At 50.4% G+C, this 71,622-nt stretch overlaps 1 protein-coding gene across 1 annotated transcript; it reads left to right on the top strand.

Annotated features, from left to right (window-relative positions):
• Window positions 1-25,039: 25,039 nt before the first annotated feature.
• On the top strand, window positions 25,040-43,521 carry LOC142070239 (uncharacterized). The gene is made up of 2 exons (XM_075123794.1): window positions 25,040-25,961; window positions 43,495-43,521. Exons 1-2 carry the CDS (start codon window positions 25,083-25,085, stop codon window positions 43,519-43,521), a joined length of 906 nt encoding a protein of 301 aa, XP_074979895.1. The 5' UTR covers window positions 25,040-25,082.
• Window positions 43,522-71,622: the final 28,101 nt, after the last annotated feature.

Raw genomic sequence — 71,622 nt, 5'->3', positions numbered from 1 at the left:
GGCAAGACAGCCAGCAGCCCCTGTGAGTAAGGCAGTGTCTACACAGACACTGTGTTGTCCTAACGACCCCAACGCAATCCCCGTGCCTCTTGAGGAGCTGGAGTTACTATGTGGGTGTAGCAGGGCACTTACATGGATGGGACAAGGCTGTAGTGTGCACCGTGAGGTAATTAGGACAACCTAAAATGCTGTTGGCAGGCCTAACTGTGTAGTGTAGCCCAGGTTTTAATCTCCTGCTGATGGGATATATGCTGGGTGCCTTGTTTCCTTTGCTTAGGAGTGCTTGTTCTCACACCTATCTCCTTGCTTTCCATTCCAGTTCAGGGAAGGAGAGAATAACCAAGTCTTCAGGTATGAAAAGGCAAAACATTTCTACATGACCCTTCGCAGTCAGTGAAACCTGTGGTGGGAAACGTGCCCTTGATTTTACTGCATTTTTGGTTTCTTGTCTTGTTGGTTGCTCCCGAGGAGCTGGCAGGGAAATGTCCATGGAGAAGTGGAGTGGATGTGAGGTTTCTTGCTTACGAGACTTGCCTGCATTTTGGCCTCATTGTGAGAAGGGCAAATTGGTACAATTGGTTTCTGTCGTAGATTGTAGTGTAGTGTGGTGGTTATCATATTTGCTTCACACGCAAAATATCCCTGGTTTAAAACTAGGCAGAAACAGTGCCTTTTCCCCCGACTGATCAGTTTTGGTCTTCCTCCATTCCAAGCCCTTTGCTGAAATGCAGCCGTATTTCCCACACTTTTTGTTCCTTTTTCTTTCCTTTGATGATATTTTAGGGTTGTAATTTAATGGCCACACAATTTTGCTCATGAATTAAAGTTTAACACAACATTTGACAGCCTTTTCCCATGCCCTCTTTTCTGTCCCTTACAGGAGTTTACTTATGGGAATATTCACTGATTTATTGCACCGAACATTTCAAAGGAAAGGTCAGAATCATTTACCTTGGATTCACTTTCCTTACTTCTTTCTAATTCTCTCTCTCACGTAGATGGGGAAATCTGTGTTGGAACAATTTAGCTTACCACTCTCTCTTTCTAGACGGAAGCTGACACAGTTTAAAACTTCCCAATTTGCAAATATCTATGTGAAAATATTTTCTAAACCAATGCAGAGATCCTGGGCAGGGCTAGGGGTGAGGCAGATTAATAATTGGCTGTTCTTTATTTTGGTGCTTGCTAATTGGCCATTTGGAATTTTAATACAGGATGGAATTACAGCCGAAAGATAATCTCAACATGTGGAGAAGAAATGGTTATACGGGCTAATAAATAATTTCTTGGTGTCACACCAAAAGTGATGCATTCCAGTGTGAAAGAAGAACTAATTCATGGCTTATGAGCATTTGCTACGTAGTTGTAGCCATGCAGGTCCCAGAAAAGCTTGTCTTTGTCCCCAACAGAAGCTGGCCCAGTGAAAGATATTATCTCACCCACCTGCGTGTTTGCTCGCCACACTACCTGAGACAAGCAGAAAGAGACTCAAAGCAGAGAAAATGGAACAAAGAAGTTTAATTCCTAGCTGAAAAATGGGCCCCTTTGTCAGCTGGAGGCAATCTCAGATGATTCTGGGACCTCTTGTGGCGATTGCTGGTTTTGAAAAAAGCCAGGTGTTATTTAGGCAATATCGCTTCTACTATATCCACTGAAGCAGATTTATGCTTCACGATTGCTGTGTATCCAAAGAGATTCATTCAATTCGGCACACAAGTGAATAGAGATGGGCAGCTGGAGTCAGCCAGTTCTCCCCCATTCTCAAAGACTTTGGTTTTTAAAAAGGCCCCTTTTGGTGTTTATACAGGACAGGGCAGAAAACGGCCAGATAATAAGCTATTGGGGTGAAAGTTCTGAGGTTTTTTTAATTTGCAGTGAAGACTGAATGGAGAATTGTGTCAAGAAGCTTCTTTCCCTGACTGAGGATGGAACCAAGGCAGCATCAACGAGACTCCTAACCAGTAGACCAAGGGTACTCAACAGGTGTACCATGGGCCAACTCTAGACAGCCAGAAATTTTTAGTGGACCTTGAAATCTTTTTATTTACTTATTATTATGATTTTTTAAAATTATTTTCTCTGCAGTCTGGACCTTGATCCAGTACAGGTACAGGTAAGTAACCGTTTTCATGTTCTCTCCACAGGTACTAATGCGGAGAGTGGACCAGAGGATACGTCTGAGTGAAGGGAGCAGAAGGAGACTGCGCCAATTGGAAGGCATGAGATGCACTGTGCTAGGGTTGGGGGTTCCACGACCACTGCTCCCAAGAGGAGTCGGCGGGCGGTGGTGGTCGGGGACTCTCTGCTCAGAGGGACTGAGTCATCTATCTGCCATCCCAACCGGGAAAACCAAGAAGTCTGCTGCTTGCCAGGAGCTAAGATTCGCGATGTGACGGAGAGACTGCCGAGACTCATCCAGCCCTCGGATCGCTACCCCTTCCTGCTCCTCCATGTGGGCACCAATGATACTACCAAGAATGACCTTGAGCGGATCCCTGCGGACTTCGTGGCCCTGGGAAGAAGGATAAAGGAGTTTGAGGTGCAAGTGGTGTTCTCGTCCATCCTCCCCGTGGAAGGAAAAGGCCGGGGTAGGGACCGTCGAATCGTGGAAATCAATGAATGGCTACGCAGGTGGTGTCGGAGAAAAGGCTTTGGATTCTTTGATCATGGGATAGTGTTCCAAGAAGGAGGAGTGCTAGGCAGAGACAGGCTCCACCTAACGAAGAGAGGGAAGAGCATCTTTGCAAGCAGGCTGGCTAACCTAGTGAGGAGGGCTTTAAACTAGGTTCACCAGGGGAAGGAGACCAAAGCCCTGAGGTAAGTGGGGAAGTGGGATACCAGGAGGAAGCACGAGCAGGAGTGCAGGAGAGAGGAGGGCTCCTGCCTCATACTGAGAAAGAGGGGCGATCAGCGGGTTATCTCAAGTCCCTATACATAAATGCACGAAGCCTGGGAAACAAGCAGGGAGAACTTGTTGGTTCTAGACTATTCTCAGTGACAGCAGATGACAGGACAAGGAGTAATGGTCAAGTTGCAGTGGGGGAGGTTTAGGTTGGAAATTAGGAAAAACTTTTTCACTAGGAGGGTGGAGAAACACTGAAATGCGTTACCGAGGAAGGTGGTGGAATCACCTTCCTTAGAAGTTTTTCAGGTCAGGCTTAAGAAAGCCCTGGCTGGGATGATTTAGTTGGGGATTGGTCCTCCTCTGGGCAGGGGGTTGGACTAGATACCTCCTGAGGTCCCTTCCAACCCCGATATCCTAGGATTCTATGATCATTTGGCCAACAACATGCAGCAAAGCACCCAACTCAGTTGCATGAATGCTCTATAAACCACTCCTCAATTATACAGAGACACCAGCATATCTCCCCAGCTCTCAGCCTTGCACCTCAGAAATGTACCATCTTACATGGCTCACAGCCTTCTCTTGAAAAGTGTAAGCTCATTAATTAGTTCGCCACTTCATCAAAAATAAAGGGGACATGCACCAGCCTTTGTCATGTGAGCAACTTTCCCAAGCACTTTGGACAAACTCAGGAGTAAGTATAAAATAGTAAAATAAGTTTATTAACTACAGAAAGTTAGATTTTAACTGAGTATAAGTGTTGGTCACAGAGATCAAAAGTGTTTACATAACAAATGAAAACAGACTCCCAGTCTAAACTCTAATTTGAATATACTAAGCAAGAATTGGATCAAACAGCTTTTCTCACTCACTGGTTGCTCCAGGCCATGCTGAGTTCTTAATACACAGACTGAATTCCCTCTCAGCCTGGGACCAATCTCCGCAGTTCAAATTCTGAGTCTTCCAGACAATCTTCCAGGTGTTGAGATTGGGGAAGAGACAGGCCACGTGGGGGTGTCTTTGACTCTCATACATATTTTTTCTCCAGCTGCTAGGTAGATTCTTGCCGTGATGCTGGGGTTAGTTAGCCCCCAATATAGAGCAGCAGTTTCCCTCCTGCACCTTGTGGTAGGCGTGTCACAGCTCCTTCACTTTGACCCCGCACGGCAGTGTGTCCCTGTCATGGCCCCTTTCTATCATGCATCACGAAATCTGCGTGCGCACCTCGGGAGTTACACCGCAGAAAGCTGCTTTCCTGTGCAGAAACTTGCCCGTGTAGACAAGGCCGCACAGGGCTTCCATAAGAACGCACGACAGGTCATAGACTGGGTCAGACCAATGGTCCGTCAAGCCCAGTGTGCTACCTGAGAGCGACCAGTGCCGGATGCATTGGAGGGAAAGAACAGAACAGGCTTGTTGACCTGCAAGGTGAGGGTCTTTCACCTTTATATTTAACTTCATTGTTGTCAATACCTACTTATCCTATATCTAACTACCCCTCCTCTGAGGTCTCTGGGCAAATCAGGTGTGAACCACTCCTTTGACACAGACGTGTCCCAATCCAGCTGAACTGAGGCAGAATTTGGGCCAATGTCAGTTTGGAAAAGGCCTGCTTCACCCAGCAGGTTTCTCAAAGTATCCGTTGCTGTGAACCGCATGTCGTGTGGATGTGCGAACTCCAAAGATAGCAAACATGAAAAAAAAAGCGGCATCCCCCCGGGCTCCCTCTGCCTGTGTGACTGGCCAGCAGGGGGTGGTGATAACTTTCTATCCACTTACCAGACACTGTGAGAGAACATTGTTGCTGGGGGGGCAGGTGTCTGTGTGGGGAGATTGCAGCGGGAGCTGAAGGGGCATTGTGGTAGGGGGAGGCCTCTGGGTGGCTAGACTGAAAGGGCAGCTGGGGAGGAGCCTGGGAGGGGGGGAAGGCTGAGGGGGGCGATGAGGGGAAGGGGACCAGGGCAGTTGGGGGAGGCTGAAGGGGGGCTGAAGAGGTGATAGGGGGAAGGGAACATTTGGAGGGAGGCTGAAGGGGTGATGAGGTATAGGGGCCGGGGCAGAGAGACAACTGGGGGGCCTGCTCATCCCCCCGGGAGGGGAGGAGGAAGAGGAGCTCCCCGGTGTCAGAAGCTGTTTCTTTATTAGAACTTTCTACGTTCCTGAGCAGGGTCCTGGGATCAAAAGGTTCGACAGGGAACTAGAGAGATTCCTGGTGGCTCGGTCCATCGATGGCGATTAGCCAGGATGGGCAGGATGGTGTCCCTAACCTCTGTTTGTCAGAAGCTGGGGAAGGGGCGACAAGGGATGGATCCCGGCATGATTCCTGTCTGTTCATTCCCTCTGGGCCACTGTCGGCAGACGGACACTGGGCTAGATGGACCTTTGGTCTGACCCCGTCTGGCCGTTCTTTGCTCTTCTGTTCTTATCACCTGCTCAGTGACATCTGCAAGTTGCTGCCCTCACTCACCACCAGCATCTGCTCCCTGCAACCAAAGGCAGGGAAAATCTCCCTGAAGGGGGGAAATTGGAGGGGAGGGATGGGCAGAGGGACAAAACTGGGAGCGGATCAGGGGTTCAGACAGGGGGGCTGCCCTGCCAGATAGGTGCAGAAGAGAAAACCCCCAGATAGAGGGTGGCAGAGGGGATAACAGTTCCCACAGATGGGGTGAGCCATCAGCAGCCGTTCCAAAAGAGGGTGTGGTGGACGGTAGAAGGACTTGTGTTCCTCACTGGATGGTCCATCTCAGCACCACCTCCCCAGGGCTGTGGTGTTAAAGGCCCTGGGGGGCCCAATGCCCAGGGACCATAGCTCTTCTCTTGCTGACATGGTGGACTGAGCTGCCAGTGGAAACTTGATTCAGGGAAATAGTTTACACCCACCCCCATACCCCCTCATCATAAAGCAAACGGATACTTTTATAAGTGTTTACACAGTTTCCAAGAATTCCTGGCCAGTTTCCTTCTCTATAACATGTCTGCCTGGAGCCTCAAAGGAGCTCAAAATGTGTCCTATCTGCTGTTCTGATTGCCTGAATTGGTCTCCCTGTCCTGAAACCCCTGAATTTCTGTTGTTCCGCATCTTTTCAGGACTGATTTCTAACAATGTTATTTGGATGACACTGTCCAGTGGAGCAGGAACCCACCGGCGAGGTCGGAATTAGGAAACCCTGGTGATCCAATCCCCCAGCCCGAGCTCTTTCATTATTTAGCCGCGGGGAACCAACTTCCACAGGAGCGCGGGAGAGAGCCCCACCATAGCACCGTGCTTCACACACTGACCTGAAACATGGGGACCCTGGTTCAATCCTTCCTCCCTTGCAGGCAGTGGGGGGTGATGCTGGCAGCACCAGCTCCTGCTCAGGCCTCCCTGAGCCACAGATCGAGCCCAAAGGCAGGCTTGCCTCGGTGGCAGGACAGAGCAGAGGGCCCAAGGGGAGTGTCTGGGACTCCCTCTTCATGCTCTTGCCGTGCCTGGGGAGTTGGCTCTTGGTGGGTGAAAGCAAACTATCGAGCTCCCAGTCCCCATGGGGTGTGTGCCTGTCATAAATATAAAGGGAAGGGTAAACCCCTTTGAAATCCCTCCTGGCCAGGGGAAAGCTCCTCTCACCTGTAAAGGGTTAAGAAGCTAAAGGTAACCTCGCTGGCACCTGACCAAAATGACCAATGAGGAGACAAGATACTTTCAAAAGCTGGGAGGAGGGAGAGGAACAAAGGGTCTGGGTCTGTCTGTATGCTGCTCTTGCCAGAGACAGAACAGGAATGGAGTCTTAGAACTTTTAGTAAGTAATCTAGCCAGGTATGTGTTAGATTATGATTTCTTTAAATGGCTGAGAAAAGCATTGTGCTGAATAGAATAACTATTTCTGTCTGTGCATCTTTTTTGTAACTTAAGGTTTTGCCTAGAGGGGTTCTCTATGTTTTTGAATCTAATTACCCTGTAAGATATCTACCATCCTGATTTTACAGGGGGGATTTCTTTATTTCTATTTACTTCTATTTTTTATTAAAAGTCTTCTTGTAAAAACTGAATGCTTTTTCATTGTTCTCAGATCCAAGGGTTTGGGTCTGTGGTCACCTATGCAAATTGGTGAGGCTTTTTATCCAACATTTCCCAGGAAAGGGGGGGTGCAAGTGTTGGGAGGATTGTTCATTGTTCTTAAGATTCAAGGGTCTGGGTCTGTAGTCACCTAAGCAAATTGGTGAGGCTTTTTACCAAACCTTGTCCAGGAAGTGGGGTGCAAGGTTTTGGGAAGTATTTTGGGGGGAAGGACGCGTCCAAACAGCTCTTCCCCAGTAACCAGTATTAGTTTGGTGGTGGTAGCGGCCAGTCCAAGGACAACGGGTGGAATATTTTGTACCTTGGGGAAGTTTTGACCTAAGCTGGTAAAGATAAGCTTAGGAGGTTTTCATGCAGGTCCCCACATCTGTACCCTAGAGTTCAGAGTGGGGGAGGAACCTTGACAACGCTTCATCACGTGACACTTTGAGAAGTGGAGGGATAGAATGTGATGAAGATCCCTCCTGTCTGAGCCATGCAGAGTTAACAGGTCTGGAGTGATGGGGAAGGAGGGAATCTCTGAGTCACCCCATCTCCTTCCAGTGTCACAGAGGCTGAAATGACACTTCTTTTCCTGCCCCTGCTCCTCTTCCTTTAAATATAATTGGGAAAGTTCCCAATATAACTGCTCTTCAGCACAACCCAGAGCAACGTGAGAACAACTGGCAATGATATAATCTGAATCATTGGTGATTCCGAACAATAATTTTGCAATAGGAGGAATGGTACAGATGTGATGCTCCCTGGTTCCTGATAGGAAGGGCACACTCAAATTATTCATGAGACAATGGAGTAGATAGGAAGGACAAATGGGTCCACCTCAAAACAGGGTGAACTGCAAAAGGCAAAAATGGGCCACTCATTTGGACACACTGAGGGATAACGGTGCTGCAAACAGTTCAAACAACTTTAAAAGTTACTATGTGGGAATCAGGAAAAGTATTAAAGAAAAAAAAGTACGGATAGCCCTAGAGGTTTTTATGGTGTTGATCTCCTGTGCAGATTCTTGGATGGCTAACATGGGCTGAGTGGCAAGAGAAGGTTTTCCCACACTCACAGCATTCATAGGGCCTCTCCCCTGTGTGGTTCTCTGATGAGTAACAAGGTTTGAGCTGCGATTGAAGGTTCTCACACTCACGGCATTCATAGGGCCTCTCATGACTCCTGGACACGTTCCTTTCCGATCTCTGTGATAATGCTCTGTGTTTATCCACTTGCCCAGCATCTTCCTGCTGAGAATTCTGCTCCTCTTTCTCACATGCCATCGCATCACCTGCTGCGGTAGAGACAGAAACCTCAAACAGGGATGGAAAGGGGAAGGCCAACGAAAAAAAGTGCTGGAGAGAGGTCAAATAAAAACAGGAACTGAACTCCAAACACTTCCCCTAAATGGGAGAGAGGAGGGGATCAATTCAGCCTTCACATCCCATCCAAATTCATGGGGGGAAGGGAGGAAGCTACTGCCTGATGTCTGCTAGGATCTACAGGAAGCCATGAGCTATAGTTACCCTGAGGTTATGACCCCTGCTAGAGACAATAATGAACTGAGTGACCTCCCAAGGGCTTTGTAGGGCATCCCATATGTTTCCTTCAGGCACTTACAGATTCTGAGTTGGTTTCATGTTTCCTCACCTTTGCAGGGAGCTCTCAGGGTCTGTCTTTCCTCTGAACCCTGGAGCTCTGAGACCCATGGCTCTTCCCCTTGTTCCAGCTGGGAAAACACATCAGGTCTGGAAATGGGAAACCCTGCTCAGATGAAAGAAAACAAAGGAGTTCAGGTGATTGCATAAGACTCTGTCATAAAAAAAACAAACATTCAGTGCTTAGTGTGACCTGGTGTGCCTTGGGGAGTCCTGACTGAAAACGCTAAGGTCAGGGCAGGCTAAAAAAGGGAGAGAAGATGCTCCCAGAACTGATGGCTAACACTGAAGTTAAAATCACCGACCACTCACAAACTATGCTTCTGATCCCCCACACTGGTTATTGAGAAGCTGAAAAAGATCACACAGCCCCCTTTATTGCATTCCAGTTCTCTGACTCCCAATCAGCACCTATGTTCGGTACAGTGAGAGCTTATTTAAAAATTCTGGTCACAGAAACACAATGTTCTGACCCCAAAGGGTCAGCCATATAACCAGGTCAGCACAGGTTTGAATCATAGAATCTCAAGGTTTGGAAGGGACCTCAGGAGGTCATCTAGTCCAACCCCCTGCTCAAAGCAGGACCAATCCCCAATTAAATCATCCCAGCCAGGGCTTTGTCAAGCCTGACCTTAAAAAAAAGGTTTGGATCTTACCCAAAATACCAGGCTGCCAGCCAATCCTTTAGCCTCTAAACTAAAGGAAAGAAGGAAAGGTCAGATACATTCAGAAATCTATAGATCGGGTTCTTCACAGTTTTGGTGAGTTCCTGGCTTGAAAGTCCGTCTGGAACACATCCACAGCTTGGATGGGTCATTCAGTCCTTTGTTCAAGGCTTCAGTTTGCAGAGAAGTTGCTCCAGAGGTAGGAAGAGGGATTGAAGAGAAAATAAAGATGATGCAGCTGCCCTTTCTATTCCCTTTGCATTGTGGCTTGTACTTCCTGTGTCCCAAACACAAGCTTCACAGCACATGGCATGGAAAAGCCCTGGAGGTCTCAGTACACAGGCATACCCCTGCATGTCTTGCTGACTCAATAGGCGTATCCCCTTGGTTCTTTTCATGGGCTCATTGTACAGCTGATGACCCTTGACAGGCCAGTGAAGAGGCTCGGCAGTGCAGATGCCAGTCTGTCCGGGGGTGTCACCCAGAAACACTGCACAAGTCTGGAAATACAGATATACCCTACATGTCGATAACTCACAACACAAAGGTGGTACAAAACATAGAAACAAAATGATCATACTTGGAAAATCATAGCATTTTCACTGACACCTTACATGGCATATCTAGCATGATTCATTGCAATTTCATCATATTGGTATTTTATTATTAATTATTATGATTAAAGTGTCTCACAATTCCCTACAGTGTCACACCTAGTAAACCAGTGAATTCCCAGGACCAGCTCCCTGGGTCCCTGAAGATGCTGAGCACTCTGCTTATGAGGGATTGAAATACCCACATATCCGCTGGGAACACACACACACAGGCACAGTCTGTACCCTGTGACAAAGTTCCAGCTCTACCTTGGTGGGTCTTGCGCTTATGGGCGGATTTGCTCACCTTGGAGCTTCACGGCAGCCCTCAGCTTGGCCGTTTTTCTGAACCCACAGTCCAGGTTGACGACTCCTGTGTCTGACCAGGAGTTGGGAGGATTTGGGGGGAACCCGGGCCCGCCCTCTACTCCGCGCTCGAGCCCAGGGCCCTGTGGAATGCACCTGTCTAGAGTGCCTCCTGGAACAGCTGTGCGACAGCGACAACTCCCTGGGCTACTTCCCCACGGCCTCCTCCCAACCCCTTCTTTATCCTCACCATAGGACCTTCCTCCCGGTGTCTGACAACGCTTGTACTCCTCAGTCTCCAACAGTCCATGGTCTCACTCTCAGCTCCTCGCGCCCCTTGCTCCCAGCTCCTCACACGCACCTCCCTAACTGAGGTGAGCTCCTTTTTAAAACCCAGGTGCCCTGATTAGCCTGCCTCAATTGATTCAAGTAGCTTCTTGATTGGTTGCAGGTGTTCTAATCAGCCTGTCTTACTGGTCTCCAGAAGGTTCCTGATTGTTCTGTTACTTTACCCAAGGAAAAGGGACCTACTTAGCCATCTGGCCTGACCCTGTCACAACCCCTATGTTCACTCTTCTAGAAAACTATGATCGATTATTTACATAGTATGGCTCGTTTGAGGTATCATTTGAAAATGCATAATCTATAGAATATTATCCTCCTGTTAAAATATGTGTAGCAACACTATGTAAAATGATGAGATTTTACTGTATCATATTGGTGAAAAAGTTACAATTCTGGGGAACACCCTCAGACCAGTTCCTCAGAGACAGCAAGGCAAGCAGCTGGTCAAATTGCCATTCTCCAGGAGGGGGAAGGTGTGAAGAAGACATTTACATTCCTTCACAGGGACCACTTGAAGCTCATATCTACAACAGACAGCCGGTCACCATGACTCAGCTGAGAACTGAAGTTGTTTGTCCTACAAAGGACTGAATTATAAAAAGAGGGGAGGAAAATGCTTGAGACTCTCTCTCTCCCCCTTTTCCTCTGCTCATGACAGCTCCTGAAGAAACTGAACTTGGCAGCAGGGGCGAATTAGGGGGACTTCTGGCTGAAAGGACAGCCAGCCTGCCTCAGGATATGGTGAGAGAAACATTTGCTTTGTATCCGTTTTAGCTTGTTAACTTAGATGTTAGTTTGGGTTTTATCTTGCATTTCTTTTGTAAACAATTCTGGCTTTTATACCTCATTACCTGTAGTCAATGAATATGTTTTTTTTGCCGGTAGTTAGCCATCTCATTTTATTGTTTCATCTAACCAGTGTGTTGGGATTAAAGTGTGTTGGAAAATCCATTTGGGATAACAAGGCTGGCACGTGTCATTTTCCACTGATGAAATGACAGACTTCATATGACCTTGCGTCGTTCAGTAGTGTGCTGGACAGTGAAAGATGCACAAAAGTCCGGGACCAGAGAATTTTCTGGGGTTCTCCTGTGGTGCACTGTAATTCGTGAGTCGCTGACTAACAGCGCTCAATACTGTGTAGCTGGCAGCGAGTTACATGCTGGAGACTGGGTGTTAACTGCCCAGGAGTGGCTGTTCTCACAGTAAAGCAGTGTAAAACCACCCCAGCTTGGGCAACTGAGGGGAAACAGCTGTTCAAGCAGTCAAGATTGCACTGTGGTTAATGTCACAGACACTCAATTTCAAAGCATCTCCTAAAACACAGAGAAAGTAAATCCATGTCCCAGAAGTTGAAGACTCCAGACAGAGGACAAGTCTCCCTGGAACTGCTTCTTGCAGAGAGAGAGAGAGAGGTCCAGACACAATGAGAGAGTCCTGGGGAAGCTGGGAACACTAAGAATGGGCTGGTGGGGTTCAGTGGAGAAAGGGAACAGGAAGGGCAGGGATATCACTGAATGCAGGATCTCAGCAGTCCTAGATGTCAGGATAGCACCTAGTGCAGCCCATTGGAAAGCATAATCCCAACTATACATATAAAATGATGGGGTCTACATTAGCTGTTTCCACTCAAGAGAGGGATCTTGGAGTCATTGTCGATAGTTCTCTGAAAACATCCAATCAGGGTGCAGAGGCAGTCAAAAAGCGAACAGGGTGTTGGGAATCATTAAGAAAGGGATAGATAATAAGACAGTACATAACTTGCCTCTATATAAATCCATGGTACGCCCACATCTTGAATATTGTGTGCAGATGTGGTCGGCCCATCTCAAGAAAGATACATTGCAATTGGAAAAGGTTCAGAAAAGGGCAAAAAAACCCGGACTAGGAGTATGAAACAGCTTCTGTATGAGGAGAGATATGTAAGACTGGGACTTTTCAGCTTGGAAAAGAGACAAGAGGGCATATGAGAGAGGTCTATAAAAGCATGTCTGCTGTGGAGAAAGTAAAGAAGGAAGTGTTAATTACTCCTTCTCAGAACACAAGGACTAGGAATCACCTAATCAAATTAATAGGCAGCAGGTTTATAAGAAACAAAAGGAAGTATTTCTTCACACAACGCACAGTCAACCTGGGGAACTCCTTGCCAGAGGACGTTGTGAAGGCCAAGATTATAATAGGGTTACAAAAAAAAAAAACCACACACCATGAGAAATCTATTGAGGACAGGTCCATGACTGGTTATTAGCCAGGATGGGCAGGGATGGTGTCCCTAACTTCTGTTTGTCATAAGCTGTGAATGGGTGACAGGAGATGAATCACTTCATGATTCCCTGTTCTGTTCATTCCCTCTGGGACACCCGGTGCTGGTCACTGTCGGAAGACAGGACACTGGGCTAGATGGACCTTTGGTCTGTCCCAGTGTGGCCGTTCTTAAATACCAGGGAACCTAGTGAGTCCAGTGCAATGGGAGCGAGTAGGAAAATCCCTGGGTGTGGAGAACACTGGGAAATTAGAAACTATCATTCAGAAGCAACAGACTCTAAATAGTCTAGAAAAGCAGAACGTGAAAAATAAGAATCGGGGTCATGTGACTTCAGGAATGAGGGACTCAAAAAACCAAGTCTGCAGAGAAGAGAGATTGTGGCTAGTGCACATGGGGATGGGGGGAGCAACTCTCCAGGTCTCAAGGATTTTCACCAGCAACCGAAGCCATTGTCCCATGCACGGGGCAATCCGGAGCAGTGAGGAGTTGTGTCATCTGTAATCCTGGCTGAGTTTCAATGTTCTGCTACTGGAGCTCCCTTGTCTGGATTCCCCCAGCCACCATTCAAGGTCTGTGTGATCAGTAACCCTGGACCAGCCGCTCTGACCCCAGCAGCCTGCTTCTTACACCCCAAGCACATTCTGGTCTGGGTGGAGAAGGCTCAGGGTTTGAGAGAAGGCCACGGGTAGGAAGCTTCTGTTCATTATGCTGGACCTAACCCCCCGTTTTACTTGTGCAAACAGGAGATATTTGACACTGTGCGATTCTGCTCCTGTGCTCTCTTCCCACAGCGTTCAGCAGCAGGGGAGGGTCTCTGGTCGTGTGTGTGTCACGGGCATGCTGGGGTGATGCTGGAACAGGACAGAGCAGAGGTGGCATTGTGGGGGTGGCGTGAACCTCATCTCTTCCGTTCCCCTTCCAAGAACCGAGGGGACAGGAACCCTTACCCAGCGAGGTCACATTCTCATAGGTCTCCTGCATGACGTCTCTGGAGAGGGCTCTCTGAGCGGGGTCCAGCAGAGCCCCCTCTTCCCTGGTGAAATACACAGCCACCTCCTCGAAGGTCACCGGCCCCTGAAAGAGCCAGAGCCCCACACTCAGGACCTGCTGCCCCACTCACAGCCCCACTATTCGTGGGGGAGAGGAGCCAATCAAGCGGAAACTCTGGGTGGACCGCAGCCAACAGAGTCCCACCCCCACCCCGCTCAGAGCACCCAGGAAACACCAGGGTGAGGGGGCGAAGAGAGAGCCCCTCCTCTCTCCCAGCAGATCCATCACACACCTACTAGCCACAGACTGATACAGGAGATGCTGCCCCAAGCAGGGTCTAGGGAGAGATCTCTTGTAGGAAGCCCAACACCCTCCTCCTTGTGAGGAGCTGGATATGAGGCAGGAGAATCTCCCCTAAGCCTGACTGGTGGCTTTCCCCTTCATATTTAAAGGCACCCACCGGTTAGTTGGGTCAGGCTCCAGCACTACGAGTCTGGTCCTTTTTCCCAGCCCCATCTACGTGGGTTATTTTCTGTTCACCAAATTGGAGCATTTCCACCTCCGAACCTCATGGGTCTGTTCCAAGAATCTAGGCCACTTATTAAACAACTCCCAGCAGGTCTGCCACCCTCTGGCCTCCTCCCTTTCTCCACCCTGTGCATTTCCTGCCCCGCTCCAACCTCCAAACCAGACGGTGCAAACCTTCCCCTCTCCCATCTATTTGCTGTCCCTCTCTCTCCTGCAGGAACAAATCAGAACCCCCCCAATAATCCCTACCTGAGCTGGCTCCTCTGCAGCCATGTCGCTCCCTTGTCCCATGGGAGGACGGGATGAACCGGAACGAAACGTGAGCGTCGTTCTGCAGCCTGGCCGGGCGAGAAGGGCCATTGTGGAGGTTTGGGAACGGGCATTAGTTCATTTCACATCACGCTTCCCCCAGGCTCTTTCCCTGCAGAGCGAGATCTGAGTTTCTGCCGTGCTGAAAAAATGCTCAATCTCTGGATTACAGCAGAGACCTGGCCCCTCCCGCCAGGCTAAGCCCACAGACACACTTTTAACCTCCTTTCTCCCTCCCGCATCCCAAAACCAAGTCTCTGAATGCAATCCTAGAAAAAAGCAGAACCAAAGGAGTCCCTTTCGAGGATTCCCTCGGACACTGACCCCACGGCAGCCACACCCCAGCAGGAGGGACATGGAGTCAGGAACTGGGTTTTCCTCTCTCTCATCCTCGTCTTGTCCACAGGAAAGTGATTCTCCCCACAGTGCAGTAAGACATCTGTCTGGGCAGATGAGAGAGCTGGAAATCTCTTTCAAAACTCTTATCCCACGGACCCTGTCAGTCTCTCTATCTCCTTTTCCATGTGCCCTCTCCATGCCTGTCTGCTAGGAAACTCTCATTCCTGGGTTGTTTGCTCCCCCATGGCTGGATTTGCTCCTGCAAATGGCAGGAGAAATGGGGTGGGGGGCTGTTTGTGGAGAGTCATTTTATAGTCCTTCACTGCCTGCCTGGGATTTCCCCATTGCCTGCCTAGGACCCCCACCTGCCCTCCACCAGGATCTGCCAGCCCATTTGCCTGGGACCCCCTCCTCCGGCCAGCACGACCCCCTGACGCTTTACAGGAGGACCCCTCACTCTGCGCCAGGGACCGCCCCACCACAGCTCTGTGCACTGGGCATGGCAATGGTCCCAGGAGCCGGCTGGGCAATCCCAGACAGAGCCCCTGGCACAGCACCAGGCAGCGTCTAATCCCCTGCCCCACCTTCCCAAGAGACACCCACCCCCACTGGTCTGCAGCCAACAGGCCCCCAGCGATACCCACCTCCAGGACCCATAGCCTTAGGGCTGGGCACATCAGAACTAACCCCCGAAACCCCAAACCCTCCAGAACCCACCAACCTGACTAGGGTCACCCCTGCCCAGCCACCCTGAGGCCTCCCCCTACCATAGTGCCCCTTCAGCTCCCGCTGCAATCTCCCCACACAGACATGCACCCCCCCAGCAACAGTGTTCCCTCACAGTGTCTGACAAGTGGACAGAAAGTTATCACCACCCCCTGCTGGCCAGTGACACAGGCAGGGGGAGCCCGGGGGGACGCCTCTTTAACAGGAGAAGGGAAGCCATGGAGGGCCAAAATAAGTAAGACATTTCCATACTCTGTCACTAGCAAATAATGGCCACCGTGGATCCACCCCAGAGTTGGCTACATCTTTGCACTGCGGGAAGCCCCCCCTCACGGAGACCCTTTGTCATGGGGTTTGGGATACTTCTGGACCCACGCTGCACTCAGAGGGACCTCCTCATCCCGTGCCAGCTGGAGAAAAGAAAAGGGTCCAGCCAACTCTCCTGTTACCAACTGGGAACCACCCATCCCCCAAACAGGGGGAGGCCCCTGGCTTTGATGGGTATTGAATATATGGCTAGTCTCTTTTATCAGCAAACATTTTTAACAGAGAGAAAGGAGGGAACAAATGATTCTCAAAGGAGAGGGAAAGATGATCATTGTTGCAGGGGGTTAATTTCCCAACCAGGATGGAGAAGGACTCAGGGCGACGTTCTGGTTAAACTTGGATTTATGCTGGAAATGGCCCACCTTGATTATCATGCACATTGTAGGGAGAGTGGTCGCTTTGGATGAGCTATTGCCAGCAGGAGAGTGAGTTTGTGTGGGGGGGGGGAGGGGGTGAGAAAACCTGGATTTGTGCTGGAAGTGGCCCAACTTGATGATCATTTTGGATAAGCTATTACCAGCAGGAGAGTTGGGTGGAGGGGGTATTGTTTCATGGTCTCTGTGTATATAAAGTCTGCTGCAGTTTCCACGGTTTGCATCCGATGAAGTGGGCTGTAGCTCACAAAAGCTCATGCTCAAATAAATTGGTTCGTCTCTAAGGTGCCACAAGTCCCCCGAAACTTTTTTATCAATCTTTGAGACGTACAGAGAAAACGTGTCACAAACTAGGCAACTGAGAACATGGGATAAACGCCAAGACCGGGGGGGATTTTATCTGGCTATTAAAGAACTAGCTGGAAAAGGGGGACAGTTTGTGATATAAAATCCAGCCTGTCCAATACATAAACAGAAAGTGATGGTCCCCCCCCACCCACTGCCCCCGTTCACCTGGGCAGCAGGGAGCCCTCTGAGGGGCTGACAGGAGGGGGCGGAGGGGGGGGAGCTGGAGGGCTCCCTGGGGGAGGGGAGAGGGCGGTAGTGGGGGATGGGCAGGTGGGGGCTGGGGGCAATGGTGCTGCAGTTGGGGGGCAGCAAGTGGGACTGGGAAGCCGGGATCGGGGGCAGCCCCATGGGGGACACGGCCCCTCCCTTCCCCGCCCCGGCAGAGACCTGGCGTCTCCTCCCACCCCCACGCCGGGGCAGCCAGGTTGGGGGATGGCTCCGGGCTCCAACTTCCCACCGACACCGGGAAAATCGCTGCGGATAAAACGGGGGGGGGGGAGGAAATCCCGCCTCCCCCCCACGGGAGGGGAGTTTCAATGGACATGTGAGGAGGAGGGAGAGACGGGGGTGGGGATCAGGGGAGACGAGAGAGCGGATCAATGGGGGGGTGGGGGGGAGTTTACAACCACGTGGGAGCTACCAAGAGGGAAAAGGGGAAAACTGGGGGGCATTTGTGCCCGTGGGGGGGGAAGGGGATCCAATTAACTCCCCCGCCGCCCCCCACTTCCCCCCCGGGAATTTCCTGGCTGCACAGAGACAGTTCAACCCCCCCAGCAACTCCGGCTTCTCCCCCCAACACCCCCCAAGGGACCCCGCCCGCCGGGCCCCAGTCTCTGCCCCCCCCAATCCCAGCCGTGCCGGGGGCAGAGTGTCACTTTCCTGCCCCCCCCACCAGCGCTCCCCCCCCCGCGGGGTCTCCCACTCACCGGGTCGGGGGCGGGCAGAGCCAGGGGCTGGTCCCAGCTGGAGAAAGCCCCCCCCGGCCGGGCACGGGGGGGTTAATGACGGGCCCCCCCCAGCACAGACCCCGGAGGAGCCACAGCTGCTCCTCCGAGAGACCCGAGACGAGCAGCGCCGGGGGGCGTGGCCTGGAGCAGAGCGGGGGCGGGGCAGCGTCTGGGGCGGGGCCTGGAGCAGACCGGGGGCGGGGCAGCGTCTGGGGGCGGGGCCTGGAGCAGACCGGGGGCGGGGCAGCGTCTGGGGGCGGAGCCCGGAGCAGACCAGGCGCTGCCTCGTGTCGCATCTGTCGCAGGAGCAGCTGCGGCTCCCCTCCGGGGTCTGTGCGGGGTGGGGCCCGTCATTAACCCCCCCGTGCCCGGCCGGGGGCGGGGCTTTGTCCAGCTGGGACCCGCCCCGGTGAGTGGGAGACCCCGGGGGGGGGGAGCGCTGGCGGGGGGGGCAGGAAAGTGACTCTCTGCCCCCCACCTGCCCATCCCCCACTGCCGCCCCCTCCCCGCCCCCAGGGAGCCCTCCAGCTCCCCCCCCGCCCCCTTCAGTCAGCCCCTCAGAGGGCTCCCTGCTCCCCAGGTGAACGGGGGCCGTGGGGGGGGGGACCATCACTCTCTGTTTATGTATTGGACAGGCTGGATTTTATATGACAAACGGTCCCCCTTTTCCAGCTCGTTCTTTAATAGCCACATAAAATCCCCCCCGGTCTTGGCGTTTATCCCATGCTCTCAGTTGCGTAGTTTGTGACACGTTTTCTCTGTACGTCTCACAGATTCCTAAAAAATACCCTCAACGTTTGCCCCACTTTTACTCGAGTTGTCTACTTCTAATTGAATATGCCCCTGAGAGCTTTCCCTGTCTCTGTGATTATAAATTACGACGAAAATCTCAGATTTATACCTTTTCTCAGATTCCTGAATATGGATCTAAAACGTTTGCCAATGTTGCCCATTTCCGCTCTATTCATTGACCAAATAGTGGTGGGAAATACACTCAGCTTTTACCTCCTATCAACAACTGCGATAAAATCCCTCTCATTTTCCACTTTCCTCTCTATAATTTGCATAAATGGATCCAAAATCCCTCAGATTTCCACCCTTTCTCTTTCATTTCTGAACACTGATCTCAAATCTCAGGTTTCCCTCTTACGATGTCATCATCAAATGTCAATTAAAAATCCTCTTGGGTTTGGGGCTGTTCCCCATGTCTGTAAATCCTAGCAACTTGTCCTTCCTTGGGGGGAACCTATCGCCCTCCATGGGTCTCCGTGGGGGGGGGGCTTCCCGCAGTGCAAAGATGTAGCCAACTCTGGGGTGGATCCACGGTGGCCATTATTTGCTAGTGACAGAGTATGGAAATTTCATACTTATTTTGGCCCTCCATGGCTTCCCTTCTCCTGTTAAAGAGGCGTCCCCCCGGGCTCCCTCTGCCTGTGTGACTGGCCAGCAGGGGGTGGTGATAACTTTCTGTCCACTTACCAGACACTGTGAGGGAACATTGTTGCTGGGGGGGCAGGTGTCTGTGTGGGGAGATTGCAGCGGGAGCTGAAGGGACATTGTGGTAGGGGGAGGCCTCTGGGTGGCTGGGCAGGGGGGACCCTAGTCAGGTTGGTGGGTTCTGGAGGGTTTGAGGTTTCGGGGGGTAGATCTGAAGTGCCCAGCCCTAAGGCTATGGGTCCTGGAGGTGGGTATCGCTGGGGGCCTGTTGGCTGCAGACCAGTGGGGGTGGGTGTCTCTTGGGCAGGTGGGGCAGGGGATTAGACGCTGCCTGGTGCTGTGCCAGGGGCTCTGTCTGGGATTGCCCAGCCGGCTCCTGGGACCATTGCCATGCCCAGTGCACAGAGCTGTGGTGGGGCGGTCCCTGGCGCAGAGTGAGGGGTCCTCCTGTAAAGCGTCAGGGGGTCGTGCTGGCCGGAGGAGGGGGTCCCAGGCAAATGGGCTGGCAGATCCTGGTGGAGGGCAGGTGGGGGTCCTAGGCAGGCAATGGGGAAATCCCAGGCAGGCAGTGAAGGACTATAAAATGACTCTACACAAACAGCCCCCCACCCCATTTCTCCTGCCATTTGCAGGAGCAAATCCAGCCATGGGGGAGCAAACAACCCAGGAATGAGAGTTTCCTAGCAGACAGGCATGGAGAGGGCACAGGGAAAAGGAGATAGAGAGACTGACAGGGTCTGTGGGATGAAAGAGTTTTGAAAGAGATTTCCAGCTCTCTCATCTGCCCAGACAGATGTCTTACTGCACTGTGGGGAGAATCACTTTCCTGTGGACAAGACGAGGATGAGAGAGAGGAAAACCCAGTTCCTGACTCCATGTCCCTCCTGCTGGGGTGTGGCTGCTAGGATTGCATTCAGAGACTTTGTTTTGGGATGCGGGAGGGAGAAAGGAGGTTAAAAGTGTGTCTGTGGGCCTAGCCTGGCAGGAGGGGCCAGGTCTCTGCTGTAATCCAGAGATTGAGCATTTTCTCAGCACGGCAGAATCTCGGATCTCGCTCTGCAGGGAAAGAGCCTGGGGGAAGCGTGATATGAAATGAACTAATGCCCGTTCCTAAACTTCCACAACAGCCCTTCTTGCCCAGCCAGGTTGCAGAACGACGCTCATGTTTCTTTCCGGTTCATCCCGTCCTCCCATGGGACAAGGGAGCGACATGGCTGCAGAGGAGCCAGCTCAGGTGGGGATTATTGTGGGGGGGTTCTGATCTGTTCCTGCAGGAGGGAGAGGGACAGCAAATACACGGGAGAGGGGAAGGTTTGCACCGTCTGGTTTGGAGGTTGGAGCGGGGCAGGAAATGCACAGGGTGGAGAAAGGGAGGAGGCCAGGGGGTGGCAGACCTGCTGGGAGTTGTTTAATAAGTGGCCTAGATTCTAGGAAGAGACCCATGAGGTTCGTAGGTGGAAATGCTCCAGTCTGGTGAACAGAAAATAACCTACCTAGATAGGGCTGGGAAAAAGGACCAGACTCGTAGTACTGGAGCCTGACCCAACTAACCAGCGGGTGCCTTGAAATATGAAGGGGGAAGCCACCAGTCAGGCTTAGGGGAGATTCCCCTGCTTCATATCCAGCTCTAGGAGTGGTTAATCATTATGCAAGGTAACCTATTTCCCCTTGTTTTTTCCTGCCCCCCCACCCTCCCGACGTTCTTGTTAAACCCTGGATTTGTGCTGGAAATGGGCCACCTTCATTGTCATACACATTGTAAGGAGAGTGATCACTTTAGATAAGCTATTACCAGCAGGAGAGTGGGGTGGGAGGAGGTTTTTTTTCATGATTTGTGTGTATATAAAAAGCTCTTCTACACTTTCCACAGTTTGCATCCGATGAAGTGAGCTGTAGCTCACGAAAGCTTATGCTCAAATTAATTGGATAGTCTCTAAGGTGCCACAAGTCCTCCTTTTCTTTTCACAAGGAGGAGGGTGTTGGGCTTCCTACAAGAGATCTCTCCCTAGACCCTGCTCGGGGCAGCATCTCCAGTATCAGTCTGTGGCTAGTAGGTGTGTGATGGATCTGCTGGGAGAGAGGAGGGGGTCTCTCTTCGCCCCCTCACCCTGGTGTTTCCTGGGTGCTCTGAGCGGGGTGGGGGTGGGACTCTGTTGACTGTGGTCCACCCAGAGTTTCCGTTTGATTGGCTCCTCTCCCCCACGAATAGTGGGGCTGTGAGTGGGGCAGCAGGTCCTGAGTGTGGGGCTCTTGCTCTTTCAGGGGCCGGTGACCTTCGAGGAGGTGGCTGTGTATTTCACCAGGGAAGAGTGGGCTCTGCTGGACCCCGCTCAGAGAACCCTCTACAGAGACGTCATGCAGGAGACCTATGAGACTGTGACCTCGCTGGGTAAGGGTTCCTGTCCCCTCGGTTCTTGGAAGGGGAACGGAAGAGATGGGGTTCACGCCACCCCCACAATGCCACCTCTGCTCTGTCCTGTTCCAGCATCACCCCAGCATGCCAGTGACACACACACGACCAGAGACCCTCCCCTGCTGCTGAACGCTGTGGGAAGAGAGCACAGGAGCAGAATCGCACAGTGTGAAATATCTCCTGTTTGCACAAGTAAAACGGGGGGTTAGGTCCAGCATAACGAACAGAAGCTTCCTACCCGTGGCCTTCTCTCAAACCCTGAGCCTTCTCCACCCAGACCGGAATGTGCTTGGGGTGTAAGAAGCAGGCTGTTGGGGTCAGAGCGGCTGGTCCAGGGTTACTGATCACACAGACCTTGAATGCTGGCTGGGGGAATCCAGACAAGGGAGCTCCAGCAGCAGAGCATTGAAACTCAGCCAGGATTACAGATGACACAACTCCTCACTGCTCCGGATTGCCCCGTGCATGGGACAATGGCCTCGGTTGCTGGTGAAAATCCTTGAGACTTGGAGAGTTGCTCCCCCCATCCCCATGTGCACTAGCCACAATCTCTCTTCTCTGCAGACTTGGTTTTTTGAGTCCCTCATTCCTGAAGTCACATGACCCCGATTCTTATTTTTCACATTCTGCTTTTCTAGACTATTTAGAGTCTGTTGCTTCTGAATGATAGTTTCTTATTTCCCAGTGTTCTCCACAGCCAGGGATTTTCCTACTCGCTCCCATTGCACTGGACTCACTAGGTTCCCTGGTATTTAAGAACGGCCACACTGGGACAGACCAAAGGTCCATCTAGCCCAGTGTCCTGTCTTCCGACATTGGCCAGCGCCAGGTGTCCCAGAGGGAATGAACAGAACAGGGAATCATGAAGTGATTCATCTCCTGTCACCCATTCACAGCCTATGACAAACAGAAGTTAGGGACACCATCCCTGCCCATCCTGGCTAATAACCATTCACGGACCTGTCCTCAATAGATTTCTCATGGTGTTTTTTTTTTTTTTTTTTTGTAACCCTATTATAATCTTGGCCTTCACAACGTCCTCTGGCAAGGAGTTCCCCAGGTTGACTGTGCATTGTGTGAAGAAATACTTCCTTTTGTTTCTTATAAACCTGCTGCCTATTAATTTGATTGGGTGATTCCTAGTCCTTGTGTTATGAGAAAGAGTAAATGACACGTCCTTATTTACTTTCTCCACGGCAGTTTTGATTTTATAGACCTCTCTCATATCCCCCCTTTGTCTCTTTTCCAAGCTGAATAGTCCTGGTCTTTTTAATCTTTCCCCGTACAGAAGAGTTTCATACCTGTAATCATTTGGGTTGCCCTTTTCTGAACCTTTTCCAATTCCAATATATCTTTTTTTGAGATGGGGCAGCCACATCTGCAGGCAGTATTCGAGATGTGGGTGTACCATGGGTTTATATAGAGGCGATATGATATTTTCTGTCTTCTTATCTATCCATTTCAGAATGATTCCCAATATTCTCTTTGCTTTTTGACTGCCGTTGGACACTGAGTTGATGTTTTCAGAGAACTGTGCCCAGTGACTCCAAGATCCCTCTGTTGAGTGGAAACAGCTCATTTAGAGCCCATCATTTTATATGTGTAGTTGGGATTATGTTTTCCAATGGGCTGCAATATGGTGCTATCCTGACATCTAGTCCTGCTGAGATCCTGCATTCAGTGATATCCCTGCCCTTCCTGTTCCCATTCTCATAAAACAAGAAGAGCATCCAAATGCGTGTTTACCTTCATTCCCTCAGCAGTCCTCATGGGAATCCCTGATCGGTTCCAAAGTGTATTAAAACCTTTCTTAAAGGGTTACCTCTTGGTGGTTATCAGGTCCTGTGAGTTTGTAGCCCAGAAAGACCCCCCTCAGTCAGCTCAAACTCAGCTGTTTATCCCCCAAAAGTCTGTCGTCTTCAGTCTCCTGAATGAGGGGAAATCCGTCCCTACCCCTTTCTGCGTTGGGTAAAGCTTCAAAAGGTGGAGCTCTGCATAACCAGCCTTGAGATCTGGCATTCGTCACCCTGTAGTGATACCAGCTTGCACAGGAAACCCAACCCGCAGCCCTTCCTGGTATCATGTGGCGCATCTCGGCATCATAGTCTGTGAAGAATTCATGCTTTCAAGGGCTGGCTTAGATATACAGATAACAGTCATAATTAGGGCAAGAGTTTGCAGGCAATGAAAAGAGAGTAATTGACAAACGTGAGCAATATCTAATCCTTTAAAGCCTGAAAGTGCCTTGGGGGGAGGGGACAGGAGCCGGCTGTGTGGGGGCGGTGGGGCTCAGATACTGGGCATTGAGAGCCTAGAGCCAGCTGTGCGCTGGGGAGACGGGGCATGAACCAGCTGTGTACAGGGGAGATGAGCAGGGGAGAGGTGCTGTGGACACGGCCGCGAGCAGCTGTGAGTGCCGTCCTCTCTGCAGCATGATGAGAGAGCCTGGCGTCCCACTGCCGATCCCAGACTTCTATGAAGAGGGAAGAAATTGGCATCAAGTCTCAACCGCAGCCAACCTGTGCCCTGGGGAGGAGACGGGTGTCTCCAGGAAGAAATCTGGGGGATTGTGACCCTGCATGCCCCACCCACCCTCTGATCAGCAATTCCGGATATTAACGGTGATTCCAGAAACAAAGAGTAATTTTGGGAAAAAATGCAGTCCTAGCTACAATTTCCAGAAAACGCTGGCCCTGGTTGTAACATTAAATCCGATAGTCTCAAGATCTAGGCCTGTGTTGATCAGATCTGTCACTCTGCCTTCACGGAGTTCACTCTGCTGGTGGGTTGTACCCCTTCCCCCATTCTGTGTCTGCCTTGTCTATTTAGATTGTAACTTCTTCAGGGCACGGGCCATCAATGCTTCTCGGTTTGTACTGTGCCTAGCAAAATGAGGACCCACTGTTAGTTGGCCCTTAGGCACTAAGGTAATGAATATGATTTGTAATAATCATCTCCTGGCACTTTGAGCCAAGGAAGCCGGCCTTGGGACGTTACTACTTAAAAGTGAACTGGGCTTAAAAGCATGGAATATTCTTTGTGACAAGTATCCCACAAATTCCACTGACCTCCCTTGTTTTCTTTGCCTTGAGCAGGGTTTCCAGTTTCCAGAACTGATGTGATCTCGCAGCTGGAACGAGGGGAGGAGTCGTGCGTCCCAGACCTTCATGGCTCTAAGAAAAAAGTGCTCCCGAGAGCTGCCTGCATAGGTGAGGCATTGGTTAAACCAACCCCAAAACTGTCGGTGAATACAGGAAACATTTGGGATGCCCTACAAAGATCTTGTGAGCTCTCCAAGTTCAGGATTGTTCCCTGCAGATGTGGAATCGTTAGGCAGAGGTCACTCATGGCTTCCCACCTATCCTGACTGACAACTGGCAGCAGGTCCCTCCCCAATCTCGCTGTCCCCTGAGATTTCTTCTGAGATACGGACCCAGAACTGATCCCTTCCTTTCTCTCCTCTGGGGAAGGTTTAAGGGAAAATCAGCTCCTGATAGGTTTGATCTGTCCTGTACACGTTTTTGTTCCTTCATCCCTTTTTCCGTTCTTCTCTCTGAGATTTCCTTTCTCTCTGGCGCAGGCAGAGACTTACGTCTGGATTCTCTCGGTCTCCCGTCAGGTTTTGGGATGGTGAGTGAAAATGAGGAGGAACCCCAGCAGGAAGATGCTGAGCGAGTAGAAGCCCATGGGATGTTGTCAGGAAGGTCCAAAGGGAATGATTCTGGGAGCTGTGCACGCCCAGAAAAAACAAAAGCCTGTGAGAGTCAGCAGAGGCCAGAGGAAAACTTCGGTAGCCAGTCAGACCTTATTACACGTGAGAGAATGAACTTGGAAGGAACACGCTACACATGCCTCGAGTGTGGGAAAAGCTTCAAAGGGAGCTCGGACCTTCTCAGACATCAGAGAATCCACACGGGTGAGAAACCTTACGCATGCTGTGTGTGTGGGAAATGCTTCAAGCGGAGCTCGCATCTCATTGCACATAAGAGAATCCACATAGATGAGAAACCTTATGGCTGCCCTGAGTGTGGGAAACACTTCAAGCAGAGCTCACACCTTATTACACATCGGAAAATCCACACGGGTGAGAAACCTTATGGATGCCCTGAGTGTGGGAAACACTTCAAGCAGAGCTCACACCTAATTACACATCGGAAAATCCACACGGGTGAGAAACCTTATGGATGCCCTGAGTGTGGGAAGCACTTCATTGACAGTTCATCCCTCCTCTCACATCAGCGAATCCACACAGGGGAGAGGCCCTACACATGCTCTGAGTGCGGGAAAAGCTTCAATCAGCGCTCAACCCGAATCACACATCAGAGAACGCACACAGGAGAGACCCCCTACATGTGCTCTGAGTGCGGGAAAAGCTTTAATCGGAGCTCTGTACTGACCACACATAGAAGAATCCACACAGGTGAGAAGCCTTATGGATGCTCTGAGTGTGGGAGAAGCTTCAATCAGCGCTCAAACCTTATTCGACATCAGAAAATCCACATGGGAGTGATCTGTAACAAATGCCTTGACTAGGGCTGGCCAAAGGTATTTTTTTCTTTTAAATCACATTTGCTAATTCCCACTTAGTGATCTGTGCCTCATCTTCACCGTGGTTACTCAGCTCCCCCAGATGAGTTGCCTGCTCCTGCCTTTTGCAGCTCACCCTTCTTTGGGGTCAGTCCTGTGATGTTTTCTATCAACTCCTTTCCTTTTGGGTCAAAGGAGCGTGTGTCCCTCCAGCCAGGAATGTTCATCAGCTCCAGGTGGGGGAGAGAGGTTTGTTCCCAACAAGCTACACTGAGGCAAAAACTACCCGTGCCTTACATCCACTAGGACTGTACATGGCGTTGGCTGCTCAAGTTAGTGATCTTGGTGTTAAAAGACAATTACAGTTGTCGTGCAGATGCAGCCGAGGTGCAGTGGTTGGCATTAGCTTTCCCCCCCTTGACCTGACCTAAACTCCATCACATGTCCTAGTCTAAACAAAGCCTGAGCATCACAGTTATACTGTTCCCCCATTTAAAAACCATTGTTAGTCATCAAGTTCCCCCACCAGGATCATATTGTTTCATTCCCAGTTGTCACAGTTCATCAGAGCGCTGTTGCTTCAGGTTTTCCTGAAGGCAGATATTTTTACTCCCGTTTTCCTCCCTTAAAATATATTGAAGTATAACAAAGAGCAGGAATAGGGAAGGGATAGGGAAAAATGTCTTTTCCCCTCTGTAACAACAGAAGAACATAGGGTAAATCAGAGGGATTCTCCATCACCATCTCTATCCCCCTGTTCTTCAATTGGTAAGGTCAATATTTCCCGAAGGGGCTGGGAAGAGGATTCTCTAGTAAAGGATTTGGAACTAAGCAAAAGACCCATTCATTTGCCTCCCAAAGCAGTTGTGGCCCATGCCCTGCAGGAGGTTGCTCCTGAAGATCTTCCCTTCCTAATCAGGTGCATGTTGCCTCTTATTTGGGAAATGCAATCCCTTCCTAGGTAGAGATGGGAAAAATGGAAGTGACATTTCTGTTCAGCTCACTCCTGGGAGATGCTGTAAATGTGTAGGAAATGACATCCATGAGGAATGTGATAGAGCTGCAGAAAGACACCCATTTTGAGTAGATACCTGACATTTGGTGTCTTAGAGGGATTCTAAGCCGCACCTGAATTTAGTCCCTTATTTAAATCTGTGCCACCAGATTAAAGAAACAAAAGGGCATATTTGGGGGAGTTCTACCTCAGTATCGCTACTGGTATGTTGTGTGGTTGGTGAAGAATTCTACGCCAGAGCCGTGTAAAATTGCTACAACTAAGGTCAAAGATTTGACAAGAACTCAGGTAGAAATGAGAGGTACGAGTGGTTGATTTTCACCCCAGAGATGGACGCTATGGTGACCTGTGGCCAAGGTAAACTGTTTTTAGAATTGCTCACACTTCTAAAGGATGCCATGATGAAACTGGGAACAACTGTCTTTTACCATTTGGATCCCAAGTTTCCTGAAGCACAGAGAGAAACAGCTGATTCCTTCAGAGCCATGCCATGCCTATGGGTCCCAAACTGGCTGTCTTGCTGGACAAGAAGCACTTCCGTGTTGGTTAAATGATGGTAGCCAATGAGGGAATGTAACAGATTCCAAGTTCAGACTGCAGGATACATGAATGCTGAGTCCAGAGTCTGTGGTTTGGTCTCTTAGTTTTGCTCTTGAGTCTAATGCATGTGTCTCACTTTTCCGCCTCCTGCTACTCTGAAAGATTAGAAAGTGTGATAGTAGAGCACAGGTGGTTTTTCTCATGATGCAGCCTTCCCACGTAGTGTGAGACCCCTTCCACCCACACAGGTGAGCCAGAGAGTTCCCCAGGGCTCTTGTTCACAAAGCAAAGATGTCACATTAGGCAGGAGATGTCAAGATCTACAATGGTGATGGGCGAGTGATGGGAGCTTTTCTGGGTGGTTGTTGTTTGGTTGTTTTTTTTCCATGTAATTTTTGTTTTGTTTTTGCAACTAGTTCTTTTTATAGCTGCTGAGACCCTTGTCCTTTTGAGCACAGCTCTTTAACCCTCAAGCCTGGCTCTGGAAACCTCAGAACTGGCTTTGCGTTTTTTTTTTTCATGTTTGCTATCTTTGGAGTTCGCACATCCAGACGACATGCGGTTCACAGCAGCGGATACTTTGAGAAACCTGCTGGGTGAAGCAGGCCTTTTCCAAACTGACATTGGCCCAAATTCTGCCTCAGTTCAGCTGGATTGGGACACGTCTGTGTCAAAGGAGTGGTTCACACCTGATTTGCCCATAGACCTCAGAGGAGGGGTAGTTAGATATAGGATAAGTAGGAATTGACAACAATGAAGTTAAATATAAAGGTGAAAGACCCTCACCTTGCAGGTCAACAAGCCTGTTCTGTTCTTTCCCTCCAATGCATCCGGCACTGGTCGCTCTCAGGTAGCACACTGGGCTTGACGGACCATTGGTCTGACCCAGTCTATGACCTGTCGTGCGTTCTTATGGAAGCCCTCTGCGGCCTTGTCTACACGGGCAAGTTTCTGCACAGGAAAGCAGCTTTCTGCGGTGTAACTCCCAAGGTGCGCACGCAGATTTCGTGATGCATGATAGAAAGGGGCCATGACAGGGACACGGTGCCGTGCGGGGTGAAAGTGAAGGAGCTGTGACATGCCTACCACAAGGTGCAGGAGGCAAACTGCTGCTCCATATTGGGGGCTAACTAACCCCAGCATCACGGCAAGAATCTACCTAGCAGCTGGAGAAAAAATATGTATGAGAGTCAAAGACACCCCCACGTGGCCTGTCTCTTCCTCAATCTCAACACCTGGAAGATTGTCTGGAAGACTCAGAATTTGAACTGCGGAGATTTGTCCCAGGCTGAGAGGGAATTCAGTCTGTGTATTAAGATCTCAACATTGCCTGGAACAACCAGTGAGTGAGAAAAGCTGTTTGATCCAATTCTTGCTTAGTATATTCAAATTAGAGTTTAGACTGGGAGTCTGTTTTCATTTGTTATGTAAACACTTTTGACCTCTGTGACCAATACTTATACTAAGTTAAAATCTAACTTTCTGGAGTTAATAAAGTTATTTTACTATTTTATACTTACTCCTGAGTTTGTCCAAAGTGCTTGGGAAAGTTGCTCACATGACAAAGGCTGGTGCATGTCCCCTTTATTTTTGATGAAGTGGCGAACTAATTAATGAGCTTACACTTTTCAAGAGAAGGCCGTGAGCCGTGTAAGATGGTACATTTCTGAGGTGCAAGGCTGAGAGCTGGGGAGATATGCTGGTGTCTCTGTATAATTGAGGAGTGGTTTATAGAGCATTCATGCAACTGAGTTGGGTGCTTTGCTGCATGTTGTTGGCCAAATGATCATAGAATCCTAGGATATCGGGGTTGGAAGGGACCTCAGGAGGTATCTAGTCCAACCCCCTGCCCAGAGGAGGACCAATCCCCAACTAAATCATCCCAGCCAGGGCTTTCTCAAGCCTGATCTTAAAAACTTCTAAGGAAGCAGATTCCACCACCTCCCAAGGTAACCCATTCCAGTATTTCACCACCCTCCTAGTGAAAAAGTTTTTCCTAATATCCAACCTAAATCTCCCCCACTGCAACTTGACCATTCCTCCTTGTCCTGTCATCTGCTGTCACTGAGAATAGTCTAGATCCGTCCTCTTTGGATCCACCTTCATCTAGTTCAAAGCAGCTATGACATCCCCCCCTCATTCTTCTCTTCTGTAGAGTAAACAATCCCAGTTCCTCTGGCCAGGAGGGATTTAAAGGTGGTTAGCCTTCCCTTTCTATTTATGACTCTATCCTACCGCAGGAAGTCGTCCTAAGTTAGGCTGCTCCCGCTGCGTGAATAACAGAGCTGGATTTGACGTCGCTTCGGTCGACTTACTGCTCTGTCTACACTGGGCTGGGTCGATGGGAGACGCTCTTCGGTCAATTTACCTTTTTCCTGCCGTTCCTGGCGCAGTCCCAACGGCGACTGGAGAGCGCTCTGCTGTCAATTTAGTGGGTTTTCACTCAACCCCCATGACATCAACCCCCAGTGGATCCACCGCAGCAAACAGAGCCTCCCAACCATGGATGTGTGTGTTAGTAGAGATCAAAGCGAATGTTAAATGTTCAAATGTATTGGGTGTTTAAACCTCCTGAAAACTCGTGGAATGTTGTTTGCACTGTTTTCACGTCTCTGTGTCCTGTTACGCTGTGATAGCAAAGAGTTGCCTTGTGTAGACCCCTGTCACTAAATAAGCCCTCAAAGGAGAATGAAGGTGTGTGGGATGCAAGTGAAGAAAAGGCTCATTTCCAAAGAAGGGGTGGTAAGAAGCAGGATCCCTGGGCGGGGGGCAGGAGGGTGTGGTTTGCACTGTTGTTGCCCAGGGTGGGAATGGGGAAGTGGGCTCTGGCTTAAAGCGGTGTCAGGCTTCGGGGGGCTGGGTTCAGAGCTGGAGGTTCGGGTTGGGGTGAGGGTTGGGCTACAGTTTTGGTTCAGGGGTTTCGAGTTGGGGGGCAGGTTATGGGGTCAGGGTTCCAGTTGGGTTCCGGGTAGGGGGTGGGGTTTAGATTTTGGGGGGAGGGTTTGGCCAGCAGCAGCATAGAAGTGCGGGTGGCAATGGGGTGCAGCCAATAGTGATCAGTCGGGGGTCTTTTAGGTCGTTTCAGTGTCAGTAGCACCCTGGGGTGGGGGTAGGGTCATGTTTACGACAGGGGGCTAAAGTGTTGGGGAAGGGGGTGGCAAGTTGACCCATCCCACTTCGCACTTCCCACACGGACACGCACAATACGTCGAAGGCGTGGACGCACACACGTCACACACACACGATGACACAAAACGGCACACAACACGACACACAAAAATACACAGGATGCAAACACACACACAACACGACACAGAAAGCATCACACACAAAACATCACACACACGACCCACAACATGTCACACACACACACTCAACACAACACGACCCACAACATGTCACACTCAACACAACACGACCCACAACATGTCACACACACACACTCAACACGACCCACAACATGTCACACTCAACACAACACGACCCACAACATGTCACAAAAACACACTCAACACAACACAACCCACAACACGTCACACTCACACACTCACACACTCAACACGACCCATAACACGTCTCACACTCAACATGACCCACAACACATCTCACAACACGTCTCACACACACTCAAAGACACACAGCATGTTGCACATACGTTGCATACACACAACTTCGCACACACAGTTTGTCGCATGTCGCACATATCACGTCACGCACTTGTCTGACTATGCACATGCACATGCACAACACGTCACACGCACACACACGACATGTCACAGACACGATGCACACAACATGACACGTGACACAAAATGGCACACGACACAAAATGGCACATGACACAAAATGGCACACGACATTGAGACACACATATGACACTGACACGTTGCACGTGGAACACACAGCATGTTGCACATCACACTTTACATGTCACACGCACAACACATCACACACAGCCTGTTGCACGTTGTAGACAGCACGTCACATGTTGCACACACAACACAGTGCGCATCGCAGGCACGTTGCGCGTCACGCGTATACAGCATGTCACGGCTACACTGCACGTCGCACGCGCACATGCACAACATGACACACAACCTGTCACACACACAAAAATCACAGCAACACGGACACACAACACATCACACACTCAACAAAACACTCAAGAAAACACACAACCACGTCTCACACACACACGACACCACATGACAAACAACATCTCACACACACAATCACGTCTCTCACACACGCCGACACACACTCACGCACACACGCACAGCACACGGCGGCTCTCACACATGGCACTGACACACACGACGTCTCACACACCCACGACACGACATACGACACGTCACACGACACACAAGACGGCAGAGGACACGACACCGAAATCACACACAACACCCACACGTCACACGACACATAAGACGGCAGAGGACACGACACCGAAATCCCACCCCGGAGACGACCCCCCGCGGGGGCGAGAGCGGAGCGGGGACGGTCGGGGGAACTCGGTCTCTGGGCGGCGCGTGGGGCCGGTGTGGGCGGGAGGGAAGAGGGCGGCAGGGGCGAGGGCGAGATTCCCAGCCCCCGGCGAGCGCTGGGGAGCGAGGGCTCCGGCTCGGCTCTCGCAGCGGCTCTGGCGAGGAATGGTGCCGGAGCTCTCGCCGGAGGGGAACGCGGCCGGAGGGGCCTGAGCCGCTTGGGCCTCTTTCCAAGGAGGCGGAACCAGGCCTCCGCTCTCTGCCCGCTGCAGACCCGGCTGCCAGGTCGGCGCTTCCAGTTCCTCGTCCGCACTCGCCGTCTTCTCGTGTGTTCGCCAACTCGCTCTCTCCTCTGCTCTCCTGGTGCCGTCTCCCTTTGTAGGACCCGGGTAGGTGTGCATTCCCACAGGTGAGGTCTCGGGAGCCATGGAGAAGTCGGAGCGGACGGAAATCATGCAGGGCAGTAGAAAGGCTGCTGAAAGTACCTGAAGAGACAAAGGGAATGAGAAGGGGGAAGTCCAGACTAAGACAGGAGTCTAGTCTGTAAAGAGAAACAACGGGAAGTCTAAGGTACAGAAACTCTTCAAGTTGCCAAAAGACATTTAGGATGGGAAATGACTTCTTGAATCCAGTCTCTTTAAGATCTTAGGCTTAGTATGTGTGTGTATTTGTATTTGCTTAGTCATCTGCCTTCTTCTGTTTGCTATCCCTTATAATCACTGAAAATCTACCTTTTCTAGTGAAACTATTTTTTCTTTATTATTATTATTATTATTATTAAACTCAGTTTGTGCAACGGGTGCTCCGTGAGGAAATGATTTGTGTGTTACTCCAAGGGGCCGCCCGGTGTCACTCTTGCTCCATGAGGGAAATGAGCATGACCTGAATTGGCCACCCAGTGTCACTGTTGGGCCAGGAGGGAAATGATTTGAGCACTACCTGAATTGGCCACGCAGTGTCACCATTGCTCCGTGAGGAAATGCTTTCTGCATGACTCCAAGTGGCCGCCCGGTGTCACTGTTGGTCCAGGAGGGAAATGATTTGTGCATTACACTGACTGGCCACCCGGTGTCACTGTTGCTCCGTTAAGGAAATTATTTGTGCACTACCGTGAGTGGCCACCGAGTGTCACTGTTGCTCCATGAGGGAAATGCTTTGTGCAATACCTGGATTAGCCACCCGGTGTCACTGTTGCTCTGTGAGGGAAATGGTTTGTGCATTATCTGGATTGGCCACCTGGTGTCACTCTTTCTTCATGATGGAAATGGTTTGGGCATGACCTGAATTGGCCACACACATCACTGTTGCTCCGGGGAGGGAGGGATTGTTTGTGTGTTACTCCTGAGTGGCCACGTTGTGTCACTCTTCCTCCATGAGGGGAATGCTTTGTGCATTACCCTGTGTGGACACCCAAGACAACATACACATCACACACAAAACATCACACACACAAAACACGACACCGACACACACAGAGAGAACACGTCACACATACAGAAACACGTCTCTCACACACACACAACACAGGACACCGACACACAAACAACATGACACACAAATAAAATGACACACAAAACAGCACACAACACGACACACAAAAATCACACACAATACACGACACCGACACATACACACACACACACGAGACGCACAAAACGGCAGACAATGTGACACAGAAATCACACGACACCGACACCCACACACAATACGACACACAACCCCTCACATGACACACAAAACGGCACACGTGACACACACACACAACACGATGCACAAAACATCGCACACAAAATATCACTCACACACACACAACACGACACACACACAGACAACACGACACACAACACGAGACACAAATATCTCACACAACACATGACACCGACACACACAACATGCACACAAAACGGCACACAACACGGCACACACCGTCACATGCACACAACACGGCATACAACATGGCACACACACACTCAACATGGACCACAACACGCACACATAAACACGTCTCACACACACAAAACGACACACAAGTCACACACACAACACGTCACACGACACATGCAACACGACACGCACAACACGTCTTCAGCCTCCTTCAGCCTTCAGCCTCCTCTGCCCCTCCCTGCGCTTCCCACAGCCAGTCCGCCCAGGCGGGGTCCTGGGGAAGCCAGAGGGTCCTGCCCCCCAACTCCGCAGTCAGACGGGACTCTCAGCCAGCCAGGAAAACAGAGGTTTATTAGACGACAGGGACATGGTCGAACACAGAGCCTGTAGGTGCAGAGAACCGGACCCCTCAGCCGGGTCCATTTTGGGGGGCAGTGAGCCAGACAACCCCGTCTGCCCTTCACTCCATGTCTCCAGCCAGCCCCCAACTGAAACTCCCCCCAGCCCCTCCTCCTCTGGGCTTTGTCCCTGTCCCCGGCCAGGAGGGCACCCGATTCCTTTGTTCTCCAACCCTTTAGCTCTCACCTTGCAGGGGGGAAGGGCCCAGGGCATCAGGTGCCAGGAAAGAGGGTGTCGGCCATTCTCTGTGTCCAGACCCCTGCACACACCTGCCCTCCAGAGCTCTGCAATGATCATACACCCTTACCCCACCCCCTAGATCCTTAAGAACTGCATAGGGGAAACTGAGGCACCCCCACACAATTCAGAGGAAACATGAAGTCCCGCTTCATGACAGATGACTCCAGGAGGTGAGTTGCTTGCTATCCTACCATGTTTTTCTCTGTCTCTCCTCTAGTATGTTGGCCATCACACACACTCTGTCTCTGTCTCTGTCTCCTCTCCTCTCCTCTCCTGGTGCCAACGATGACCAGGCCCCGGGTGCCTGGGCCCCATTTCCCCCCTGTGCTCCATCTCTTCCTGTATCTGCCTCGCCCCTTCTCCCAGCCCACACTGCCCACCGCTGCCTGGATGATTTCCCCCTCTCCTCCACTGCACCCCCCTCTGTGGGGTCCCTGTCACTCACCGTCTGCCTCCTCTCCTCCACCCCCTCCCCCGCTTCCCCACGGGTCACTCTGGGGGCCGGTTTTCTTCACCATCTTTGTGCGTGATCTGGAGGATGGGATGGATTGCACCCTCAGCAAGTTCGCAGATGACACTAAGCTGGGCGGAGAGGGAGATACGCTGGAGGGTCGGGATAGGGTTCAGAGTGACCCAGACCAATTAGAGGATTGGGCCAAAAGAAATCTGATGAGGTTCAGCATGGACAAGTGCTGAGCCCTGCACTTAGGAGAGAAGAATCCCATGCACTGCCCCAAGTATGCCATGTCCCCGCCCCGAACCGACCCTCCCGGAGCATCCTCAATTCCACGAAACAGCTGTTCTGTGGTGGGTAGGAAGTGCTGGGAAGGAGGGTGGGGAGTTGCTCAGTGGGGGTGTGTCTCTCTGGGTGGGGTCTGTGTGTGTTTATGCACAAGCTGATTGTGATGTCACGGATGCCAACAGCAAAGAGTGTTCGGCGTCAGCATTCTTGCCCTGCCGTCAGTCTGCCAATTGGCTTGGTTGACAACGGTTGGTGACCCAAGGAGCTGCGGAGAGACGTGGACCATCTCTCTGTCAACAACTTCTTGAATCAGCTATTTCCACAGGTGTTTGAGGAACAACAGGATGAGTTTTTACAGAAGGTAATTCCCAGATTCTTTCCCTGCTCATTAGATCGCACATGACAGGTCGGCGCCTCCTTCTCCTCGGGACGGGTGGGGGCGGGTGTGACAACAGGCAGGTCTCAGCGTTCCCTTTTGATTTGAAAGTGGCCATCTCTCAGGTCTCCTCCTGCTTCAGCCGGTCAGGTTCTTTGGAGGCAGATTTAGATGATTTTATCTTTCAGCAGACTAGTCAGGGGCAATTTCCAGGGATAGAACTAAAAGGGAAGATAACAAAACCAAAAAAGATAATAAAAACCAACAACCTTCAGTCTGACCCTGGGCAATTCGCTTCAGGGCTCTGGGCCCAACTTCCATCCTCTGTAAACAAAATGTTAAGAATGTTTCTTTCTGCTGCAGGGACGAAGAAGGAGCCGTCTGACACGAAGGGGAAGTGGGAAAAAGGAAGCCCAGAAGAGCAGGAAGAAGAGCGCACTCCCAGCCCCTCATTAACAAGCAGCTCCCATATGACGATGGTAATGATGCTGGTTGGCCGTGCTCATGGAAAGCATCCCTTGCTGTGTGTAGGAATATCTCCCAGGGGCTGAAAAGAAACACTCGTCAAGGGTGATCAACTCCAGCCAGCCTTTATCTGGGTCGCTTGAACGAGGCTCGCTTTGACAAAGGGGTTTAGGCACCTAAAGAAGTCCAGAGGTGCTTTGTGGGACTGGCAGAAGTGCCTGACTCAGGTGCCCGATTCTGATGCACTTTCCATGGCACAGGCATGGCTGAAAACCAGACCAGGCCCATCCCTGCCCTGGTCGGGGGAACCCACATATGTCCTGGCTGTGGGGTTCTGGCTCATCTCGTGGCACCAGGACCACTTGGAGACACAGAGAAAAGGAGTCTGCTCGAGAGCCTTAGCTAACAGCCTCTTGGCTTTTCGCTCCTGTGGTCGAGGCTCCTGCACTAAACTCCAGAGGTCCCAGGTTCCCTCTCGCCTGCCAACATCTGGGCTCTGTCCGAGTTACAAAAGCCTCTAGACACCTTTGTAACTCTTCCTCTTCGGGACAGAGCACCCTGCAGCGCATACAAAAGGCTGCAATTCTGGGAGCTTCTGACCCGCCGGGGGTCTGGAGTATGGAGGCGAGTGTGCCACTCCGCCGTGCTCTACTGCATCCTAGGATATCAGGGTTGGAAGGGACCTCAAGAGGTCATCCAGTCCACCCCCTTGCTCAAAGCAGGACCAAACCCCAATTTTTACCCGAGATCTCGAAATGGTCCCCTCAAGGATTGAACTCACAACCCTGGGTTTAGCGAATGCTCAAACCACTGAGCTACCCCTCAGCTGTTGGCAACCAGGACAGACGGTGCTAATCCAGCGCCATGCAGGTAAGCTGCAATAATCCCCAGGGGTTGCCCTGAGACACCAGGGCAAAGGCCTCCAGCACCCCAAGCCCTGGGTTGAGGTGATCCTGGAACCAGGCCCCCAGGAGTAACATTGTGCCCAGTGAGTTCTCACCCCCAGGGCTCTGGCCCCAGAGGCCCACGCTTTGGGCTTCTCCTCAGCCAGGCAAACTTGCTTCTTAAGTCTCAGTTACTTTCTGTCCTGACGGCGATTCCTGCCTGTTTTCTGGCAGCCCCACAAGCTGTGAGGTGGGGAAGGAAGAGGGCGTTTCCGTTTGAGCCCTATTCTCAGTCCCTTCCTCGCAGACACTGTGGGCTGTCAGAATTGCTGAGCCAATCTCCTCAGGCGCTCGGGGTGGGATGGGACATGGGGCAGGTTCTCCAGTGACCCCTCGGCGACACTCAAGGAGCAACTCGAATGGGCTTTGCAGGACATTGAGGCTTTCTCAGCAAAAGCGGGGTTTCCTGCAAGGAGGGGCTAGCGAGGGAGGAAACGGGGTGGCCCTTGGGGCCCCAGCACTCCCCGAGAGGCTCCCGTCTCTTCTCAGGAGAGGGGGCCAGAGAGGGCACAAAGGCTGAGGAAACCTTAGCACCTGGGGAGGCTTTTGAAGAAAAGGGCTCAGCCGGAGTCTCCACGCTCCCTCGGCACTGCCAGCCTCCCCCGGGGACAGACTGTTCCAGGGCAGCTGCCCGAGGGAAATACTCAATCCCAACAGGCTTTGTCCCTGTTCTTTGCAGACCCCCAGGGAGCACCCTTCCTCAGCCCCGCTCCATGCCCTGCTGATGGCAGCCGTGAAGGGTCTGACAACACCCACCCTGCAGAGATTTAGAGCCGCAGAGGAAGAGCTGAGGGCCATCGTAGCTCTCCACGGAGACAAGATGGAGAGAGTAAGAGACGCCCGCAATGGGGCAGGGGGATGCTGCGCAGAGAGGGGGATGGGAGAAGTTCCTCTCCTCGGAAACCATTCCTGGGACACTGGCATGGGATTGGAAGATTGGCTCAGCCCCTTGCCATTCATCGCTTGGCCACGGGGATAGGTGACATTCAAGCCCTTCTCCAAAGACCGCCTGCACGTGGCGCGGAAGTGCAGACTTATTCCCTTCCTGGGCTTTGGCTTTCCTGAAACTCTGAGACTAATCAATGAACAGAATCCTCAGCCTGAACTTCCTCCCCAACCTGCCTGTTCCTAGGGTTTCCTGCAGGTCATCCCTGTCTCTGCCCGAGTTCCTTCTTTCCAACAGCTCCCAGCGGGAAGTTAACAAATGGCCCCTCAATCAGCAGATTGATTTGTGCAGGGCTCTAACTCCTGCTAGCAGAACAGGTCAACAGAATCCAGCCACCCGCCTTGGAGCTCCTGCTCCTTGTTCGAGAGGGGAAAGAGCAATGAGCAATTCCTCACGGAAGAGTCCTAGGAGGTGGCTTGTCCCTTTAGGGTCTGTCTCCCTGTGTTGCAAACTCTGCAGCAGGAGCCTGAAAGCCTGGCCCTATGGACTTGGGCTCCCAGGGCTGGCACTGAGGGGCCACAACAGCAATGCAGACTCTTCTGGGCTGGGGCTGGAACTTGATCTCTGAAGCCTGGGGAGGACGGTGGCTTCAGAGCCTGGGCTCCAGCCCAAGTCACCTTGTCTGCACTGCTCTTCTAAGTGCCATAGCATGAACCCGAGGTTAGAGACTGGGGACTTAGGAGACTGGGGCCGGGAGCTGGCTAGCCCCACCCAACTAGCCCTGCCTCCTGTCTCTGCCATGGGCTCTGGGATACATCGGTAGAACCAGCTGGGTCTGGAGCAGTGCTTCTCAACCTGTGGCCCGGTCAGCACAGAGCTGCGCCCCTTTGGGACATCCTCAGGGACAAACAGGTCGGATTGGATGTGCCCCACAATGGAACCTAGGTTGAGAACCACTGGTCTGGAGGAACGGATTGTGCAAGAAAGAGCTAAAAGGAAGTTGCAGAGATGGAGGAAAGGCTCCTGGAGGGAAGCCCTTGAGAGCGGGACTGAGAGCCGTTTGCTACGGCAGGGAAGGCCCTGGGACATCAGGGGAGTTAGGACTGTGCCCACTCTAAGGTTTTGTGCGTGTTTTTGAGCTTGAAGGTGCTAACCCAGACCTCAGGAAGACTGGGGTTCCTGGACTTGTCAAAGCCTCTTCGGGAGCAGCCAAGATGGGCAACCGAGGTCAGAGGAGGCTTTCAGGGCTGCCAGGAGGGCTTCCCTGGGAGGAGGCCACTCATTGATAAATCCATCCCTCAACTTTCCGGCATTCTTCCAGGTTGGAGACATCGTGGGAGGGATCTTAATCTGGCTCGACAACAGCTGTGATCCCAGAGCCAGAAGAGCAGTGCTCAGGGCTATGGCCTTGCTGGCTCGCTCCCACCCCCAGGACGTGGTTCTAACCTGTGTGGCTCACACGCTCTCATCGCACAGGTAGGGAGCTGCTTTGTTATCTCCTCAGTCCAGTAGTTCTCCTCCTGCTCCTACTGACAGGCCACAGGCCGGGAGGGGTCCGTGGGGCTCACACAGTTGGAGGGAGTTTCCTGCTGTGCAGAGAGCTGTCCACGCTTCCTAAGAGGAGATGGCCAGGCCCAGCCACTAAGGAGCCAACCCCTCCTCCTACACTCCCCGGGATGGAGACATGCCACTTTTCTGGAGAATTCCAGCATTCTCCTGATTTCTATGGGTCACCCCACTTCCTCTCAGATCCAGTACAGGGCCAATCAATGATTTGGGGGCTCACTCAACATCCCTGGCTCATGAGGTCTGGCTGCTTCTTACTGCAGGAGAGAAGGCAGAGACGGAAAAGGGACATGAGGCCCATCTGTCTATCCCCTGGAGACCAGTGCAGGATTCTTACCTGTCCTAAGACCCCCCAGTTATTCCATGGCTGAGGAATTGGTGACAAAATGCACTCATCCTTATGGAACGGTGGGGCAGAGGTCAATCTCTTAAAACAGACATTTCCAGCCCTTTTTGATGCAAAAGAAAAGAAAATAAAATCAACAAAAAAATCATCCCCACATGACCAGAGCCTAAATGCAGTGCAGCGAGCAGACAGCTAGCATTAATAGCTCTGAGAGGGGGGAGTGCCTCTTTCCACCTCAATAGATTGTTAACTTTCAGTCCTGCTGGTTATTGCTGATCACTTGGAAGGGTCAGCCAGCTGAGGGGTTTGTAACACAACTCCCATGTGTTCCTCGGGGCCATGAAACCCAAGTGAACCCTAGCCAGAGGTCAAAAGTCCAGCTTTCCTTGGCATCTTCTGCAATGCAGTTCTGCACTGACCTGAGTGAAATTTGTGTCACACTGCAGAGCAAATTGAAGAGCGGCAGGAAAGAAATGGAACTTCTTACCCAATTCAGTTATCAGAGGAATACAGTGTTGGTTTTCAGATTTGAGTGCTTGATTTGTAAACCTTTCTGAATTTCAGAATCAGGTCTGAATTTCTTGGAACAGCCACAGTGCTTTCCAGGGGCTGTGCTCAGAAGTTACAGAAACTCGGCAGCATTGGCACAGAAGTTCAGTCAAGCTTCCGGAACACTTGCTTCCAGGCCATTTGCTCTTGAGTTGTCCAACCTAGTTCTCAATGTCCTAGGGCTTGACCACCACGTCCGACCTTCCTCACCAAACTTGGATGTCAAATGACTGGAAGTCTTTTGGATCCATCTGCAGTCTTCCTCTGCAGATGCCTGCGGGGACCAGCAGGACTTAGATCCGCAAGAATGGAGGAGGGGGATTTCAGTCCTACTTTCCTTCCATCTCTGTCACATTGGGCTTTACAATCTCCTCTTCCAAGCTCTTGAATCTTCTCAGATCAGGGCATGTGCTGACTCACTCTCTGACCCTGTCCACCACACTGCAGTAGAATTGAGCTGCTAAGAGACACTTGGCCAAACGCTGGGTCTCCGTTATAGCCCCAAACAGCCAGAGGAACTCCAATGATGTCAGGCAAGTTTCTCGGGACTGACCCAAGTGTAACAGAGCAGAATTTTGCACAGTCTGCGGGTCACAGTTTGGTGGTCATTCTGTGGTCAGTACATGGTCACTGTCTTGGAAAGAGTGGGTTAGCTTTAGAAACAAGAACCCATTAGGGGAAAGGAATAAATACAACTTTCTCTGAAGGGACTTGCCCTGCCTTAGCCTCCCTGCACCAGTGGCTGTCTCCTCTGGTATTCCAAGCCTCTCCCTGGGGAGGGCAAGAGATGGCCAAGCAGGAAAGCTCTGACGTGTGTTTCTGAATTTGCAGATGTGCCATTGAGTTGTGGAAGGCCTTGGGTGAATCATAGAATCATAGAATCATAGAATATCAGGGTTGGAAGGGACCCCAGAAGGTCATCTAGTCGAACCCCCTGCTCAAAGCAGGACCAATTCCCAGTTAAATCATCCCAGCCAGGGCTTTGTCAAGCCTGACCTTAAAAACCTCTAAGGAAGGAGATTCTACCACCTCCCTAGGTAACGCATTCCAGTGTTTCACCACCCTCTTAGTGAAAAAGTTTTTCCTAATATCCAATCTAAACCTCCCCCACTGCAACTTGAGACCATTACTCCTCGTTCTGTCATCTGCTACCATTGAGAACAGTCTAGAGCCATCCTCTTTGGAACCCCCTTTCAGGTAGTTGAAAGCAGCTATCAAATCCCCCCTCATTCTTCTCTTCTGCAGGCTAAACAATCCCAGCTCCCTCAGCCTCTCCTCATAACTCATGTGTTCCAGTCCCCTAATCATTTTTGTTGCCCTTCGCTGGACTCTCTCCAATTTATCCACATCCTTCTTGAAGTGTGGGGCCCAAAACTGGACACAGTACTCCAGATGAGGCCTCACCAATGTCGAATAGAGGGGAACGATCACGTCCCTTGATCTGCTCGCTATGCCCCTACTTATACATCCCAAAATGCCATTGGCCTTCTTGGCAACAAGGGCACACTGCTGACTCATATCCAGCTTCTCGTCCACTGTCACCCCTAGGTCCTTTTCCGCAGAACTGCTGCCTAGCCATTCGGTCCCTAGTCTGTAGCTGTGCATTGGGTTCTTCCGTCCTAAGTGCAGGACCCTGCACTTATCCTTATTGAACCTCATCAGATTTCTTTTGGCCCAATCCTCCAATTTGTCTAGGTCTTTCTGTATCCTATCTCTCCCCTCCAGCATATCTACCACTCCTCCCAGTTTAGTATCATCCGCAAATTTGCTGAGAGTGCAATCCACACCATCCTCCAGATCATTTATGAAGATATTGAACAAAACCGGCCCCAGGACCGACCCTTGGGGTACTCCACTTGATACCGGCTGCCAACTAGATATGGAGCCATTGATCACTACCCGTTGAGCCCGACAATCTAGCCAGCTTTCTACCCACCTTGTAGTGCATTCATCCAGCCCATACTTCCTTAACTTGCTGACAAGAATACTGTGGGAGACCGTGTCAAAAGCTTTGCTAAAGTCAAGAAACAATACATCCACTGCTTTCCCTTCATCCACAGAACCAGTAATCTCATCATAAAAGGCGATTAGATTAGTCAGGCATGACCTTCCCTTGGTGAATCCATGCTGGCTGTTCCTGATCACTTTCCTCTCATGCAAGTGCTTCAGGATTGATTCTTTGAGGACCTGATGGATGGGACAAGGCTGTAGTGTGCACCGTGAGGTAATTAGGACAACCTAAAATGCTGTTGGCAGGCCTAACTGTGTAGTGTAGCCCAGGTTTTAATCTCCTGCTGATGGGATATATGCTGGGTGCCTTGTTTCCTTTCCTTAGGAGTGCTTGTTCTCACACCTATCTCCTTGCTTTCCATTCCAGTTCAGGGAAGGAGAGAATAACCAAGTCTTCAGGTATGAAAAGGCAAAACATTTCTACATGACCCTTCGCAGTCAGTGAAACCTGTGGTGGGAAACGTGCCCTTGATTTTACTGCATTTTGGTTTCTTGTCTTGTTGGTTGCTCCCGAGGAGCTGGCAGGGAAATGTCCATGGAGAAGTGGAGTGGATGTGAGGTTTCTTGCTTATGAGATTTACCTGCGTTTTGGCCTCATTGGGAGAAGGGCAAATTGGATGAGACATTGCAGCTTTTCTGATGCCTGTCTGAGTTTGGAAAGTAAGTTCTTTGTTGTCCTGTTCTTCAAAGGAAACTGAGGGAGTGGATATACACTGGCAGCTGAGAAAGCCTTAGAAGGGGAAATCCAAATCTGGGCACAATTGGTTTCTGTCGTAGATTGTAGTGTAGTATGGTGTTTATCATGTTTGCTTGACACGCAAAATATCCCTGGTTTAAAACTAGGCAGAAACAGTGCCTTTTCCCCCGACTGATCACTTTTGGTCTTCCTCCATTCCAAGCGCTTTGCTGAAATACACCCGTATTTCCCACACTTTTTGTTCCTTATTCTGTCCTTTTACGGTATTTTAGGGTTGTAATTTAATTGCCACACAATTTTGCTCACGAATTAAAGTTTAACACAACATTTGACAGCCTTTTCCCATGCCCTCCTTTCTGTCACTTACAGGAGTTTACTTATGGGAATATTCACTGATTTACTGCACCGAGCATTTCAAAGGAAAGGTCAGAATCATCTACCTTGGATTCACTTTCCTTACTTCTTTCTAATTCTTTCTCTCACATAGATGGGGAAATCTGTGTTGGAGCAATTTAGCTTACCACTCTCTCTTTCTAGACGGAAGCTGACACAATTTAAAACTTCCCAATTTGCAAATATCTATGTGAAAATATTTCTTAAACCAATGCAGAGATCCTGGGCAGGGCTAGGGGTAAGGCAGATTAATAATTGGCTGTTCTTTATTTTGGTGCTTGCTAATTGGCCATTTGGAATTTTAATACATGATGGCATTACAGCCAAAAGATAATCTCAAAATGTGGAGAAAAAACGGTTATACGGGCTAATAAAGGTTTCTTGATGTCACACCAAAAGTGATGCATTCGAGTATGAAAGAAGAACTAATTAATATCTTATGAGCATTTGTTATTAGTTGTAGCCATGCAGGTCCCAGAAAAGCTTGTCTTTGTCCACAACAGAAGCTGGCCCAGTCAAAGATATTATCTCACCCACCTGTGCGTTTGCTCGCCACACTACCTGAGAAAAGCGGGAAGAGACTCAAAGCAGAGAAAAGGGAACAAAGAAGTTGAATTCCTAGCTGAAAAATGGACCTCTTTGTCAGCTAGAGCCAATTTCAGATGATTCTGGGACCTCTTGTGGCTATTCCTGGTTTTGAAAAAAGCCAGGTATTATTTAGACAATATTGCTTCTAGTATATCCACTGAAGCAGATTTATGCTTCACGATTGCTGTGTATCCAAAGAGATTCATTCAATTCAGCACACAAGTGAATAGAGATAGGCAGCTGGAGTCAGCCAGTTCGCCCCCATCTCAAAGTCTTTGGTTTTTAAAAATGCCCCTTTTTGTGTTTATAAGGGACAGGGCACAAAATGGCCAGATAATAAGCTATTGGGGTGAAAGTTCTGAGGTTTTTTTAATTTGCAGTGAAGACTGAATGGAGAATTGTGTCGAGAAGTTTCTTTCCCTGACTGAGGGTGGAACCAAGGCAGCATCAACGAGACTCCTAACCAGTAGACCAAGGGTACTCAACAGGTGTACCACGGGCCAACTCTAGACAGCCAGAAATTTTTAATGGACCCTGAAATCTTTTTATTTACTTATTATGATGATTTTTTTAAACTTATTTTCTCTGGAGTCTGGACCTTGATTATATCTTGACCAAGGAATTTGGACCTTGACAAAAAATAGTTGACTACCCCTGCAGTAGACCATAATGGGGGGTAATGTAGGGTTTTTTGGTTCAGCTTCTCTATGCTTTCTAAGGCTACTTTCTCTCCAATTTAGGAAATGGTCCATTCCCCATTTCAGAGGGGACAAGAACAGAGAGTGAAGGAACCCCTGTGCTCATAACCTGAGCTCAAGCAAAAGCATTGAAACAAGCTCAAATTATGATTTAGGTTCCTCCATCAGACTCCCAAGAGCAACACAAAAGAGGAACAATCCTCCTCTGCTTTCATTTACCCCACCGCATCCCTCTCCGCTTCTTCTTCTGCCTACCTAGTGGCTTGTCCAGGGAAACCACACCGCTGATTATAATTTTGGCATAGAAAGCCAGGGAGGGGATTTGCTTCCACTTCACATGAGCAGATAGCATTCTGACTCAGTGTCTAGAATCAGGTTTCTCAGTTTCGGCTGCCTCCAGTTTGTTACCTCTGTGCAGGCAGGAAGCAGCCAAAGTGCTGACCCTCGCGTCACATTGGGTCTGGCTGGGATCATGATGTTTTGCAGAGCATCGGAAAGTCCATGTTTTATCTCTTTGTCCTTCTCGGTAAGCCGGACCCTTCCCCACAAATGGTTTCATCTGACGCTGGAGGGATCGAAGTACCTGCAGCTTTCCTTCACTCATCTTTATTTTCCTGCATTTCTTGTGTCTTGTATTTCTGTGCCAGGGAGCTGGCAGGGAAATGCCCATGGGAAAGTGAAGTGAAAGTGAGCTTTCTTGGTTTGGAGCTTTCCTGTTGTCATAAATATAAAGGGAAGGGTAAACCTCTTTAAAATCCCTCCTGGCCAGAGGAAAAATCCTCTCACCTGGAAAGGGGTAAGAAGCTAAAGGTAACCTCGCTGCCACCTGACCAAAATGACCAATGAGGAGACAAGATACTTTCAAAAGCTGAGAGGAGGGAGAAAAACAAAGGGTCTGTGTCTCTCTGTGTGATGCTTTTGCCTGGGACAGAACAGGAATGGAGTCTTAGAACTTAGTAAGTAATCTAGCTAGGTAGGCGTTAGATTATGATTCCTCTAAATGGCTGACAAAATAGCTGTGCTGAATAGAATGAATATTCCTGTCTGTGTGTCTTTTTTGTAACTTAAGGTTTTGCTTAGAGGGATTCTCTATGTTTTGAATCTAATTACCCTGTAAGGTATCTACCATCCTGATTTTACAGAGGTGATTCCTTTACTTCTATTAAAAGTCTTCTTGTAAAAAAACTGAATGCTTTTTCATTGTTCTAAGATCCAAGGGTTTGGGTCTGTGGCCAGGAAGTGGGGTGCAAGGGTTGGGAGGATTTGGGGGGGAAAGACATGTCCAAAATATGTTTCCCAGTAAACCCAGATAAAGTTTGGTGGCGGTTGTGGAAAATCAAGGGTAAAATAATTTTGTACCTTGGGGAAGTTTTAACCTAAGTTGGTAAAAGTAAGCTTAGGAGGTTTTCATGCAGGTCCCCACATCTGTACCCTAGAGCTCAGAGTGGGGAAGGAACTTGACATGGTGGCAGAGTGGTGGGATTATCCTGAAATCCTTTTGAGATCAATTTGAGATTTTTTGAACCAGAAAAACAGATTTTAAAACGGAAATATTTTTTTTTCCTTTGGGGCTGCTGGAAAGGAAGTCCAACTGAAAGCAGCTAATTTTTTCTCTGTTTTGGGGCCAGAGCAGAGACAAAAGGGAATAACCTTTGTGAATTGCAGGTTTTCTTTGCCTGGAGAAAGTAAACATGTGTCAAGCAAACATGATAACCACTACACTACAATCTACGACAGAAACCAATTGTGCCCAGATTTGGATTTCCCCTTCTAAGGCTTTCTCAGCTGCCAGTGTATATCCACTCCCTCAGTTTCCTTTGAAGAACAGGACAACAAAGAACTTACTTTCCAAACTCAGACAGGCATCAGAAAAGCTGCAATGTCTCATCCAATTTGCCCTTCTCACAATGAGGCCAAAATGCAGGCAAATCTCGTAAGCAAGAAACCTCACATCCACTCCACTTCTCCATGGACATTTCCCTGCCAGCTCCTCGGGAGCAACCAACAAGACAAGAAACCAAAAATGCAGTAAAATCAAGGGCACGTTTCCCACCACAGGTTTCACTGACTGCGAAGGGTCATGTAGAAATGTTTTGCCTTTTCATACCTGAAGACTTGGTTATTCTCTCCTTCCCTGAACTGGAATGGAAAGCAAGGAGATAGGTATGAGAACAAGCACTCCTAAGCAAAGGAAATAAGGCACCCAGCATATATCCCATCAGCAGGAGATTAAAACCTGGGCTACACTACACAGTTAGGCCTGCCGACAGCATTTTAGGTTGTCCTAATTACCTCACGGTGCACACTGCAGCCTTGTCCCATCCATGTAAGTGCCCTGCTACACCCACATAGTAACTCCAGCTCCTCAAGAGGCACGGGGATTAGGTTGGGGTCGTTAGGACAACACAGTGTCTGTGTAGACACTGCCTTACTCACAGGGGCTGCTGGCTGTCTTGCCAATGTCATGGCTTCTGGCTGGCTCCCTTCATGGCTGCCCTCCGCTCCCTGATCCCAGCGGGGCTGCACCTGCCTGGCTCCTCGCGGGGCTGCTGCACGAAAGCTCCCGGCTCCCAGCGCAGGGAGCCGAGAAGCCTGGGCCCTTGGCCCCCGCCCCCACTCCTGGCTGGGAGCAGGCAGGCAAGAAGCCCAGGTGGATGGCTCCCACTCCAGGGAGGAGGTGGGGAGTCAAGAGCCCAGGGGGCAGCTGGGCTCCCAGTGGGCAGCTGCGCGGAGTGAAGAACCCCGTTTCTCAGCCCCCCCACACTGCCCCTCTTCATTCGGTGGAAGCACTCCTGGTGAAGACACACAACGCCGACAGAAGGAGGGGAGTGGGGAGAAACTCAAATTAAGCTTCCACTTCCTCCATCAGGATCACGAGAGCAACAGAAAGAAAACTCAAGAGGAACAAGCCTCTTCTCCTTTCATGCACCCCATCACAACCCTCCCTGCTTCGTTTTCTGCCTGAATTTCCTTTTGAAACTGCAACGGCTGCTCCAGAAAACAATCATGTCTCTGAATTCACAGCAACATCCTGAGGATGATAAAAGTATGAAGGAATTCATGGTCCTTTGTGACATAATAAAATAAAATAATAATAAATAATTAATAATAATTAATACATTATTATTTGTATTGCAAGATTAATCTTTCTGTTTTGCAGATTCAGCTCTACATTGATTCTTGTTGCTCTTTGCAATGTATCTATCTATCTAGGCAACAGTATTTGCTGTTGTTTCAGGTGGAGCACTCAGCGTGTTATGTTTTTCTGACAATCTGTGTCTCGAAAATTCTAGCCAATATGCCTGGAAGTTCCAAGAACCATCAAATTACGAAGGAATTTGAGGTCCTTTTTTATATTACCATTTATCAGTAGTTATTATTTGTAGAGCAAAGATTAATCTTTCCTTTTTTTAGATCCAGCTCTACGCTGATTCTTGTTGCTATTTGCCATGTATCTATAGCTATCTAGCTATAAAGGCAACCGGTTTTTGCTCTTGTTTCTTTGTATTTGTACACTGCAACTTTACAGCCCAAGCCACATGATCCTGATTAATGTGACACTGGCCAGCCGTGGGTGATTCATTGCACTGTAGACGTATCCTAACGTTATGTCTGCACAGCGATTAAAACACCCACCTTCCCCCGTTCGCCACGAGTTTTCAAAGATAATGGCCAATGGCTCTGCGATCACAGCCGCCAGTTCCTTTAGCACTCTCGGATGCAACTCGTCCAGCCCCATGGACTTGTGCACATCCAGCTTTTCTAAATAGTCCCTAACCACCTCTTTCTCCACAGAGGGCTGGTCACCTCCTCCCCATGCTGTGCTGCCCAGTGCAGTAGTCTGGGAGCTGACCTTGTTTGTGAAGACAGAGGCAAAAAAAGCATTGTGTACATTAGCTTTTTCCACATCCTCTGTCACTAGGTTGCCTCCCTCATTCAGTAAGGATTTTCATTCTCAGACACGGCGCACAAAGCAGGACTCAACCCTCGGCGTAAACTGAGTGAGCCACCCACAGATTCTGGCAGCCCCAATGAGCCACTTGGTGTGAGAGCTCGGACCTGCCCCTGTCCCAGAGGGAGGGGGTCATCTGCGAGGGGACTGGAACACTGGCCTATCAGCCCTTCACACCCAAACTTTCAGTCACTCTATTATCAGTGCCTCTGAGTGTAATTTAAACAACAAGAACAGCTACACTGGGCTAGACCAAAGGTCCATCTAACTCTGTTATTTGTCTTCTGATAGCAGCCAGTACCAGGTGCCTCAAAAGCCACTACTGGGAGTTGAACCCAGGATCTCCTGTTTAGAAGACAGGTGCTTTAAACCTAATCCATGGTGCCTTCATCTGGCTAACGTATGGTGTCTGCCCACACCTGACTCCCTGCCAACCCGCACTGGGCCCTGACAAGCGTTTGATGTGTTTCGATTCTGTAAAGCAGAGAAGCAGGTGAAGTTTTACTCCCAAGCTGTGTGTGTGATTCTTTGGACAGGTCTATCCTACAAAATTAAGTCAGTAACAACATTACTTTGGGGTGTTAAAAATTTTACCTTCCCTGAGCAATGCAGTTATATCAGCCTAATCCCGGTGTAGCTAGCACTGGGTTAACAGGAGGACTTCTTCCCACCCCACTCTGCCTCTTTGGCTGAGGCCTGCTGGTCCACCGTTCACTCGCTCCTCTCTCCCCGAGGCCTCCTTGCCGGCTGCTCATTCCTCTCCGCCCCCTACCCCAAGGTCTGCCCGCCACCCACACCTCTCTGACCCCTCCCCTGAGACCCACCATGGCCGCCGCTCCCACCTCTCAGCCCCACCATGAGACCCACCCAGCCTGCCACCCGTGCCTCTCCGTCCTGCCCTGCCCACCACTTGCACCTCTGTGCCCCTCCCCTGAGGCCCACCCTGCCCACCTCTTTCTTCATGCTGCTGTTGTTATTCCATGACACATTAAAGATGGAATGAAAAGCTGAGTTTCCTCCAGGGTGAGGAAAGGAAGGAGACACCAACCCCCTGGCAAAGCTCTGTGCCCCACAGAAAACCTGCCCCCTGCTATTACAGTCACTGATGTACTGGGGATGACGGGAAAGGGACTGTCTGAATTATCGAGGCAGGAATTTTACAACAATCTACAGCAACATCACTGGCCACAAACACACTCTCCTCATGCTCCAGCCAGAAGGGAAACGAGCAGGAATTCTTGTTCAGCCCTGGGCACACTTACACAACAGCACAGCAGTGAGTGTGTTGTGGACGCTGGTCTGAGGAAACAATTGGAAACGATCACTCAGTGAGAAAAGAACTAGAGTGTCGTGAGAGCGCTCTATAAAGCAAGTAGTTGTGCCTGAGTGGTTAAGGTGGTGGACTCGAAATCCCTTGTGGGGGGTCTCCCTGTGCAGGTTTGAATCCTGCCAACTACAGAGGAAGTTGTGGCTCTTTAGTTTCAGTGCCTGAGCATCCTTGGCCCCAGTGGGAGCCAGGCTACGTCTACACGACAGAGTTATGCTGCTTTAGTTAAAGCGTTTTAATTAAGCCGCTGTTGCATGTCCATACTAGGCTGCTTGTGTAACCGGAGCGCATCCAGGCTAGCAGCTCTTGGGTCGCCACAGAGAGCAGTGCATTGTGGGACGCTATCCCACTGTGCAACTGGCCGCAGGGTGCTTTGGGAAGGGTTTGCAATGCCTCGTGGGCAGCCACACGAGGCAGGTTTCTCTATCCCATTCTTCCATGGGCATCCGACTCGATTGCCAGCTGCTTTTCAGCTGCCCTGGGCGTGGTGGGCAGAGAGTGTGTGTGTGCTGGGGACAGACAGTGTGTGTGTTCGGGGAGCGTGTGTGTTGTGGAAGAGTGAGTGTGTTGGCACGCTGTCCCTAAGTTCAGACAGCTGCTGGAAGCAACCAGTCCTGAGTCAGGGGGAGCGGGACACCCCAGTCCTGAGTCAGAGGGAGCGGGATACCCCAGTCCTGAGTCAGGGAGAGCGGGACACCCCAGTCCTGAGTCAGGGGGAGGGGGACAGCCCTGACATCAGACCCCACTTCCCGCACTGGCTCAGCACAGCCCAGCAGTCTCTGTCACATACACACACTCACACACACTGCTGCCTGCCTGGCTGTGTGTCAGGGTGCAGGACGAGGGGGGTTTAGAGGGCCATGGGCCCAGCACTTTTTAGCAGCCCTAAGAACGGACGACTGCTAAGAACGGAGGGGGGAACAAGGTGGAGCTTTGGGGGAAGAGGCGTTCTGTGGGTGTGGCCTCCGAGGGAGGGGTGGCATCAGGGAGAAGGGGCGGTGTGAGATTGGGGCCTAAGGGAGAAGGGGCGGAGTGAGTGAGGGCTGGGGGGAAAGGGGTGTCATGGGGGCGTCACAGTTCAGACGCCGGTGGCCCCCCCATTGTAAGGAAGATTCCACCACCCCTGCTCTGGGTCCTAGGTGTGGTGAATTTGTCAGGTCTGAGACAGGAGTTGCTTGTGAATGACAGTGACCCCTTTGCCAATTGGCACAAATAAGCTTTTGTCACACATTGCGACGGGGCAAGGCAAGACGGCTATAGTAAAGTAGTGAGGAATAGGTATGTTAGCCCCAGGCTAAACAAATCCTTGGTACCATGGTAACCAAACCAGTTGTTTCAGGTTAATCAAGACACCTTGGGCCAATTAAGATCCTTCTAGAAAGCAGTGGAGATAGCTAGGTTGATTGGAATACCTGAAGCCCATCAAGGCCTGGCTGGAACTAGTGAAAAGCCTCCCAGTTCGTCAGTGAGGCGCACGTGTCAGGATCTGTAGGAGGAAGCCGTGCTGTTGGAGGAACCAAGCAGTGCAAATCCACATCAGGTGCAAGGAAGGAGGCCCTCAGGTAACAGCGAAGGAGATACTGAGTGGGGGCTGCTGTGGGGAAGCGGCCCAGGGAATTGTACATGTCCTCTTTCCCAAAAGTCAGCTACCATAGCTGCTACTATTAGGGTCCCTGGGCTGGAGCCCAGAGTAGAGGGCGGGCCCAGGCTCCCCCCTCCCCTGCCCTCCTCTCCCCGATTAATCATGGATACTGGGAAACAGAGATTGTGCGAGGGAGGGTTGCTTCTCCTCACCTCCCTTGCTGGCTTATGATGGCTCAGTAAGCTGTGGCCCTTGCCTCTAGAGAGAGAGAAGGGCTACGTGGAGGGTCAGAGTGAGCCTCTGAGGCTAGCAAAATCCACCAGGAAACGTGGGACCCATAGAGACAAGGACAGAGCTTTGTCACAACATGAACTGAGCTATACCCTCACACCCTGATATAATAGAAAGGCCAGCACAAAAAACAGAGAAAGGAACAATAAGATACTAAAATAACAATGGTTGGAACTCTCCGTTTCTCTCAGTCTTTGGGTGGATGGGTACTAAGAGCTGTAGCTACAGTTGAGGAACCAGGCGATCGGACAGCTGGCCCAGCCCTCCACACTAGTACCTCTCTCACATATAGGGAAATGGGTCAAAATTGGAATTCATGTCATGACTCACTTCCCATAGGGGATCAGTCTGTCTCAGGCTCTGTCTATACTTCAAACACTGGAAGTATTCTTCTGACAACCTAACACTGTCTACGCTGGGGCTGAGGTCACATTAACTACTTCTCTCAGTGGAGTGGACTTTTCACACCCCTGAGAGAGGTGGCTACGTCAACATTGCTTTTCAGCATAGACCAGACTTTAGATGGCTTATTGACCTAAAAGGTAATGGACTTCAGCCTTTTCCTTGGTGGTTGAGGACTGCAACTTTCCTACCTGCTGAACACATCCTATGACAGATGACTTTCCTTTGCAAATTAGAGAAGTGGGGAAGTCAGTGACCCTTACAGTCTAAGTGTAAGAACTTGTAAAAACTTCTACAAATTGTCTCTTCGAATAATTTTGCTTTCACTAGAAATAAATTTTGAAACTAAGCAAAATAAGTTCTATTTGAAACACAAAAATTTAAAATCTATCCTGGGCCAATATTCACTTATACACACTCACACACATTCTTCCACCCCAGCCATTGGAGTGAGGTTTTCTACCAGAACTCCTTACACTACAGGGGGTAAATTAAAGCAAATTAACTTTTCAAGATCAGCTGTCACTTCGTGTATGACTAACAAAACAAAAAACAAGACACTTTGTTTTACAAAGTGATTCAGATTATCACACAATTAGTCTCCTACTCTTTAACCAATAAATTCATTTTCATTGGAAACAATAACATATTCAAAGAGCTCAAATTCTTGTCATATGAGTTCATTTTCTTTTAATCCCCGTTGCCAACAACTGAACCTTGGCTCTAGTTCTGGTTTGTCCCAACGTAGGTCCCAACCAATTCTGTGAGTTCATAAATCGCTGGTTCTTCTGCCATGTGTGTTGGTGGAAGGGGTCTCCTATGTGGGAATGTTTGCATCACGAGGAAAAAAAAATCTCTTTTCACACTTTTTAATCTTTCAAAGTAGGAGGAGGTAGAGGAGAAGGGATGTAAATGCATAAAACACAAGAGAAAACTGTCCTACACTAAAGGCATTTATTGGTATAACTATATTGCTCAGGGGTGTGAAAAATCCAGAGTTGAGCAATGTAGTTACACAGCCCTAACGCCCTGTGTAGATAGTGCTACGTCAGCAGGACATATAGCTTGAGGGGGCTGGACTAATGAAGTCCGACGGGAGAGATCTCTCCCATTGGCTTAGAGCATCTGTAATAGCATGCTACACCAGTGCAGCTACATGGGGGCAGCTGTGCCAACATCAGCTTTATTGTGAAGCCGGAGCATCAGACACAAAACCAGAGAATCAGGACTCAACATGCGAGTATCTGGAAGTCTGAAATTGGAACCGGACACGTTCGTTGCCTCATTGGTTATCATCATTTCCACAGCCTGAAAGTCCTTGTTTCTGTGAAAATAGAATGAATTATATTGAAATTAGAATTCATTAAAGAAATGCTACTTGAAGGGTTTGTTGAAATATAGTTGTCAAGAAGAGAAACATTAAGGAGTGTGAGACAATGGGTCCTCAAACTAATTAACTTAGAGCTCCGACTGAGCTGGGAGATTGGTAAACATTAGTATGCAAGTAAGATATGTATGTATATTTGTCAGTTTCTGCTTCCTTTTGTCTCTTATGTTAAATTGGCTTATCTGTATAAACAAGTTAGCTTGAGCCTTTGCAGGGGGCTCACATATCTGGGTGCATTCGCAAAGTGCTTTGCTAATAAACAGAGTGGTCTGACAAATTATGTGAGTCCTGAATCTGACTTTGACATTACCCAATCAGGCACCCAGTTTGGAATCCACGAGGAGGGAATGTCCTATGAAGCACTCTCTCTCTTTGGATCCAAATGGTGAAGGATGATTGTTCTCAATCTAACCCTGGCATGCTTTGGATCTGTAATCAGTGAGTTGTACAAACAAACAGTTTCCCTTGGGTCTTTGGTCACCATAGGGTCTTTTACTGGGATGGAAACCAAGAACGGAGCGTGTACTCATTCAACCCCAGTTCTTTCCAAATCCTTGGCCTTGGTTAGGGTAAATGTACACTTCTCTGAAGTAGAATCCTTTACAAAAGCACTCAAAATCTCAGCAGTGTTAGTGAGGAATGGCTTCCTGAAACATGCCCGGCTTTTCTTTAATTTGGTGGCACAATTCCAGGCAAGGGACTGGATACAGGCCTGTTAGTTATCAGAGCTGGAGTTTCTATTCAAAACTAGCTATTTTTCTGCAGCTATTAGATTTCCAACACTGATTTCATTTCATACACTTTTTTTTCGCACCTACAAAGGATAAATTCAATAAAAAACCCACTTCTATTTCCTCAACATCTGCATCATGAAGGGGACCATTCCCCATGCCATAGAATTAGTTAGGTTATTTAAAATTTTTTTAGTAACCTAGCATCCCCCATAATGGGGGACAAAACAGCCCCCTTGCCAGAAGTGGCTTGACCAATTGATGGAACCTGGGATTTAAACTCCAAATGATCACACTGTGCTTGGGATCCATTTGAATTCCCCTTCCAGGTTTTTGACACTTTCATCTCCAGTCATAGCAACTCTGATATAGGATTAAAGAAGTCAAAGCATTGTCTCCAAGCACAAACAGCTGAGAACGCTTCATCACGTGACACTTTGAGAAGTGGAGGGATAGAATGTGATGAAGATCCCTCCTGTCTGAGCCATGCAGAGTTAACAGGTCTGGAGCGATGGGGAATTAGGGAATCTCTGAGTCACCCCATCTCCTTCCAGTGTCTCAGAGGCTGAAATGACACGTCTTTTCCTGGCCCTGCTCCTCTTCCTTTAAATATAATTGGGAAAGTTCTCAATATAACTGCTCTGCAGCACAACCCAGAGCAACGTGAGAACAACTGGCAATGATATAATCTGAATCATTGGTGATTCCGAACAATAATTTTGCAATAGGAGGAATGGTATAGATGTGATGCTCCCTGGTTCCTGATAGGAAGGGCACACTCAAATTATTCATGAGACAATGGAGTAGATAGGAAGGACAAATGGGTCCACCTCAAAACAGGGTGAACTGCAAAAGGCAAAAATGGGCCACTCATTTGGACACGCTGAGGGATAACGGTGCTGCAAACAGTTCAAACAACTTTAAAAGTTACTATGGGGGAATCAGGAAAAGTATTAAAGAAAAAAAAGTACGGCTAGCCCTAGAGGTTTTTATGGTGTTGATCTCCTGTGCAGATTCTTGGATGGCTAACATGGGCTGAGTGACAAGAGAAGGTTTTCCCACACTCACAGCATTCATAGGGCCTCTCCCCTGTGTGGTTCTCTGATGAGTAACAAGGTTTGAGCTGCGATTGAAGGTTCTCACACTCACGGCATTCATAGGGCCTCTCTCCTGCGCGGATTCTCTGATGCTTTATAAGGGCTGACTGGTCATATACGTTTTTCCCACACTCAGTGCATGCATTTTTTGTCTTTCCCCTGAGGATTTCCTGCTGTGTTGTGCTTTCCTTGAGTTCCTTCTGAGTTCCCCGACAGGAAATTAATTTACCCACTTTATCCCTTGGCCGATTTCCCTGCTCTCTCTCTCTGGTCTGTGCTGAATCTCACAGGATTTTCCCTGCTCATGACTCCTGGACACGTTCCTTTCCGATCTCTGTGATAATGCTCTGTGTTTATCCACTTGCCCAGCATCTTCCTGCTGAGAATTCTGCTCCTCTTTCTCACATGCCATCGCATCACCTGCTGCGGTAGAGACAGAAACCTCACACAGGGATGGAAAGGGGAAGGCCAACGAAAAAAAGTGCTGGAGAGAGGTCAAATAAAAACAGGAACTGAACTCCTCCAAACACTTCCCCTAAATGGGAGAGAGGAGGGGATCAATTCAGCCTTCACATCCCATCAAATTCATGGGGGGAAGGGAGGAAGCTACTGCCTGATGTCTGCTAGGATCTACAGGAAGCCATGAGCTATAGTTACCCTGAGGTTATGACCCCTGCTAGAGACAATAATGAACTGAGTGACCTCCCAAGGGCTTTGTAGGGCATCCCATATGTTTCCTTCAGGCACTTACAGATTCTGAGTTGGTTTCATGTTTCCTCACCTTTGCAGGGAGCTCTCAGGGTCTGTCTTTCCTCTGAACCCTGGAGCTCTGAGACCCATGGCTCTTCCCCTTGTTCCAGCTGGGAAAACACATCAGGTTTGGAAATGGGAAACCCTGCTCAGATGAAAGAAAACAAAGGAGTTCAGGTGATTGCATAAGACTCTGTCATGAAAAAAACAAAACATTCTATTAATTTAACTTCAGTGCTTAGTGTGACCTGGTGTGCCTTGGGGAGTCCTGACTGAAAATGCTAAGGTCAGGGCAGGCTAAAAAAGGGAGAGAAGATGCTCCCAGAACTGATGGCTAACACTGAAGTTAAAATCACCGACCACTCACAAACTATGCTTCTGATCCCCCACAGTGGTTATTGAGAAGCTGAAAAAGATCACACAGCCCCCTTTATTGCATTCCACTTCTCTGACTCCCAGTTTCCACGGTACACATCTGATGAAGTGAGCTGTGGCTCACGAAAGCTCATGCTCAAATAAATTGGTTAGTCTCTAAGGTGCCACAAGTACTCCTTTTCTTTTTGCGAATACAGACTAACACGGCTGTTCCTCTGAAATATGTTCGGTACAGTGAGAGCTTATTTAAAAATTCTGGTCACAGAAACACAATGTTCTGACCCCAAAGGGTCAGCCATATTACCAGGTCAGCACAGGTTTGAATCATAGAATCTCAGGGTTGGAAGGGACCTCAGGAGGTCATCTAGTCCAACCCCCTGCTCAAAGCAGGACCAATCCCCAATTAAATCATCCCAGCCAGGGCTTTGTCAAGCCTGACCTTAAAAAAAAGGTTTGGATCTTACCCAAAATACCAGGCTGCCAGCCAATCCTTTAGCCTCTAAACTAAAGGAAAGAAGGAAAGGTCAGATACATTCAGAAATCTATAGATCGGGTTCTTCACAGTATTGGTGAGTTCCTGGCTTGAAAGTCCGTCTGGAACACATCCACAGCTTGGATGGGTCATTCAGTCCTTTGTTCAAGGCTTCAGTTTGCAGAGAAGTTGCTCCAGAGGTAGGAAGAGGGATTGAAGAGAAAATGAAAATGATGCAGCTGCCCTTTCTATTCCCTTTGCATTGTGGCTTGTACTTCCTGTGTCCCAAACACAAGCTTCACAGCACATGGCATGGAAAAGCCCTGGAGGTCTCAGTACACAGGCATTCCCCTGCATGTCTTGCTGACTCAATAGGCGTATCCCCTTGGTTCTTTTCATGGGCTCATTGTACAGCTGATGACCCTTGACAGGCCAGTGAAGAGGCTCGGCAGTGCTGATGCCAGTCTGTCCGGGGGTGTCACCCAGAAACACTGCACAAGTCTGGAAATACAGATATACCCTACAGGTCTATAACTCACAACACAAAGGTGGTACAAAACATAGAAACAAAATGATCATACTTGGAAAATCATAGCATTTTCACTGACACCTTACATGGCATATCTAGCATGATTCATTGCAATTTCATCATATTGGTATTTTATTATTAATTATTATGATTAAAGTGTCTCACAATTCCCTACAGTGTCACACCTAGTAAACCAGTGAATTCCCAGGACCAGCTCCCTGGGTCCCTGAAGACGCTGAGCACTCTGCTTATGAGGGATTGAAATACCCACATATCCGCTGGGAACACACACAGACAGGCACAGTCTGTACCCTGTGACAAAGTTCCTGCCCTACCTTGGTGGGTCTTGCGCTTATGGGCAGATTTGCTCGCCTTGGAGCTTCACGGCAGCCCTCAGCTTGGCCGTTTTTCTGAACCCACAGTCCAGGTTGACGACTCCTGTGTCTGACCAGGAGTTGGGAGGATTTGGGGGGAACCCGGGCCCGCCCTCTACTCCAGGCTCCAGCCCAGGGCCCTGTGGAATGCACCTGTCTAGAGTGCCTCCTGGAACAGCTGTGCGACAGCGACAACTCCCTGGGCTACTTCCCCATGGCCTCCTCCCAACCCCTTCTTTATCCTCACCATAGGACCTTCCTCCCGGTGTCTGACAATGCTTGTACTCCTCAGTCCTCCAACAGTCCATGGTCTCACTCTCAGCTCCTCGCGCCCCTTGCTCCCAGCTCCTCACACGCACCTCACTAACTGAGGTGAGCTCCTTTTTGAAACCCAGGTGCCCTGATTAGCCTGCCTCAATTGATTCAAGTAGCTTCTTGATTGGTTGCAGGTGTTCTAATCAGCCTGTCTTACTGGTCTCCAGAAGGTTCCTGATTGTTCTGTTACTTTACCCAAGGAAAAGGGACCTACTTAGCCATCTGGCCTGACCCTGTCACAACCCCTACGTTCACTCTTCTAGAAAACTATGATCAATTATTTACATAGTATGATTGTTTGAGGTATCATTTGAAAATGCATAATCTATAGAATATTATCCTCCTGTTAAAATATGTGTAGCAACACTATGTAAAATTATGAGATTTTACTGTATCATATTGGTGAAAAAGTTACAATTCTGGGGAACACCCTCAGACCAGTTCCTCAGAGACAGCAAGGCAAGCAGCTGGTCAAATTGCCATTCTCCAGGAGGGGGAAGGTGTGAAGAAGACATTTACATTCCTTCACAGGGACCACTTGAAGCTCATATCTACAACAGACAGCCGGTCACCATGACTCAGCTGAGAACTGAACTTGTTTGTCCTACAAAGGACTGAATTATAAAAAGAGGGGAGGAAAATGCTTGAGACTCTCTCTCTCCCCCTTTTCCTCTGCTCATGACAGCTCCTGAAGAAACTGAACTTGGCAGCAGGGGCGAATTAGGGGGACTTCAGGCTGAAAGGACAGCCAGCCTGCCTCAGGATATGGTGAGAGAAACATTTGCTTTGTATCCGTTTTAGCTTGTTAACTTAGATGTTAGTTTGGGTTTTATCTTGCATTTCTTTTGTAAACAATTCTGGCTTTTATACCTCATTACCTGTAGTCAATTAATATGTTTTTTTTGCCGGTAGTTAGCCATCTCATTTTATTGTTTCATCTAACCAGTGTGTTGGGATTAAAGTGTGTTGGAAAATCCATTTGGGATAACAAGGCTGGCACATGTCATTTTCCACTGATGAAATGACAGACTTCATATGACCTTGCGTCGTTCAGTAGTGTGCTGGACAGTGAAAGATGCACAAAAGTCTGGGACCAGAGAATTTTCTGGGGTTCTCCTGTGGTGCACTGTAATTCGTGAGTCGCTGACTAACAGCGCTCAATACTGTGTAGCTGGCAGCGAGTTACATGCTGGAGACTGGGTGTTAACTGCCCAGGAGTGGCTGTTCTCACAGTAAAGCAGTGTAAAACCACCCCAGCTTGGGCAACTGAGGGGAAACAGCTGTTCAAGCAGTCAAGATTGCACTGTGGTTAATGTCACAGACACTCAATTTCAAAGCACCTCCTAAAACACAGAGAAAGTAAATCCATGTCCCAGAAGTTGAAGACTCCAGACAGAGGACAAGTCTCCCTGGAACTGCTTCTTGCAGAGAGAGAGAGAGAGGTCCAGACACAATGAGAGAGTCCTGGGGAAGCTGGGAACACTAAGAATGGGCTGGTGGGGTTCAGTGGAGAAAGGGAACAGGAAGGGCAGGGATATCACTGAATGCAGGATCTCAGCAGTCCTAGATGTCAGGATAGCACCTAGTGCAGCCCATTGGAAAGCATAATCCCAACTATACATATAAAATGATGGGGTCTACATTAGCTGTTTCCACTCAAGAGAGGGATCTTGGAGTCATTGTCGATAGTTCTCTGAAAACATCCACTCAGGGTGCAGAGGCAGTCAAAAAGCGAACAGGGTGTTGGGAATCATTAAGAAAGGGATAGATAATAAGACAGTACATAACTTGCCTCTATATAAATCCATGGTACGCCCACATCTTGAATATTGTGTGCAGATGTGGTCGGCCCATCTCAAGAAAGATACATTGCAATTGGAAAAGGTTCAGAAAAGGGCAAAAAAACCCGGACTAGGAGTATGAAACAGCTTCTGTATGAGGAGAGATATGTAAGACTGGGACTTTTCAGCTTGGAAAAGAGACAAGAGGGCATATGAGAGAGGTCTATAAAAGCATGTCTGCTGTGGAGAAAGTAAAGAAGGAAGTGTTATTTACTCCTCCTCAGAACACAAGGACTAGGAATCACCTAATCAAATTAATAGGCAGCAGGTTTATAAGAAACAAAAGGAAGTATTTCTTCACACAACGCACAGTCAACCTGGGGAACTCCTTGCCAGAGGACGTTGTGAAGGCCAAGATTATAATAGGGTTACAAAAAAAAAACAAAAAACACCATGAGAAATCTATTGAGGACAGGTCCATGACTGGTTATTAGCCAGGATGGGCAGGGATGGTGTCCCTAACTTCTGTTTGTCATAAGCTGTGAATGGGTGACAGGAGATGAATCACTTCATGATTCCCTGTTCTGTTCATTCCCTCTGGGACACCCGGCGCTGGTCACTGTCGGAAGACAGGACACTGGGCTAGATGGACCTTTGGTCTGTCCCAGTGTGGCCGTTCTGAAATACCAGGGAACCTAGTGAGTCCAGTGCAATGGGAGGGAGTAGGAAAATCCCTGGGTGTGGAGAACACTGGGAAATTAGAAACTATCATTCAGAAGAAACAGACTCTAAATAGTCTAGAAAAGCAGAATGTGAAAAATAAGAATCGGGGTCATGTGACTTCAGGAATGAGGGACTCAAAAAACCAAGTCTGCAGAGAAGAGAGATTGTGGCTAGTGCACATGGGGATGGGGGGAGCAACTCTCCAGGTCTCAAGGATTTTCACCAGCAACCGAGGCCATTGTCCCATGCACGGGGCAATCCGGAGCAGTGAGGAGTTGTGTCATCTGTAATCCTAGCTGAGTTTCAATGTTCTGCTGCTGGAGCTCCCTTGTCTGGATTCCCCCAGCCAGCATTCAAGGTCTGTGTGATCAGTAACACTGGACCAGCCGCTCTGACCCCAGCAGCCTGCTTCTTACACCCCAAGCACATTCTGGTCTGGGTGGAGAAGGCTCAGGGTTTGAGAGAAGGCCGGGGTAGGAAGCTTCTGTTCGTTATGCTGGACCTAACCCCCCGTTTTACTTTTGCAAACAGGAGATATTTGACACTGTGCAATTCTGCTCCTGTGCTCTCTTCCCACAGCGTTCAGCAGCAGGGGAGGGTCTCTGGTCGTGTGTGTGTCACGGGCATGCTGGGGTGATGCTGGAACAGGACAGAGCAGAGGTGGCATTGTGGGGGTGGCGTGAACCTCATCTCTTCCGTTCCCCTTCCAAGAACCGAGGGGACAGGAACCCTTACCCAGCGAGGTCACATTCTCATAGGTCTCCTGCATGACGTCTCTGGAGAGGGCTCTCTGAACGGGGTCCAGCAGAGCCCCCTCTTCCCTGGTGAAATACACAGCCACCTCCTCGAAGGTCACCGGCCCCTGAAAGAGCCAGAGCCCCACACTCAGGACCTGCTGCCCCACTCACAGCCCCACTATTCGTGGGGGAGAGGAGCCAATCAAACAGAAACTCTGGGTGGACCGCAGCCAACAGAGTCCCACCCCCACCCCGCTCAGAGCACCCAGGAAATACCAGGGTGAGGGGGCGAAGAGACACCCCTCCTCTCTCCCAGCAGATCCATCACACACCTTCTAGCCACAGACTGATACAGGAGATGCTGCCCCGAGCAGGGTCTAGGGAGAGATCTCTTGTAGGAAGCCCAACACCCTCCTCCTTGTGAGGAGCTGGATATGAGGCAGGAGAATCTCCCCTAAGCCTGACTGGTGGCTTCCCCCTTCATATTTAAAGGCACCCACTGGTTAGTTGGGTCAGGCTCCAGCACTAGGAGTCTGGTCCTTTTTCCCAGCCCCATCTACGTGGGTTATTTTCTGTTCACCAAATTGGAGCATTTCCACCTCCGAACCTCATGGGTCTGTTCCAAGAATCTAGGCCACTTATTAAACAACTCCCAGCAGGTCTGCCACCCCCTGGCCTCCTCCCTTTCTCCACCCTGTGCATTTCCTGCCCCGCTCCAACCTCCAAACCAGACGGTGCAAACCTTCCCCTCTCCCGTGTATTTGCTGTCCCTCTCCCTCCTGCAGGAACAGATCAGAACCCCTCCAATAATCTCTACCTGAGCTGGCTCCTCTGCAGCCATGTCGCTCCCCTGTCCCATGGGAGGACGGGATGAACCGGAACGAAACATGAGCGTCGTTCTGCAGCCTGGCCGGGCGAGAAGGGCCATTGTGGAGGTTTGGGAACGGGCATTAGTTCATTTCACATCACCCTTCCCCCAGGCTCTTTCCCTGCAGAGCGAGATCTGAGATTCTGCCGTGCTGAGAAAATGCTCAATCTCTGGATTACAGCAGAGACCTGGCCCCTCCCGCCAGGCTAAGCCCACAGACACACTTTTAACCTCCTTTCTCCCTCCCGCATCCCAAAACAAAGTCTCTGAATGCAATCCTAGAAAAAAGCAGAACCAAAGGAGTCCCTTTCGAGGATTCCCTCTGACACTGACGCACGGCAGCCACACCCCAGCAGGAGGGACATGGAGTCAGGAACTGGGTTTTCCTCTGTCTCATCCTCGTCTTGTCCACAGGAAAGTGATTCTCCCCACAGTGCAGTAAGACATCTGTCTGGGCAGATTAAAGAGCTGGAAATCTCTTTCAAAACTCTTTTATCCCACGGACCCTGTCAGTCTCTATATCTCCTTTTCCCTGTGCCCTCTCCATGTCTGTTTGCTAGGAAACTCTCATTCCTGGGTTGTTTGCTCCCCCATGGCTGGATTTGCTCTTGCAAATGGCAGGAGAAATGGGGTGGGGGGCTGTTTGTGTAGAGTCATTTTATAGTCCCTCACTGCCTGCCTGGGATTTCCCCATTGCCTGCCTAGGACCCCCACCTGCCCTCCACCAGGATCTGCCAGCCCATTTGCCTGGGACCCCCTCCTCCGGCCAGCACGACCCCCTGACGCTTCACAGGAGGACCCCTCACTCTGCGCCAGGGACCGCCCCACCACAGCTCTGTGCATTGGGCATGGCAATGGTCCCAGGAGCCAGCTGGGCAATCCCAGACAGAGCCCCTGGCACAGCACCAGGCAGCGTCTAATCCCCTGCCCCACCTGCCCAAGAGACACCCACCGGTCTGCAGCCAACAGGCCCCCAGCGATACCCACCTCCAGGACCCATAGCCTTAGGGCTGGGCACATCAGAACTACCCCCCGAAACCCCAAACCCTCCAGAACCCACCAACCTGACTAGGGTCCCCCCTGCCCAGCCACCCAGACGCCTCCCCCTACCATAGTGCCCCTTCAGCTCCCGCTGCAATCTCCCCACAGAGACACCTGCCCCCCCAGCAACAATGTTCCCTCACAGTGTCTGACAAGTGGACAGAAAGTTATCACCACCCCCTGCTGGCCAGTCACACAGGCAGAGGGAGCCCGGGGGGACGCCTCTTTAACAGGAGAAAGGAAGCCATGGAGGGCCAAAATAACTAAGACATTTCCATACTCTGTCACTAGCAAATAATGGCCACCGTGGATCCACCCCAAAGTTGGCTACTTCTTTGCACTGCGGGAAGCCCCCCCTCACGGAGACCCTTTGTCATGGGATTTGGGATACTTCTGGACCACGCTGCACTCACAGGGACCTCCTCATCCCGTGCCAGCTGGAGAAAAGAAAAGGGTCCAGCCAACTCTCCTGTTACCAACTGGGAACCACCCATCCCCCAAACAGGGGGAGGCCCCTGGCTTTGATGGGTATTGAATATATGGCTAGTCTCTTTTATCAGCAAACATTTTTAACAGAGAGAAAGGAGGGAACAAATGATTCTCAAAGGAGAGGGAAAGATGATCATTGTTGCAGGGGGGTTAATTTCCCAACCAGGATGGAGAAGGACTCAGGGCGACCTTCTGGTTAAACTTGGATTTATGCTGGAAATGGCCCACCTTGATTATCATGCACATTGTAGGGAGAGTGGTCGCTTTGGATGAGCTATTGCCAGCAGGAGAGTGAGTTTGTGTGTGTGTGTGTGGGGGGGGGGGTGAGAAAACCTGGATTTGTGCTGGAAGTGGCCCAACTTGATGATCACTTTGGACAAGCTATTACCAGCAGGAGAGTGGGGTGGAGGGGGTATTGTTTCATGGTCTCTGGGTATATAATGTCTGCTGCAGTTTCCACGGTTTGCATCCGATGAAGTGGGCTGTAGCTCACGAAAGCTCATGCTCAAATAAATTGGTTCGTCTCTAAGGTGCCACAAGTCCCCCGAAACTTTTTTATCAATCTTTGAGACGTACAGAGAAAACGTGTCACAAACTAGGCAACTGAGAACATGGGATAAACGCCAAGACCGGGGGGGATTTTATGTGGCTATTAAAGAACGAGCTGGAAAAGGGGGACCCTTTGTGATATAAAATCCAGCCTGTCCAATACATAAACAGAAAGTGATGGTCCCCCCCCCCCGTTCACCTGGGCAGCAGGGAGCCCTCTGAGGGGCTGACAGGAGGGGGCGGGGGGGGGGAGCTGGAGGGCTCCCTGGGGGAGGGGAGGGGGCGGTACGGGGGGATCGGCAGGTGGGGGGTAGGTGGGGGCTGGGGGCAACGGTGCTGCAGTTGGGGGGCAGCAAGTGGGACTGGGAAGCCGGGATCGGGGGCAGCCCCATGGGGGACACGGCCCCTCCCTTCCCCGCCCCGGCAGAGACCCGGCGTCTCCTCCCACCCCCACGCCGGGGCAGCCAGGTTGGGGGATGGCTCCGGGCTCCAACTTCCCACCGACACCGGGACAAATCGCTGCGGATAAAACGGAGGGGGGGGGAGGGAAATCCCGGCCCCCCCAAGGGGAGGGGAGTTTCAATGGACATGTGAGGAGGAGGGAGAGACGGGGGGGGGGAAATCAGGGGAGACGAGAGAGCGGATCATGGGGGGGTGGGGGGGAGTTTACAACAACATGGGAGCTACCGAGAGGGAAAAGGGGAAAACTGGGGGGCATTTGTGCCCGTGGGGGGGAAGGGGATCCAATGAACTCCCCCGCCGCCCCCTACTTCCCCCCCGGGAATTTCCTGGCTGCACAGAGACAGTTCAACCCCCACCCTCCGCAACTCCGGCTTCTCCCCCCAACACCCCCCAAGGGACCCCGCCCGCCGGGCCCCAGTCTCTGCCCCCCCCAATCCCAGCCGTGCCGGGGGCAGAGAGTCACTTTCCTGCCCCCCCACCAGCGCTCCCCCCCCCGCGGGGTCTCCCACTCACCGGGTCGGGGGCGGGCAGAGCCAGGGGCTGGTCCCAGCTGGAGAAAGCCCCCCCCGGCCGGGCACGGGGGGGTTAATGACGGGCCCCCCCCCCAGCACAGACCCCGGAGGAGCCGCAGCTGCTCCTCCGAGAGACCCGAGACGAGGCAGCGCGAGGGGCGGGGCCTGGAGCAGACCGGGGGCGGGGCAGCGTCTGGGGGCGGGGCCTGGAGCAGACCGGGGGCGGGGCAGCGTCTGGGGGCGGAGCCCGGAGCAGACCAGGCGCTGCCTCGTGTCGCATCTGTCGCAGGAGCAGCTGCGGCTCCCCTCCGGGGTCTGTGCGGGGTGGGGCCCGTCATTAACCCCCCCGTGCCCGGCCGGGGGCGGGGCTTTGTCCAGCTGGGACCCGCCCCGGTGAGTGGGAGACCCCGGGGGGGGGGAGCGCTGGCGGGGGGGGCAGGAAAGTGACTCTCTGCCCCCCACCTGCCCATCCCCCACTGCCGCCCCCTCCCCGCCCTCAGGGAGCCCTCCAGCTCCCCCCCCTCGCCCCCTTCAGTCAGCCCCTCAGAGGGCTCCCTGCTGCCCAGGTGAACGGGGGCCGTGGGGGGGGGGATCACTTTCTGTTTATGTATTGGACAGGCTGGATTTTATATCACAAACGGTCCCCCTTTTCCAGCTCGTTCTTTAATAGCCACATAAAATCCCCCCCGGTCTTGGCGTTTATCCCATGTTCTCAGTTGCGTAGTTTGTGACACGTTTTCTCTGTACGTCTCAAAGATTCCTAAAAAATACCCTCAACGTTTGCCCCACTTTTACTCGAGTTGTCTACTTCTAATTGAATATGCCCCTAAGAGCTTTCCCTGTCTCTGTAATTATAAATTACGACGAAAATCTCAGATTTACACCTTTTCTCAGATTCCTGAATATGGATCTAAAACATTTGCCAATGTTGCCCATTTCCGCTCTATTCATTGACCAAATAGTGGTGGGAAATACACTCAGCTTTTACCTCCTATCAACAACTGCTATAAAATCCCAGTCATTTTCCACTTTCCTCTCTATAATTTGCATAAATGGATCCAAAATCCCTCAGATTTCCACCCTTTCTCTTTCATTTCTGAACACTGATCTCAAATCTCAGGTTTCCCTCTTACGATGTCATCATCAAATGTCAATTAAAAATCCTCTTGGGTTTGGGGCTGTTCCCCATGTCTCTAAATCCTAGCAACTTGTCCTTCCTTGGGGGGAACCTATCGCCCTCCATGGGTCTCCGTGAGGGGGGGGGCTTCCCGCAGTACAAAGATGTAGCCAACTCTGGGGTGGATCCATGGTGGCCATTATTTCCCAGTGACAGAGTATGGAAATTTCATACTTATTTTGGCCCTCCATGGCTTCCCTTCTCCTGTTAAAGAGGCGTCCCCCCGGGCTCCCTCTGCCTGTGTGACTGGCCAGTAGGGGGTGGTGATAACTTTCTATCCACTTACCAGACACTGTGAGGGAACATTGTTGCTGGGGGGGCAGGTGTCTGTGTGGGGAGATTGCAGCGGGAGCTGAAGGGGCATTGTGGTAGGGGGAGGCCTCTGGGTGGCTGGGCAGGGGGGACCCTAGTCAGGTTGGTGGGTTCTGGAGGGTTTGGGGTTTCGCGGGGTAGTTCTGAAGTGCCCAGCCCTAAGGCTATGGGTCCTGGAGGTGGGTATCGCTGGGGGCCTGTTGGCTGCAGACCGGTGGGTGTCTCTTGGGCAGGTGGGGCAGGGGATTAGACGCTGCCTGGTGCTGTGCCAGGGGCTCTGTCTGGGATGGCCCAGCTGGCTCCTGGGACCATTGCCTGCCCAGTGCACAGAGCTGTGGTGGGGCGGTCCCTGGCGTAGAGTGAGGGGTCCTCCTGTAAAGTGTGAGGGGGTCCCAGGCAAATGGGCTGGCAGATCCTGGTGGACGGCAGGTGGGGGTCCTAGGCAGGCAATGGGGAAATCCCAGGCAGGCAGTGAAGGACTATAAAATGACTCTACACAAACAGCCCTCCACCCCATTTCTCCTGCCATTTGCAGGAGCAAATCCAGCCATGGGGGAGCAAACAACCCAGGAATGAGAGTTTCCTAGCAGACAGGCATGGAGAGGGCACAGGGAAAAGGAGATAGAGAGACTGACAGGGTCCGTGGGATAAAAGAGTTTTGAAAGAGATTTCCAGCTCTTTAATCTGCCCAGACAGATGTCTTACTGCACTGTGGGGAGAATCACTTTCCTGTGGACAAGACGAGGATGAGAGAGAGGAAAACCCAGTTCCTGACTCCATGTCCCTCCTGCTGGGGTGTGGCTGCCGTGGGGTCAGTGTCCGAGGGAATCCTCGAAAGGGACTCCTTTGGTTCTGCTTTTTTCTAGGATTGCGTTCAGAGACTTTGTTTTGGGATGCGGGAGGGAGAAAGGAGGTTAAAAGTGTGTCTGTGGGCCTAGCCTGGCAGGAGGGGCCAGGTCTTTGCTGTAATCCAGAGATTGAGCATTTTCTCAGCACGGCAGAATCTCGGATCTCGCTCTGCAAGGAAAGAGCCTGGGGGAAGCGTGATGTGAAATGAACTAATGCCCGTTCCTAAACTTCCACAACAGCCCTTCTTGCCCGGCCAGGTTGCAGAACGACGCTCATGTTTCTTTCCGGTTCATCCCGTCCTCCCAAGGGACAAGGGAGCGACATGGCTGCAGAGGAGCCAGCTCAGGTAGGGGTTATTGTGGGGGGGTTCTGATTTGTTCCTGCAGGAGAGAGAGGGACAGCAAATACACGGGAGAGGGGAAGGTTTGCACCGTCTGGTTTGGAGGTTGGAGCGGGGCAGGAAATGCACAGGGTGGAGAAAGGGAGGAGGCCAGGGGGTGGCAGACCTGCTGGGAGTTGTTTAATAAGTGGCCTAGATTCTAGGAAGAGATCCATGAGGTTCGGAGGTGGAAATGCTCCAATCTGGTGAACAGAAAATAACCTACCTAGATGGGGCTGGGAAAAAGGACCAGACTCGTAGTGCTGGAGCCTGACCCAACTAACCAGCGGGTGCCTTGAAATACGAAGGGGGAAGCCACCAGTCAGGCTTAGGGGAGATTCCCCTGCTTCATATCCAGCTCTAGGAGTGGCTAAGTCATTATGCAAGGTTACCTATTTCCCCTTCTTTTTTCCTGCCCCCCCACCCCCCGACGTTCTTGTTAAACCCTGGATTTGTGCTGGAAATGGGCCACCTTGATTATCATACACATTGTAAGGAGAGTGATCACTTTAGATAAGCTATTACCAGCAGGAGAGTGGGGTGGGAGGAGGTATTTTTTTCATGATTTGTGTGTATATAAAAAGCTCTTCTACACTTTCCACAGTTTGCATCCGATGAAGTGAGCTGTAGCTCACGAAAGCTTATGCTCAAATAAATTGGATAGTCTCTAAGGTGCCACAAGTCCTCCTTTTCTTTTCACAAGGAGGAGGGTGTTGGGCTTCCTACAAGAGATCTCTCCCTAGACCCTGCTCGGGGCAGCATCTCCAGTATCAGTCTGTGTCTAGTAGGTGTGTGATGGATCTGCTGGGAGAGAGGAGGGGTGTCTCTTCGCCCCCTCACCCTGGTGTTTCCTGGGTGCTCTGAGCGGGGTGGGGGTGGGACTCTGTTGGCTGCGGTCCACCCAGAGTTTCCGTTTGATTGGCTCCTCTCCCCCACAAATAGTGGGGCTGTGAGTAGGGCAGCAGGTCCTGAGTGTGGGGCTCTTGCTCTTTCAGGGGCCGGTGACCTTCGAGGAGGTGGCTGTGTATTTCACCAGGGAAGAGGGGGCTCTGCTGGACCCCGCTCAGAGAGCCCTCTCCAGAGACGTCATGCAGGAGACCTGTGAGACTGTGACCTCGCTGGGTAAGGGTTCCTGTCCCCTCGGTTCTTGGAAGGGGAACGGAAGAGATGAGGTTCACGCCACCCCCACAATGCCACCTCTGCTCTGTCCTGTTCCAGCATCACCCCAGCATGCCCGTGACACACACACGACCAGAGACCCTCCCCTGCTGCTGAACGCTGTGGGAAGAGAGCACAGGAGCAGAATCGCACAGTGTCAAATATCTCCTGTTTGCACAAGTAAAACGGGGGGTTAGGTCCAGCATAACGAACAGAAGCTTCCTACCCCTGGCCTTCTCTCAAACCCTGAGCCTTCTCCACCCAGACCAGAACGTGCTTGGGGTGTAAGAAGCAGGCTGCTGGGGTCAGAGCGGCTGGTCCAGGGTTACTGATCACACAGACCTTGAGTGCTGGCTGGGGGAATCCAGACAAGGGAGCTCCAGCAGCAGAGCATTGAAACTCAGCCAGGATTACAGATGACACAACTCCTCACTGCTCCGGATTGCCCCGTGCATGGGACAATGGCCTCGGTTGCTGGTGAAAATCCTTGAGACCTGGAGAGTTGCTCCCCCCATCCCCATGTGCACTAGACACAATCTCTCTTCTCTGCAGACTTGTTTTTTTGAGTCCCTCATTCCTGAAGTCACATGACCCCGATTCTTATTTTTCACATTCTGCTTTTCTAGACTATTTAGAGTCTGTTGCTTCTGAATGATAGTTTCTAATTTCCCAGTGTTCTCCACACCCAGGGATTTTCCTACTCCCTCCCATTGCACTGGACTCATTAGATTCCCTAGTATTTCAGAATGGCCACACTGGGACAGACCAAAGGTCCATCTAGCCCAGTGTCCTGTCTTCCGACAGTGACCAGCGCCAGGTGTCCCAGAGGGAATGAACAGAACAGGGAATCATGAAGTGATTCATCTCCTGTCACCCATTCACAGCTTATGACAAACAGAAGTTAGGGACACCATCCCTGCCCATCCTGGCTAATAACCATTCACGGACCTGTCCTCAATAGATTTCTCATGGTGTTTTTTTTTTTTTTTTTGTAACCCTATTATAATCTTGGCCTTCACAACGTCCTCTGGCAAGGAGTTCCCCAGGTTGACTGTGCATTGTGTGAAGAAATACTTCCTTTTGTTTCTTATAAACCTGCTGCCTATTAATTTGATTGGGTGATTCCTAGTCCTTGTGTTATGAGAAGGAGTAAATGACACGTCCTTATTTACTTTCTCCTCGGCAGTTTTGATTTTATAGACCTCTCTCATATCCCCCCTTTGTCTCTTTTCCAAGCTGAATAGTCCCGGTCTTTTTCATCTTTCCCCGTACAGAAGAGTTTCATACCTGTAATCATTTGGGTTGCCCTTTTCTGAACCTTTTCCAATTCCAATATATCTTTTTTTGAGATGAGGCAACCACATCTGCAGGCAGTATTCGAGATGTGGGTGTACCATGGTTTTATATAGAGACGATATGATATTTTCTGTCTTCTTATCTATCCATTTCAGAATGATTCCCAACATTCTCTTTGCTTTTTGACTGCCGTGGCACACTGAGTTGATGTTTTCAGAGAACTGTGCCCAGTGACTCCAAGATCCCTCTGTTGAGTGGAAACAGCTCATTTAGAGCCCATCATTTTATATGTGTAGTTGGGATTATGTTTTCCAATGGGCTGCAATATGGTGCTATCCTGACACCTTGTACTGCTGAGATCCTGCATTCAGTGATATCCCTGCCCTTCCTGTTCCCGTTCTCATAAAACAAGAAGAGCATCCAAATGCGTGTTTACCTTCATTCCCTCAGCGGTCCTCATGGGAATCCCTGATTGGTTCCAAAGTGTATTAAAACCTTTCTTAAAGGGTTACCTCTTGGTGGTTATCAGGTCCTGTGAGTTTGTAGCCCAGAAAGACCCCCCTCAGTCAGCTCAAACTCAGCTGTTTATCCCCCAAAAGTCTGTCGTCTTCAGTCTCCTGAATGAGGGGAAATCCGTCACTACCCCTTTCTGCGTTGGGTAAAGCTTCAAAAGGTGGAGCTCTGCATAACCAGCCTTGAGATCTGGCATTCATCACCCTCTAGTGATACCAGCTTGCACAGGAAAACCATCCCGCAGCCCTTCCTGGTATCATGTGGCGCATCTCGGCATCATAGTCTGTGAAGAATTCATGCTTTCAAGGGCTGGCTTAGATATACAGATAACAGTCATAATTAGGGCAAGAGTTTGCAGACAATGAAAAGAGAGTAATTGACAAACGTG

This window comes from Caretta caretta, chromosome 28 (assembly GCF_965140235.1).
Source record: "Caretta caretta isolate rCarCar2 chromosome 28, rCarCar1.hap1, whole genome shotgun sequence".
Classification (NCBI taxonomy): Eukaryota; Metazoa; Chordata; order Testudines; family Cheloniidae; genus Caretta; species Caretta caretta.
This window is presented reverse-complemented; position numbering and strand designations above follow the sequence as displayed.

Bases quoted from the DNA above. Each gene is read 5' to 3' on its own strand.
- LOC142070239 (XM_075123794.1), top strand. From the start codon at position 25,083: ATGGTGAGTGAAAATGAGGAGGAACCCCAGCAGGAAGATGCTGAGCGA. The intron at 25,962-43,494 runs GTGATCTGTAAC...TGTCACTTACAG, and splicing joins ATCAGAAAATCCACATGGGA to GAGTTTACTTATGGGAATAT.